At 44.5% G+C, this 72,089-nt stretch overlaps 1 protein-coding gene across 4 annotated transcripts; it reads right to left on the reverse strand.

Annotated features, from left to right (window-relative positions):
* Nucleotides 1-10,774: 10,774 nt before the first annotated feature.
* PROSER2 (proline and serine rich 2) lies at nucleotides 10,775-38,581 on the reverse strand. 4 transcript variants are annotated; one of them, XM_040413220.1, is made up of 5 exons: nucleotides 38,457-38,581; nucleotides 22,325-22,521; nucleotides 14,692-14,917; nucleotides 13,448-14,055; nucleotides 10,775-13,417 (listed from the first exon to the last, which is right to left on the reverse strand). In XM_040413220.1, the coding sequence occupies exons 2-5, from the start codon at nucleotides 22,454-22,456 to the stop codon at nucleotides 13,034-13,036; spliced, it is 1,350 nt and encodes a 449-aa protein (XP_040269154.1). In that variant the 5' UTR covers nucleotides 22,457-22,521; nucleotides 38,457-38,581; the 3' UTR covers nucleotides 10,775-13,033. The 4 variants fall into 4 exon arrangements, with proteins under 4 accessions (XP_040269154.1, XP_040269153.1, XP_040269146.1 ...); XM_040413219.1 differs by having other exon boundaries at nucleotides 10,775-13,413; nucleotides 13,444-14,055; XM_040413212.1 differs by having other exon boundaries at nucleotides 10,775-14,055.
* Nucleotides 38,582-72,089: the final 33,508 nt, after the last annotated feature.

Below are 72,089 nucleotides of genomic sequence, written 5' to 3' on the forward strand. Positions count from 1 at the left end.
ATGATAGAGAAATGAACATTCATTGCACGGGCAACAGCTCTGGTAGACATTCCTGCAGTCAGCATGCCAATTGCACGCTCCCTCTAACGTTGCAACATCTGTGGCATTGTGTTGTGTGACCAAACTGCACATTTCAGAGTTATTGTGGGCAGTCTAAGGCACACCTGAGCAATATTCATGCTGTCTAATCAGCACCTTGATATGCCACACCTTTGAGGTGGGATGGATTATCTTGGCAAACGAGAAGTGCTCACTAACACAGATTTAGACAGATTTGTGAACAACATTTGAGAGTCATGGGTCTTTTGTGTATGTAGAAAATGTTTCAGATCTTTGAGTTCAGCTCATGCAAAATGGGAGCAAAACCGAAAGTGTTGCATTTATATTTTTGCTCAGTGTATATTTGGTGGAAGCCGGTGTATCACACCCCTCAATCAATATTTTGTGGAAGCAGGTATATCGCACCCCTTAATCAGTTTTTTTGGGGGCAACAGGTATAACACACCTGTTGCAATTACTTATTCCAATAGCGTCTGTCCCTCTATCTAGCTGCGGTATCTCAGCAGAACCGCACACAACGGCTGCACAATACAAATGCACTATAATATACTTTCTATGTTAGAAGGCATATTATAGGTATATCACACCAATTAATCAGTTGTTTTTTTGGGGGGGGAAACAAGTATATCACACTAGTTGCAATTAGTTATTCCAATAGTGTTTGTCCCTCTATCTAGCTGCAGTATTGCAGCAGAACCACACACAACTGCTGCACAATACAAATGCACTATAATATACTTTCTATGTTAGAAAGTATATTATAAGTATATTACACCCCTCAGTAAGTCACACCTATCGATAGCACACCTATACCAGTCCTTAAAAGGACTTTTGTGGCCCTCTCCCTACACTGACAAAAGACTGAATGTAAAATGGCGGCCAGATTGGGTTTATTTATAGGGCAGGGGTGTGTCCATGTGTTGAAATGTCTCAATTGGCTGTCCTGTCCCACCTGATGGATGTGTCATGGGTCAAAGTTCGTTGCCATGCAAAAAAATATGGCGCGTGTGAATATAACCATATGTTCGCCACGAAACGACCGCCGGGTGAACCGCAAGGCCATCTCTAGAATATATGATGTTAATAATTCAAATTAGTAAATAGCCTGACTACATAAAGGAATCTAGCCCTCTGTGATTCAGACTGTATGGCCAAAAAATACTTCCTTGTTATGTGGTTAATCTAGTAATTGCCTCACTGGATATTTGTTCTGTCAAATGCTCAGTTAAAAAATATTCTATCCTTGAGATACCAACCCTTACGTCATGTGAGTGTTGAATGTGATGCACTCATATACGGGACATTCCGTATTGGTGAACCACAGGACAAAGGTGTGGTAATAGTCAGTCACAGTCAGCAAGTGAGCCTTCTGAAAATGAAAGACTTTTATCATAACGTACAAACTCCCGATGTGCAATTCACAAGACATTCCTAGAAAACTAGTGATGCAAACAAACATGGCAGGCTTTATCTTATTTCTCATTTACACTTCATAAAGGGATTGGTTAAAACGTGCTTGACTTTGTAAGAGTGAAACGGAGAGATCAGGCTGCAGGCAGTGAGAAGAGACAAGGGCCAAGGCAGTACCTGATCTCAAATTAACAGCACCAAGTGCCACAAATGTCTTGCTGAAAGCTTCTACAGCATTATTGAAAAGATGTCCTGTAAAGTTTGAGCACATGAACATTTCTTGGTCTACTCATTTATGCCAATTAGCATAGATTTGACACTATGGCCTCTTAAGGTGGCCATACACAGTCTAAAGTTGATTAAAACAGTCGATTTCAACATAACTTGGGTAATACTTGAGAATGAATAATTGTTTTAGCTGACAGATAATAGACTATTATCTTTAGTTTTTACAACATTTTATTAAATGCACTTTAGTAGGTAGCCATTACATGGAACCAGAAAGAGAAGGTACAAAAAGGAAGCACCACATTTTTGTTACATAGTCATCTGGAAAAATCAGCATATAAAAAACATCTGATATTGGCACATATTTCAATGTACAATGACACAAATAAGAATGAACATAAACAATAACAATATACATGTAAAAAGTAATGTGTATCTGCACCTCAAAGAGGAATTATAGATGCCAGCTAACCAGATTTCGTAACCAGGGCAGGACACCAGACCAGCAAAATATTCTAACCTGTAGAGAATTGCCTATATCTTTCCCATCAAGCTCAAATTTGAGAAAACCTATGTGTAGTACCAGAGTCCCAATGAGCAATCTGCTCCATTCTGTAAACCGGATCACATCTATTAACCTATTCCCTCAATGAAGGCACCTCTGTACTCCTCCAGTGAAGAGCCAAGTTGGCCGTGTTTAATATGTTAGTTTGATAGTCATTAGAAAGATGTTTTGTTCAAAGAAAGATCTTTCCTCCATTGCCTGTTTCATTGAACATGTATGGGCAGTTTGAACAACTGTAACGGCCAATATGGACTTAAATGTGTATGGCCCGGTCTGTGAAATTAACGTTCACCAGATGATTGTTTATTCAACTGCTGTTCAACATCAACCTACTTCTTTCTAATCTGTATGGCCACCTTCATATCTAGACAGTAGCAGTGTGGCTTGAGATTTCTCCATAGGCAGAGTGATCATATTAAGTGGGCCCTGCATCAACTTAGTGAAGATATCTGTTAGTGAACTGTTCAAGACTGGTACAGAGATAACAGGGCTATATTAGCAAGTTAATGAGACAAATATCAAATGACACTGTCTTAAGGCCCTTTTACACGGGTCCTTTATTGGGGAAAACATATGTATGAACATTAGTTGTCGTAAATTTGCTTCCTATCACCTGATGAACGAGTGAAAGCATCATTGATGTGGACACCAAAATCATTGTTGCTGGGCAACAGATTGCGCTATATAAACAGGGATCTGCTGGCTTGAAAAATTTAATCTGTATGTGGAAAAATGACCGCAGTAGCGATCAATGGTCCGCATAAGGTGATTTCTGGATGTAAATCATGAAAAATGGTTGGTTTCCAATAATTGCTTTGTCAGTTGACCTACATAAAGGGTTATGAATTTCACATCCAACTTACAGTAACTTTCAGCAGACAGGTGCAGATGACACTTAAGGTGGATTTATACAGTGCAATAAATCGGGCAGATTATTGGGAACGAACATTCCTGAAAACGCTCGTTCCCATCAATCAGCCAGTCTAAAGGTGCGGCTGATCCCCTGATGAACAAGCAAAATGCTCATTCATCGGGTGAAACTGACGTTCGTGCCTGCACCTAAATGATTGTTTCTGGGCAGCAGATCGGACTGTCTAAACAGCAATCTGCTGCCCATAAACAATACAGTTGTAGGATGACGAGGGATCGGAATAGCGGCCGCTCATCCTCATACTGTAGAGGTGATCATTGCATGTAAAAGCAGCGCTTCACCCTCATCGAATGAGCAGTCGACTGTCAGGAAGGAATGCATCCTTCCCGACAATCCGCTGCTCCTTGGCACGTGTAAATGCACCTTTAGTCCCTGTCCCCAAGTAAGCTTGCAATCAAATTTCTCTATCTTAGAATCAGGCACACTAGGAACAATTTCATAGGAAGATAATAAATCTACTAACATGTTTTTGGAATGGGGAGAAACATGGGGAGAAAATCCAAACTTCATGAAGATGTTTGTACATTTCTATATTTTCCTAGCTGTGCATATTCACCAATGGGTTTACCATCAAACAATTATAAAGGCATAAATACATCAATACGGATTTACCAAAAACCACCTGAGTTCTCCTTAACATGACCTTTAAAAATAAAAGGCTGATCTAAATCAAGTGACACTTTTTGACAGTCTTTCAAACATGCAGACTTGTGTGTTCTTTTTACTTCATTGTGCCAATATTGTATGTGAGAGAGCAATAGAAGTCATACTCACAAGCTGCTGGTACAAAACCTTTTGTTTCTTTTTATTTCTTTAATTCATTCCAGTATAATGGTACATCATGAGGGACGCTGAGACAAACATCGTTCACACCTCCTTCCCTCTACGTGACTTTTCGGCAGAACACGTTCCTTTACTTATGCATGACATTGCTCTCTCACATACAATATTGGCACAATGAGCTAAAATGAACACACAAGTCTGTAAGTTTGGAAGACGGTCAGTGCTGGGTTCAGCAGAGCTCCCGATGTGGACTTGTATTTGCTACAGGTTGGCTGAAGTGCTACGTATTATACAGACTTTTTGACACAAACCTTTCACAATCTCCTGTAAAGTTTACATTTAAGTTATGTATTAGTCTGGATATAATACAGATACATAATAACCAGAAGCTGCACCTTGAAGCTACTCCTCACAAGCCTTGATGTTTTCCAACACATTCCTTTTTACTTTGTCATGGCAACCAAAATCCCTGAAATTCTTCCTACTCCGATCTGTAAGAACAAACATCTACTATCTGTTTTACCTTTTATTTACTGCACTGTAGGAAACAAAGCATCAATAATTACATAGCAAAAAAGAACTATATGGGTCATTTATTAAGATCGGCAATTTATACGCTGGTCTCAACCCCCATGCTTTGGCGTCAGCTCCCTTGCTGGCGTAATTTTAAAAAAATGTCCACGCCGCAAACTGGCATAGAAAATGATAAATGAGACTGGCTGGTTGGTCCATCCACTTCCCCACCCACATCACACACCCCTTTTCCGCCACCTTGAATACGCCAAAAAGTGTGTATATTTCTTAATAAATGACCCTCTGTGTGCATTTACGAGGCTGGGCGGTTCAGTATTTAGCACTGGGGCCTTCAAATCTGACCAAGGACAACATCTGCATGGAGTCCATGTTCTCCCAGTGTTTGCGTGGGTTTATTCCCACACTCCAAAGACATACTGATAGGGAACTTAGATTGTGAGCTCCACCGGAGACAGTGAGTGATACTAATGTCTGTAAAGTGCTGCGGAATATAGTAGCGCTATATAAGTGAGTAAAATAAAAAGTAAATATATGATGCAGTATTTCTACAGGGCCATATGTGCTTGCCAGGGACGCCTTACAACAATTATAGCGATGAAGCAGATACCAAAGGAGCAAAGCTGGTATGACAAGAGGATATTAGCAATCATGTAACACATCCAGGCAAGTTATGACCTTTACTCACCTACGGCCCCTTTCACACGAGTGTGACGGATTAGGCCGGATGCGTTCAGTGAAGCTTGCACCATTTTGCAAGCAAGTTCAGTCAGTTTTGCCTGCAACTGCGTTCATTTTTTTCCGCGCGGGTGCAATACGTTTTGATGTGTTTTTCACGCGCGTGATAAAGAACTGAAGGTTTACAAATAACATCTCCTAGCAACCATCAGTGAAAAACGCATTGCATAAGCACTTGCTTCCAAATGCAATGTGTTTTTCACTGAAGCCCCATAGAGGTATAGAACATGCTGCTTTTTTCACGCAACGAAGAACTGATGCATGAAATAAACTTTCATGTACACAGACCCATTGAAATTAATGGGTCAGGATTCAGTGCGGGTGCTATGCATTCACGTCACACACTGCACCTGCGCGGAAAACTCGCTCGTGTGAAAGGTGCCCAAGTGCATTACGAAAATACTATAATGATGTCAAACGAGTCTTCTCATTTATTAACCTGTTCAATATTTGATCATTTACACACACACACACACACACACACTTCCGACAAAGCTATAACTTTTTTCTATTGTTATGTAAATAATGCTTGCACCTTTTATTAGTGACATTTAACATTACATTTTTTGTACTGGTTTCTCCTGTTATTCGGGGTGACATAAACGCTCCAGTTACAGGAGGGATGCACCACCAGAGAGTAGAAACCTCACTGCAGAGCTGATCTGGGTCTACTAAGATCCAGCAGCTCAGGCAGAAACTCTGCCCCTAGTAATCACATAATCGGTAGTACTGGAGCCCCATCCCTTATCACTTGAGGTGTGTGAGTACTTGTAAAATACAGTCTATGTCAACAGGTACTATTGAAGAAGGTCAATACCTGCTTAGTAACCTAACAGAGACTGGCCATGTTCATACACTGCTCAAAAAAATAAAGGGAACACTTAAACAACAAAATGTAACTCCAAGTCAATCACACTTCTGTGAAATCAAACTGTCCACTTAGGAAGCAACACTGAGTGACAATCAATTTCACATGCTGTTGTGCAAATGGGATAGACAACAGGTGGAAATTATAGGCAATTAGCAAGACCAATAAAGGAGTGGTTCTGCAGGTGGTGACCTGACCACTTCTCAGTTCCTATGCTTCCTGGCTGATGTTTTGGTCACTTTTGAATGCTGGCCGTGCTTTCACTCTAGTGGTAGCATGAGACGGAGTCTACAACCCACACAAGTGGCTCAGGTAGTGCAGCTTATCCAGGATGACACATCAATGCGAGCTGTGGCAAGAAGGTTTGCTGTGTCTGTCAGCGTAGTGTCCAGAGCATGGAGGCGCTTCCAGGAGACAGGCAAGTACATCAGGAGACGTGGAGGAGGCCGTAGGAGGGCAACAACCCAGCAGCAGTACCGCTACCTCCGCCTTTGTGCAAGGAGGAACAGGAGGAGCACTGCCAGATCCCTGCAAAATGATCTCCAGCAGGCCACAAATGTGCATGTGTCTGCTCAAACGGTCAGAAACAGACTCCATGAGGGTGATATGAGGGCCCGACGTCCACAGGTGGGGGTTGTGCTTACAGCCCAACACCGTGCAGGACGTTTGGCATTTGCCAGAAAACACCAAGATTGGCAAATTCGCCACTGGCGCCCTGTGCTCTTCACAGATGAAAGCAGGTTCACACTGAGCACATGTGACAGACGTGACAGAGTCTGGAGTGGCGTGCCTGGGAAGGGGGGGGTGGTCCGCCCCGGGTGTCAGGCTGTCAGCTATACAGGGGAGTGCTGCCTGAGCAGCAGCGCCCAGCCCAATGTCTCTGCAAGGAAGGAGAGCTGTGATTCTCTTAGGAGAAAGGATCTTTGATGACATATCATATGGATATTACAAGTCACATGGCTATGAGGTCATCAAAGGTCCTTTCTCTCAATCAGGAGTGTTGCTGCAGGAGAAGTTTGCCATAATTGTGGAGCTTTTTTTTGTGAAGATTACATCAGGAAATGGTGACAGGGGCTGTTATGCTAATATACTGTAAGTTACTGTATAGTGGGGTGCTGTACTGCTCTGCTGTATACTGTGGGATACTGTATACTGTCGGGTGCTGTATACTGTGGAATGTTGTATACTGTGGGGTGCTGTATACTGTTCTATGTTTATATAGTTTTAAATTAGAGGGGCAAAGGTTTAAAAGTAATAAGAATAAGAAGTATTACTTTACTGAGAGAGTAGTGGATGCATGGAATAGCCTTCCCGCAGAAGTGGTAGCTGCAAATACAGTGAAGGAGTTTAAGCATGCATGGGATAGGCATAAAGCCATCCTTCATATAAGATAGGGCCAGGGGCTATTCATAGTACTCAGTATATTGGGCAGACTAGATGGGCCAAATGGTTCTTATCTGCTGACACATTCTATGTTTATATGGTACTTTATACTGTGAGGTGCTGTATACTGTGGTGTGCTATACTGCTCTACTGTATACTGTGAGGTGCTATACTGTATGCTATAGGATGCTATACTGCATACTGTGGGGTACTATATACTGTGGGGTGCCGTATACTATAGGTCGCTATACTGCATACTGTACGGTGCTGTATACTATAGGGTGCTATACTGCATACTGTGGGGTGCTGTATACCGTGTATTGCATACTATGGGGTACTGTATACCGTGGGGTATTACACTGTATGCTGCAGAGTGTTGTACGCTATGCACTATGAGGGGCTGGGGGTATTATACAATAGACGTCAATTCAACAAATCTGACCTAGATAAATTAAGGGTATTAGGTTATCCTAAATAAAAACTGGCCCCCCCTACGGCTGATAACCCCCAATTTACATTTATCCTATAATCTGTAATAATAATTGCACTCGATTTTATTAAAAGTCCTCCGACCACTACACACTGGCGAACTATCGTAGTGTATTATTCTGCGTTCACTCCTGCACCAGGGATGTGATTCTGTGCACTGTCACCACTCCTCCCTCTATTGCTTCCCTTTCAATGCTTAATCACATTGATTATATGGTTTAGGGTCAGCACATCCTCTAAAATCGCTTCATACGCTGCCCCCAAAATGTTTGCAAGATCCCTGGCATCCTCAGGGGGTAATGGGCAACAACACTATAAACGTGGCATATAAACATGGGGCACAACACGAAAGAGGGGACAGTCGGGGCAAATGGACAGAAGAGGCCCAAGATGGGTAAACAGCCCATGGCCTATGATATACTTAATCTGCCCCTGGTGCGCGCTCCGATAAGTCAGAGAGCGCGCTCACGCCTATCTCACTTGTATGCTCGCCGCCGGCCACCGCTCACCTTCCAAGTGGGAAAACCTCCTATGTTCCTTGTAGCTGCTTACTACAGTGCTCCTGAGCAAGAAAACAGCTGTGCGGCCTGTGCCTTCTAGTGAAGTGACTGCCTCACCAGTGTAATGTGTATCAGTGTGTGTCTGCAGATAGACTGCCGCTGAGCTGAGCCTGTAAAAAGCACTGTGGTGTGTGGCAGTTAGGAGTGGTACAGACAGTCACAGTGGCACTGTGGCAGAACAGTGTGCAGGCAAGAGGCAGCAGACTAGACAAGTATTTTTTCAGAAAAAAGAAAAAGACCCCAGGGGTTTGGAGAGTGAAAAGGGGGGGGGGGGGGGGGGAGGGGGAACAGTGCCCGCCTAATATATCCACAAATAGCGCCCCCGAGAAATAACTCGGCACAAGCTCCCGAGTACAATGGCAGAATAACAGAAGAAAATGGAGCCGAAAATGCCAGATAATAAATAGTATAAATGTAGACTTTTATTGTAATGTAACAAGACACAATTAAAATTGCAATTACATGCATATGATGCCAGAGGACAGGGAACAAAAAAGGAACAGGGAAAGAAAAAACGGCGCCACCCTGGGAGGGACACACTGGTCAAGAATGCATAAATACATAGGATCAATAGGGATGTGTATGGTATAATAACCTACCCTAGGATCACATACATGTACATGATAAATGGTGAGTCACTAGTCAACTGCAGAGAACCAATAGCAAACAAAAAATAATAGTAAAGTAAGTGAGACAAACAGCTATAGTTGATAGCCGCACTGGATGCAAACCTGAATTGTTAGTGAACATCCAGGTAAGAAAAATAAAAAGGGTGAACATGCAGAAGGGACTCACCTAAAATAGACCAGAAGTGTGACAATCAGGATGGCGCTACCCCAACGCGCGTTTCGGCGTGCCTTCGTCAGGGGGTCAAATATTTTTTCAGTTAAGGGTTTGAGGAGTCACAAGGCTGCTGCCAGCCAGTGCCAGGGCAGAAATTTACAAGAGGCTCAAGTATGGATGGGAAAGGACGTACCTGTAGGATACCAGTGCCGTACCTGTACGGCGCTGCAGGACGTGACTTGAGCCCCAGCGCTGTACAGGTATGGCGGGCTGATCGGGCAGGTGCAGGAGCTGTGCCCGTCCGATCAGCGGCACGGGTCCGGCTGTCCGGACAGGGTGCACTGGCATCAGTGAAAACTACAGCCTGCTCTATAAAAATATGACCTGATCCGTCCCGTCAGGTGAACCTGTAAAAAAATATATACATATAAAAGCTGTGCAAAAACAGCCGTTTTTTCTTCACCTTCCTTCACAAAATGTGTAATACCAAGCTTACATTGTATTTTCATGGTGACAGATTCCCTTAAAATTTTCATTTACGAGCAAATTTCTGTTTACTAGCGATAAAAAATGTTATTTCAAACAAAATAAATATTTCAGCATATTTAAAGGGAGTCTTTCACCTATACTGACCGTTTTTGAACACTAACCCTATTCTCGGCAATATAGTACCCATACGTGAATGCTACTTACTGTTTAGCTGTCTTTCGCTTATTTCCTTCAAAAAACACTTTTATCCAATATTCAAATTAGGTCTGAAAGTGCCCAGTGGCGACGTTCAAGCGGCTGGTGCCCAGGCCCCTCTTCGCTATTCATATGAAACCCCTCCCCTTTAAAAACTCAGGCCGGCCCTAGGTTCTTCTTATTACCGCCTCCCTTCAGTGTGAAATGCCGCACCTGCGCCGTGCATCCGAATCGCCGCGCCTGCGCACAGAATTACTCATTATGGGCATTGGCATTCAGAGCGTTTTTGCGCATGTGCCGGCCCCAACATCTGCCGGCTAGATCGGGATGTTGGGGCCGGCCGCTTGAATGCCGCCCCTGGGCACCTTCAGAATATTGGATAAAAGTGTTTTTTGAAGGAAATAAGCGACGGACAGCTAAACAGTAAGTAGCATTCACATATGGGTACTATAATGCTGAGAATGGGGTTAGTGTTAAAAAATGGTCAGTATAGGTGAAAGGCTCCCTTTAAATGTAAAAATAAAGTTTCTTATGGTTTGGGGGGGGGGGGGGAGGGTGGTGACACCGTGACACACAATAAGTGACATTTTAGGCCGCAACATACCACTCTGCATTTCCTATACCTGGGACGCGTGTTATATAGAGGGCCTTAGGGGGAGGCACCCGTTGCAAATACGGTGGTCGATAAGACGACAAGTTCTAGTTGTCAAATAAACATGAGCCAACAAAGACCACTTACATGTATACAGAATTCAGAAAAATATATTTTGAGCAACACAGGTACAGTACATAAAGTATATGATATAAAGTATATTTTACAGACTATAAAAGGTAAAAAATAAGCCCGTAGTTGAACAAATGTATTTGTATTGCCAGTTGATAGTATGTTGAGGTTCGTTGTTTGATAACTCATTTCACAGTATTCTAAAATGCCACTCCACTCAAATTTAACTCCTATTTTAATGATCAAGAGGATCAAAAATTCCTCATATTTTACAGTGTAATAACAATCCATTTTCAGAGAATGAAATCAGCCCTTTACACATAAAAATGAGGAAGATATTATCACAGCTTCTCCCTTGAATGGCAACAATATATTTGGCACAAAGTTCAATGTAATTTGCTCATTTTCCAGATTCTTGACAGATATGGCAGCAAAATCTATGGTATTATATTATATTTCTCAGCAAAATTCTCTGGATGGATGGTGACATTCTGTGGCCTAAAATTAACACAAAAGTAACACAACAGCAGACATATGTGCTGCTTGTGAAGCCAGACACTAATTCCAGTGATTTTTCATAATCAGTCTGGAAGGACAGGTCTATTGCATGTATTTCAAAAGAGAAGCCAGAGAAATTTAGTTCAAAAAGGCTTCTCCTAAAGTTATGCGTTGTACTTTAAGTGCCGTGTTCAAAGAGTAAAGCGTGTGAAGCCCAAAGTTTGTGAAGTTTAAACACTTAAACTGGATTAAGTATATACCGACATGTATGTGCCTGAAGACGTTTTCTTTGGATTTCAAATAACCCAGTATTCGACATTGAGTATCCAATATAGTATATACGGCATTATTACAGAACATGTCCCAGGTAATACAGTAGATCTCATTGCACTTGATGAAATTGAAAAACACTAAACATCTCACAGGTGTAATGAACATTTTAGGAGTTCATGGTCATATGAGTAGAATGTGGTCCCTGTCAGACTGAATACTGAAGGCTCTTTGTGGTATCTGGGCATGCATACCTGCTCCAAATTGTTGACTTGTGTTTCCACACAAGGTTGCTAGAGGCATCTGGTGAATTATTAATAAATCTGAATAACGACATTCTTTAGCTTCTGGTATTTTTGCAGAAATTTATACTAAATATATGTAGACACAAGCATTTCCTTCTTTGCATTTTGGAACGTCTGAAAAATGTTATAGTGGCAGGAAATTAAATTTATACCTGTAACTCTTAATATACAGAATTTGAACTTTCAGGGCTTTGATGCAAAGTCTATATGGTTAGCAAACCATCCCTTAGCACTTAGAATTCTACTGTCCTTTTAGAGACCAGTTGAAACAGGAACCTCTGTATTCCCTATAGTAATGTCACTGATCTGATGTAAATCACAGGACACACGTTGCCATGTAGCCCCAGACTAAATCAGGGCGCACTTTTAGACTGACTAGTTAAGTTTACACCAAGTGGTAGGTGGCTTACTTTACTCCAGAATTGTGAATGGTCCATCTAAAAGGCATGTTCCCTTTCAATTAGGCCTTGCCTGTTTGCTGATAAGTCACACCCCCATGTCTGACAAGCTGAAAACGGTGTCCAAAACACTTAATGGTGGTGCAAAGCATGTAAGCCAGTTTTTTATGCAAATAACTGCAGAATTTTGCCACATTTTGATTAGTAAATGTCCTCATTTTGTTAGATATTCTTGAAATATTTCTAGAATGTTGCTTTAATATGTCATTCCCAAAAATAACTGTTGCCATTGATTTCAAATAAAAAGAGTAACTGGATATTTCTTGGACATTGCAAAGAGGCATAAATTTCTCTAGAAGGTATTCTGCTCTAAGAACCATTACACATCCTGTCATATTTACAATAAGATGCAAAAAAGTTAATAAATAGAAAGTTGTTATTTATAGATATCATAGTTAAACACAGATTTGAAAAAAAAAAAAAAATCACAACTAAAATAACAGTATTAATTAACCAATGTGTTTCTCCACTATTTTAAGCAAACTAATTTAAATCCATGAGAAGTACACAGAATTGTTTTGCCCTGGAGAATCCATTTGTAGTCTTAACTTTAACATTCGACCCTTCATATTTTCTATAATATGACTGCATTAAAAATCAAAGATGCATAATTATAATACATACATAAAACCAACTGTACATATAAGTAGTTGTAAGTCACTGCTCCGTTCCTTGTGGTTGTGAGAATGTGGCCTTGTATAGAACATAGACAACATAAAAAGTCATAAGTGAATTCCAACTGTGTCCAGAAAACATGGAATTATTTCAATGTCCTGACAGTAGGCCGAGTCTTCTCAAAGCGTCTTTTCTAGAGTCCTCTGAAGAGTCACGTCCTGAGAACTGCACTGTAATTCCTTGAGACCATAAACCTGTAGGTCTTGCCATTGAATAAGTTCTTTTAATTTCCTGATTAGTATTTATCTGCGTTTTCTCCTGTGCAATGTGTACGCTACTGGGTCGTTTGTTCCTTTCTATAGAAGTTCCTGGTTCACCTTTTATAACAACTGTTTTTCCCAGAGGAACAAAGGCACTTGGCTCGTTCATCAAGATTTTGCTGATACTCTCATTCTCATTTGAATGCCTTCTGCTCGTTTCTGGAGGTAACATTGTGACTGAATGCTCACCATTTGAGACAGGAGACTTGCCTACATCAGCTTGAACAGGGATAGACTTGCCTACATCAGCTTGAACAGGGATTTCTTTAACTAAGCCAAGTTTGACGAGGGCTTCATATCTTGTCTGCTCAGAAGGGACTTCCCGAAATGAAGTTCTCCGTCCCACTTGTTCATGACGATTTGTTGCATCAATTTCATCTGCAAACCATCCAGGACCGTGTAAATGAGCCAACACTTGAGCTTTACGTTCCTGTACATTGACAGCTGCCTTGGCAATAGTTTTGTTATACTGCTTCCCAACTTGTTTAATAATTATGTTGTTTGGAAAACGACTGGGTTTGGTATTTGGTGATCCTGGAAATATAAAATGACCTTCACTGATTGGTGAGGTACCAACACTTTTTTTCAGTTCTGGTGACTTCTCATCTTTAGGTGACATGGGTGACAAGTTTCCACTTTCACGTCTTTTCTCGAACATTTTTTGAGCAATAATTACAGGTGTTGGAATAGCCCCATGTAGTTTTCGTTGTTCTGATGACAGGTCAGGAGAAAGATTCTCAGTTTCCTTCAGTGGAATAGTCACAGGTGAACTTACTGTTGTGGGTGATTGTGAGGTCCAAGAGTCTTTTTTAGTAAGATTCCAGTTAGTACTGCCTAATCCAATTCCAGAGTCTATGGAAGGAAAAAATGACATACATGAGATGTCTGTGAACGTTCTTATTCTTCTAGGTCATTGTATATAAGTAGTAATAAGTTAGAGCAACTGGACTTGTATTTTTTTCTTGAAGACATTTTGCTAGTCATCCGATTGGCTTTCGCAATTAGAATGGCTTGTACAAGGGAAAATTCTCATACAAGCCACTCTAACTTGAGAAAGCTGGTTAGATGATTTCCGAAAAGACTTCAAGAAAAAAAATACAAGTCCAGTTGCTCTGACTTATTACTACTGATATATGTGTAACATATTTCTTAGTACTATACAGTGATCATAGTTAGGGACATGGCAGAGGCCTTGGTTTAAATAATCTATCATTTTTCAAAATTATGTTTAAAGGAGTTTTCCAGAAATTTATATTGATGGTCTATTCTTAGGATAGGTCATCAACATCTGATCTCTTGGGGTCTGACTTCTGGCACTGTTGTCGATCAGCTGTTTTTCAGTAGCTCTGGCTCTTAAATGGGAGTATCACTGCAATAACCAGCTCCGACCACTATCCTATGGATAGCCCATCAATAAAAACTCCAGGAAAATCACTATAATATTTCAAAGAATACTATTTTTTAGTATAATACAGTATAACAGCTTACCTTCAGGTGAAATCTCAACATGGTTGTGGTCAGTCTCCACCAGATCGATAATGTCATCAGTGTCAGAGTGGCTATCTTCTGTTGACCTCGGGGAGTAATAGCCAAGACTAGAATTAGCAGAAAGCGGTGGTTCTTCAGGTTCATCTTCAAAAGCATCTAAAGTTTCTTCCAAAAACATGAGGGCATTTTTCTCTTCATTTGTTAAGTATTTCAAGTTTTCATCATCCTAATGAAAACAGAAGAAAAAACTCACAGCAAGAGGCAACACGGTAAAAGCACACACCTTGTCATGTCATAGTGTTGCTAAGGATGGTCACGGTTAGTGCTTGTAAAGTCAGTTTTTGAATGCTGCCTTATAAAACACAATAATGCAACTCAGTCAGTAAATATATACAATATGCAATGGGTGGTATAAAGAATGATACATTTTTAAAAATATATATTCATGTATAGAAATTCATGGAAAATTACTACAGATGTAGAAGGCTTTAATGTAATTCCTAGCGCATTAACAAGCTTATCGAGCTGACTTAGTTTAACAATGTGCAAAACTTGTTGCACTGTTGGGTTTTACATTGATGACCTTTAGATAAGTCAACAGTATCTGATCTTTGGGGGGCTGACATCTGGGATCCCTGTCAATCAGCTGTTTGAGAAGGCAGCAGTGCGGGCAGTAGCGCGGCAGCCTTCTCGCAGCTTAGCCTAGGCCTAGGCCATCTAAAGTCACGTTCATTGGTCACATGGCCTAGACCTATTTACCTGGCAGGTTCTCACTGAGGTGTTTTTGATGCGTTCCTGCTAAGGTAGCTTCATGGTCTTTTGGCTTAGACCATGTGGAGTATCTGTTCTTATCAGTAGGTGAACAAGGCCACTGAGATGTAGCTGAGAAACGCTAAGAGGTTAACCCGGAGGTGTAGGCCGGTGGCTGAAAGACAGCTCCAGGAGTGGCAGAAGTGCCCCAGGAGTGGGGACCCTGGGGTGCCTAAACTAACTGGGGGTGAGTGTCCACACATTTGAGCACACCCACCTCTCTTTTCCTGGTTTTATGGCCTGGCGTAAGATGAGGAAATTTTTATAATTTCAGCCAAATGTCCGCCGTGCCGTAACTGCCGCACATTCACTTTATTTATTTTTTATGTTCACTTTCCATGTTTTGTTTGTCACTAGGAATTTCAGGGTTGCGGCCTCCTTATGGACTACCCTCCTGAGGTCTAAGAGGAAGGGGGGGGGGGGGGGGGGGAGTGTGGCCATCTGGTTCCTCACCCCCCTGTAAATCCCTTTAGCCTCTCCCTCCAGGGAGAGACCAAACCTCGATTGTGGCTCTTGACCAACACCTGGGGTGGCAGCCAGAGCATCGTTTAGAGCTTTTCTAGCTTCAGCTGAGGGATGGCCACTACTCCCAGACCCTTGTGTGTGCCTACTGGCCCGGAGGGACTGGGATTGGTTTATGGGGGTCTTCTCTTATGGAAAGGGCCTGCAATAGACCACAACCTCGTGCACGCTTTTGCGTGGCATGCTGCACAATTTTGTTGCACGAGTATAGAAAGCATGTACCTCAGGCTTTAAAAAAAATGGCCTAGGTGCAGCTCAGCCCCATTGAAGTGAATGAGGCTGAGCTGCGATACCAAGCATAGCTGCTTTAAAATATAGAGCACAATGCTTGGTGAGATGAAAGAAAGCCACGGCTACTGCAAGCACTGGTGCCTTCTAAAACAGCTAATTGGTGGGAACCCAGATCAGATACTGATGATATATCTAGAGGAAATTTATTAGTAAATTGACAACTAGATGTTACCAACTGGGAGTGTGTCCCTAATCCATCCTATTCTTTTTAATATCGGTTTGTCTTTTTGCCAATGACACAAAAGTGTGTAATAGGGTTGATATTCCTGAAGGGGTTTGTAACATGGAAAAAAAAATTGCTTCACTAGATAAATGGTCTCAACAATGGAAACTGCAGTTCAAGGTTTTCAAATGTAAAATAATGTACTTGGGGAGAAGGAACCCTCAGTCTGAATATCGTATTGGCAGCTGTGTGTTATCGAGGACTTCAGAAGAGAAGGATTTAAGGGTCCTGATATCAGACAGCTTCAAAATGGGTGCACGGTGTGGACAGGCAGCAGGGAAAGCAAGTAGGACTCTTGGCTGCATAGCTAGAAGTATAACCAGTAGGAAGAGATTGTGATCCCACTGTTTAGAGCATTAGTAAGACCACATCTGGAATAATGTGTCCAGCTCTGGAGATCCCAATAAAAAGACATATAAAATGCAACGGTTGCAGAGATGGGTTACAAAAATGGTGGAGGGTCTTAAGCATAAAACATACTAGGATAGGCTTAAAAAACTTAGGCAGACATTTATGAAAACTGGCAATTTAGACGCCGGTGTTCGTCCCTCCTGCACTAGCGGTTCAGCCTGTATATAACTTAGGCGGACTTTACACTTCTACATCAGCAGATGTAGTTGGGAAATCTACAGTAAGTGAACTTAAAAAGAGGACCTTTCATCACTCCTGACATGCCTGTTTTAATAGCTTCATGCATTCCCCGTGTAATAACAATTCTGGAGCATCTATTCCTATGGCTCTATGTTATGCCATTCCTTTATTATTTCTACTAGAAGTTTTGAATGAATTGCTTGCAGTCTGCAGTAAGGGTACAGAGGGGTGGTAACCAGTTGGAGGTGTACATACCCAGTCTGACAATGGCAGCATGGATTGGCTAGAGCGAGTCTTTGCAGGGCCCCCCCCCCCCCCCCAAACTGGTTACCTCCCCTCTGTACCCTTAGTGCAGACTGCTAGCAATTAATTTATAACTTCTAGTTGAAATAATAAAGAACATATAGAGCGATAAGAATAGAAGCTCCAGAATTGTTATTACATGGGGAATGCATGAAGCTATTAAAACAGGAGCGGTGAAAGGTCCTCTTTAAACATGCCTGGGATAAACACGTCTATACTAAGGGCAGACTAGATGGACCAGGGGGTCTTTTTCTGCTGTCAATCTTTTATGCTTCTATGTTTCACTACCAGGGCTGTGGAGTCGGTAAGATAAAGTTCTGACACAAACTACTGCATTTTATCACACTCCGACTCTGACTCCTTCATAAATTGTCAATAATTTAGTACAAGGGTTGTCTGGTGCACATTTCACAGGTGTTCACAGCCTGCCTCTGCTTCATACTTACCTGTTATCCACAACTCTGGTCCGGCTCTTGTGTGTCTATCTTTCAGTCTGCAGCTTTTTTACTACCTCTCTGCCACTGCAGCCGATGACTGGATTTAGTGGTGACAAGAGACATCTCACCACTGAAGCCAGTTATTGGCTGCAGCAGAGCAGATGATCAACCCCATGCAGGGGACGAATTAAACAAGCCGTGGACTAGAAAATGGACACATGGGAGCCAGTGTGTAGGACGAGAGCAGCAGGGAGTAGATAAGCATAATTCTTTACATAGCAGAGCCAGGGTGTAAGCATCTGTGAAAAGTTCCCAGACAACACCTTTAATGCTGTCTTCGTGTTCTGTGTACCGGTTCTGAGATGTAAGGCATGCACAGTAATGAACTTCCTCCTCTGATCTTTAAAGGAGGAACTTTCTACTGAGCATGTAAAGCACAGTTTCAGGCATTGTTACTAAGTGAATAACACAGAGAGTAGAAGATACCTACTATAAGGGACAGACAAGAACACATGAGCGGTGAGAAGATACCTAGTATAAGGGACAGGAGGGAGAACAGGAGAGGTGAGAACATACCTAGTATAAAGGGACAGGAGGGAACACATGAGAGGTGAGAAGATAACTAGTATAAGGGACAGGAGAGAACACAGGAGAGGTGAGAAGATACCTAGTATAAGGGACAGGAGAAAACACAGGAGAGGTGAGAAGATACTTTGTATAAGGGACAGGAGAGGTGAGAACTGATTTTATATCACCACTTAGACAGAACATAAAATATATTTATGAGTCACATTTCAAAACTTTTCTAAAAAGGTATATGAAGGTTAATAAATTAATTACACATTAATAATAACTGATGCTTTTTGCCACTATATAATCAGAGTGTGCAGAAATATGCCCCTTTGACAACGATAAAGGTTCACCCAATTGTTAATTTATTAATTCACTTCTAGGCAGAATTACAGAGGGATGAACGGAACAACACAGAATTCTAAGAAAATAATCTGTAGAATCGTTATTTGATGGGCAATTCAATTATTTAACAAAAAAGATTTGTCAGGAGAGGCGACAGGTCCTCTTTACATAACAATAGGTTGCAATTTGTGGGACTGGCAAAGGATGCAACACTGTTCCTTAATGCAGACTTTACTACAATTACCAAAATGGCCAAAAAGTGACTGTACCACTGACCACAAGAGATCGGCTGTGAAATAAAATACTGTCCACTAGATGCTAACCAAGAACAATTCATAGTAAATTCTGCTAATGTTCTCAGTATCTGAGCTATAGACATAGGGTTCATTCAATCCGGTTATCCAATCTGCCCATTAAAATGCTTTTTCTAGTTGTTAAAAAAAAAAAAAAAAAAAAAAAAAAAGGGAGCTAGCCTTCCTTGATGATTGGGTGAGTTATGACATCTGCAAAAAAATTTAAGGGGTTTTCCGAGATTTTTTAATTATGACCTATCCTCAGGATAGGTCAATAATATTAGATCAGCAGGTACTCCAACACACCGGCACCCCTTCTGATCAGCTGGTTGAAGAGAAGGCCGTGCACCGTGCCAGCGCAGCCTTCCCTTTTTTCTTTACCTGCTCTCAGGTGACATTGCAGTGGGGAGCAGGTGTAACTACAAGAAGCCATCCCATTCACCCCTTTAAGGTCACCAGAATAAGTTAAAATGAAAATGCTTAAGAGGTCTTATGATTTTTATGCAAAATTTTCGACTACAAGTTCTCAAACATCGCCCAGTATAAATGCGCAGCAAATACACTATGTTGTTGATATACTCTTTTATGATGAGCTAAAAATTATCATTTGTCAGCAGACAAGGTATTTTAACAGCGACAAATATTATAACGCTAATACGTGCTATATTGTCAATCAGTAGTCTTTTTGTACAAATGTATCTTCAGGTGTAATCGGACTCAAACGCTGTTCAAGGTCATGGTTAGTAACTTAGCTTTAAGAGGGCAGAGTGGAAAATGTATGGTAAACGGTCAGGCCAGACCATCAGCTCGTGACAAGTGGAGGAGAACAGTGTTTTACAAGTCATGTAGCACATTTCGTTAATTAGTGGCTCGGGTAGCGCATTCCATTTAAGGCTTTGTTGTTCCTCTAGGCATAGCGGCTTCATCACGTACACACTATCTGGCTATTTACAACTGAATTCCAAGCACAGGTGAATGACAGTGACATAACTAACTTATGAGTCTCATTATGCTTATTACCAGTAAGCCAATGATTAACCAAATGATTTACAAAAATTATTACTGAGAATGACACAAACATTATGAGCTAAATGTTGACCATCATAATTACCTCCTTGCATGAACACAAAAAATATCTTAAGAAATAACAGCTTGATGCAGAATGTATCTTAGGACAACCTATTCAGCTATGGCTAGAAACTAAGCATTTTTGGGCTTTGTTTTAGGTATTGCATTACTGATATGGATCTAACAATAGTACTGGCTATGCACTGTTAATAAGTAACAGTACATAATCATTACGTCTAATGGTGGGTGACAAGAAAAAAACAAGCCATGCAAATGCTAGAAAACTGTAAGAACAGGAAGAGTCAAGTCACCTAGTAGCCCATGTTACCAAGTGAATAAAATTGATATAAACTCCCCATGCAAAACCCATGTCATGACTAAAATTCTGCCAGTATGGTAAATAGTCCAGTGATTATTTATACATACAACACATGGGGGGGGGGGGGGGGGGTCAAAGATCTGGGTTGCCAGAGGATGTACCTAATTTATGACGGGGTGCAGACCTAGTCATAAATTAGGCCCATCCTCCGCCAGTCATGAGGGTCATTTACGCATATTTTTAAGCCAGCTTTTGGTGTAAAAATAGTAGAAAAGTCCCCTTTTTGACCGGTTGTGTTACTATATCAAGTTATGCGGCCGGTGTAAACATTTTTTTAACAGACGGGCAGGGCAGGGCGGGGGCGTGTCAGGGGCCTCCAGCTGTAAATGTGCCCTAGTATGCCTGGAGTGAAATCTACTCCAGCCCCTGACAAGTAGATTTCAAGTATCAGTTACGTCAATTTCCTGGCATATATGTTTATGAATTTGCCAGGGCTGATGGCCTTGCCCCTGTCATGCCCCCACACTGCCTTCGTTGTTGCATGGCCAAGACTGCTGTATAGCTAAACTGTAAAACTACAGCTGCGAATTACAGAGTTGCCTGAGCACACACGTGAAAGCTTGTTAAGGCATTAACTAGCATTCAGTCCACAAAGAGATTTATACATTTAGTGCTTTACTACGAATCCTACTTACACCAATCTACTAATGACCACTCTTTACTGTCTTGCTTTGTGTTGGACAGCTTCCCATGATCATGGATGCGTATGTGAAGAAATCATGACAACAGTGACAGTACACACCTTGCCTAGACAGCATGAAGGATGCAGGAAGCACCCACTGCAGCCCGGAGTACTAATAGGCACTTACGTGACAAATACTATGTCACCTCTATATAACATTCGTGACTCTTTGTATCCCAGAAAACAACTGATGTCACATCCAGTTAGACATAGCTGTGTGACCCATGTGACATTGCAGGAGGCTTATGGGCTAATTATGTGATTCTAAGATGATTATTTCTTTTACACTATTACTAACCATTAAATAGTATTTTATCCCTTATTCAGCAATATTAGCATTGCATACAGAGGGAAGTGAATGCAATAATGGCTGGAAGGTTTTACACAAATCTAAATGATAAATGCACATAATATATACTGTCAAACGCTAATGGGAATGTTACTCTAATGACATGGAATACATATGTTTAAGCAGACTGGCTGCTTGAATATAAGGAATGATATTGACAATGTGTTCTCCAACAAAATTAACAAGTTTATTGGATAGTAATAAAAAAAACTTCAACTGTATGCTAAAGCTTCAAAGCAAAAAACAACAACTCATAACTGGAACATGCCTGATTTAGTTAAAACGCCAGAAGCACACAACTGCAGAGCAAAAAAAATTCCATGAAATAAAAGTCTTTGTCTGTAATGGATTTCATAATTCAGTACAATTTTTTTAATGAATAAATAGTGGATGGATAAAAAAGGTTGCAAAAGAAAATGCAGGGAAAACGAAACAGAATTTTTTAAGTCTACCTCTCGGAGTCTGTGTTGCTGTAATTTGCACCAGTTATCAAAATCTGGCACAAATGTGTTGCATCTTTAAGTGTAAAAATAAAACAAAAAAAAACAAAAATGTTTCAAAGCCTTATTTTGCGACTTTTTGAATCCAGAATTTTAAAGTGCAGGGCTTGATTCCATGTGTGGAACCCCTATTTATTAGGCATTTGGCTTTAGTCAGCAATTGTAAAAGTGGTCTGATAACAGATAAGTGAAAACATTTTCTCCATGTTCTCTTAATTTGGACAATTTTATTGTATTTATACCTACAGAAGATTTATTTAATGTACTTACGAAGTGAGAGCTTCTAGACCTTGAACACTGGCTGCTTTGACTATCAAAACTTCCACTTCTTTCAAAGTCACTGCGGTTATGGAACCCGGATTCCATGATTGAAGAGCTCAGCTTCAACAGGTTGCTCGGCATTCTCTGAACGGGATACTTTGTGCTTAGAGGAACTGTGTTTCTTCACTATGAATCATGCCCTTACACTAAAAAAAGAGAGAAAACAAACACATAGTATGAAGGGATAGTGAGATCATGTCATTTGCTAGTTTTGCCATGTGCGTGTGGTGCTTGGTTATGACAAATTTTATCTCATCGTAACCTACTGTTCCTTGGACCATCAAGTGAGATAGACTGTATCTTACAACAGAACAAAGACAAATGTACAGTATCTCTATAGTTATGATTCTATCTTTACTATTAGGATGTCCTTCAATTACCTAGAGCACAGAACTGCTTAAAGGATCTGCTCTTCCTTCCATGGGTCCAGATCATCCATGTACTATTGGCCACTACTGTTGAAACTTTGCACCAAGATCACATAGGAACCCACTTGTTTGCTTGATACTTTGGTTTACCTAGTGTTAATCTGGCCATACACTCTCAATTGTCCAGCAGCAATCCCTCACGCCCCGAACCCAATCATACATGCACACTTAGCTGAGCATGCGTTTGTTTTGAATGGGGAGTAAACACGTGTCATACACTTCTGACAGTGGCTTATCTTCCGAGAGAACTAAAATATCTGGAATGCTGAAATTCAACTGCTTGGTCCTTCTACCCCCTGGCATTTGCTTGAAAGTTGACATCTCAATACATATTATATGTAAATTGGAGGGTTCAGCTGACATTAATCTGTCAAATGTGGACAGCTTTAAACCCCCACTAATTTAACTTTTATAACATAACATTTTAGAGGTTAGTTGCAAGAAGAAAAAAAAAAAATCTTACTTTAACATTTTTCCACAATATTTTCATAGGAAAACAAGTGCAAAATCTGAACTGAATTCCCATCCTTTGCTCATAATATGGCACATTGGGCTTGAACAAAAAGCATTCTAGGCATACTACCTGGCATAGTGACTATGGAGTTTCCTATAAAAACAAGCCATTGTGAATGTCCAGAAAGGATTGAGGCTTAAGGATTAGTAGACAGGTGTGTTTATAGATATAACAGCACATTGTATTTAACATGACCATGAATAGGGCATGCATATCCCTGTCAGCAACACACACAAGCCCAAAAGGTAGATGCTTCAAAATACACAATGGTTTACATGTTCCTCTCATATACTAGTACAAACAGTAGTGTCCTCCACACCCTATTTAATTTCAAGCTTAAAATGCAGAAGGTTGGCCTGCTCAATGGTTGGCCATTGAAAACCAACCATAGACAACCCTTTATATACTTGCGCTCAGCTCGGAGTAGTTGGAACACATGGTTTTGTATTATTCACAATGATCTTGGCAGGAAAGCACTCATGTCAGATGTCACAAGGACAACTTGGAACTTACCATCCCACTGAAGATACAGCAGCAAGAATGACTTCATCTTGTGGTTATGAAAACAACTAATATTCTTCCCATCAGTGATCTATTCTCCAGTGTATAAGTGCCAAAAAACCTGTTAAAACTCTAATAGCCCTAATTATTAATTTACAATTGGATGTTACAATAGATGGAATGATCGAATTGCACTCATTTCAAATGCCATATGGCAACTCTGGACAATGTCAGAAAGCTAAGGACTACTTCATGATGTTTACACCCTCCTGAAAAATACTCAGGTCAACCACAGGAAGCCTAAGGCTAATTGTCCATACAGCATTTATTGGAAAAAAAAAACGCCACAGCAGGTTTTGATGCGATTATTTGAGCCAAAGACAGACGTGGGTCGAATAGGAAGGAGAAGTGTAACTCTTATATATAATTTGCCTTCATTTTGAATCCATCTTTGCACAAGACTCAATCCATTGGTGCATCTCGGAACGATTGTGCACCATAAATGGAGCTAGCGTAGATTTCTTGTGAAATTAAAAATCTGTGCTCTGGTGCAAGTATTAATAAATTTGTCAGGCTGTGGAGTCCCCATCCCCTTCTACCTGATTTATTTTTATTTTTTTAGCAAAGTTGCAAGTACATCATAAAACAGCAAAAAGTACCACATTTTTAACTTTTTGGCACTATTTTTCTGTTGCAATGGGATTCCTAAATTTCATCAAAATTTTTCTTTTTTTTGTGTGGCAAATATAGCTTTAAGTCAATTGGAAATTAGGAAATGCACACTACAAACTGTATTCTTTTGTGGCATTTTCGGATCCATGGCCTAAAAAAAAAAAAAAAAAGAAAAAGTAGCATGCCCTAAAAAAAGTTTGAAAAAAATGTGTGACCACAAAAGGTTTATAAAAAAAAAAAAGGCATAAATTAATAAATTTCATCGCAACATAATGAAAATGAGCAGGTTTAGGTTTGGATTCCTTGCGATTCCTTTGTGCCAGCTTGTGAGTCGAAATACAACCCATTCACTTTCATCATGTTTTTTTTTTTTTTTTTTTTTTTTTTTTCCCCAAGAAAATTTTTTATTTTCAAAAGTAAGGACATATACAAAGTACAATTCAGAAGCATTGCATATTTGTTAGAAAATATTTTCAGAAAACAGACATTTATGTCTATGTATACAGTAGAGACTCCAAACAAGTTGTCCTTCACTTCAATTATTTTCCTGACCTTTCAAAATAACCCCCCCCCCCCTCCCCCACTCTGAGAAAACTCAATTGCCCTCCCCCCCCACCCCTATTCGAAACTAACTATCCTCCTGCCAAAACAATCGCCATACCTTTCGTCAGACATGGTTTAAAGCAATGATATCATCATATTAGTAACAATGTGGGTGTTTGTAGGAAACCTGTTATTGTGCCAATCGGCCTAGCGACCCTTTCAACTGCTCCTCCAGATACCATTTTGTCAAAGTGAAGGGTCTCATGATGTGTTCAATATCTGAGTCAGAGAAGAACTGTGTCAGAAAGCCTCTCCACCTCTTTAGAAATTTGCCTCCCTTTCCTTCCTTATGTTTCATAACATCCCCTCGCTCCAGATTCAGTAGTTCTCTAAGGCATGTTAATATGTCATCCCTTGAGGGGACCGAAGGCCGGAGCCAATGTTGTAAAATGCTCCTCTTAGTTACCATACAGAGTGCATGGAAAAGGGTCGGCAGTCTCCGCTCCAGAAGGACTCCATCCTTTAGCTCCTCCCAATAATGAAAGAGAAAGGTCATAGGGTTCAACGGGACCGTCAAATTCCAACTATCCTTAGATATTTGTGCCACCTGATTCCACAGATCCTGTATGCGGGGGCACGACCAAAGACCATGAAATAGATCAGTGTGCATGACCTTACACTTAGGACAACTAGTAATCCTGTCTAACCTGTTGGGGCCTGCCGGGAGGTTAAAAGCGTAAATAGCATTATGCATTATCCTGAAATGTGTGTCCCTCCAAACTCCATTTATGACTGAATTCCTCATGGCCCACCAGCCCTTAAGAATCTTCTCCCCTGCCTCGTTGTCCTCTAATATACAAACCCATGGGCGAAAAGCTAGACGTGGTAGTCCATCCCCCAAAATCAACCTTAATTGGGAGTACAATAGAGAAATGGATTGCGGGCCTGTACCCTTCATTACTATCTTATCAAAGTCATTCGTCACAATTTCCTTAGAGACATCCCTCAGCCTATCAGTTAAGAATTTATTAACCTGGGAGTATTGGATAGTTTGAAAAGGACTCAGGTGATAAGCATCCCTAACCTCCTGACATGATAACCATCTATTCTCATTCTTGTGTAACAACTGCTGGGCCGTCAGTATTCCTTTCTGCTTCCATTCCTTAAATAATGCGTTCCTCCTTCCCTGTTCAAATTCCGGATGTCCCCACAGAGGTAAGTATTTCGAGACTCCCTGACACAGTCGTAGACTCTTCCTAATAGTTCTCCATGCTGCCCATGTGTGGCGGAAGATAATCGAATTCCGCAGATGCATGGGTAGGGCTCTCAAAGCCGTATGTAATAGGGTGCAGGGATCCCATGGTGCGCAAAGTTCCCTCTCCAAGGAATAATCAGAGTGGAAACTTGTGTGGCGTAGCCAGTCAATAATGTGTCTAAGAAGACATGCCTGGTTATATATCCTGACATCTGGCATGTTCATTCCCCCTTTCAGTTTCAGGGCCATCAGCTTCCTCAGACCTATACGTGGTCTCTTTCCCTTCCAGATAAAGCGTGTCACCTCACCATGAAGTCTACAGATGTCTACATGCTTAATCAGCAAGGGCAAAGTCTGGAGAGGATAAAGGAGTCTGGAGAAGCTGATCATTTTGACTAAATGGATTCTGCCCAATAGGGGCAGGGGCAGGTTCTGCCATCCTCGCAGTTCCCTAGTCACTTTACTCAATAAGGGGGTATAATTCAGGCCGTATAATGAATCTGCCCTAGAACCTATCTTGATACCTAAATATGTAATGAGACCTTTAGCCACCGGTATCCCCTCTAGAGTGCTCCCAGGCTTTAATGTATTTTCCCCTCTCCCAAGCTGTAGAAGCGCACACTTGGCTGTATTTATCGTGAACCCTGAAAACTGACCAAATTTTGCAATGCTGCTCAGAACTACCTGTAGGTCTGTCACAGGGTTACCCATGAATAGAAGTATGTCGTCTGCAAAAAAAATTGCCTTCAGTTCAGAGTTACCTATTTTAATACCCTCGAAAATCCCGCCCGAGTTTAGAAAACGGACCAGAGGCTCTACCGCCAGGTCAAACAACAGGGGGGATAAAGGGCAGCCCTGCCTTGTACCCCTATGTAAGCTAAAAGGATCAGAGAGAAAGCCTTGCATGCCTATCCTGGCCATAGGAGTTGTGTAAAGCTGAGTAAGGTATTCCCTAAAAGAGCCTCTCACCCCAAATTTATCCAACACCCTCCATAGCCACTCCCAATTTACCTTATCAAAAGCTTTTTCAGCGTCGAGAGTGACTATGGAGGGCGTCGAAACACCTCCCTTCCCCCGGCCCACCTCATCCAAGACCGCCAGGACCCTACGGATGTTGGCGACCGCTGACCGGTTTCTAACAAAACCAACCTGTGAAGGGCAGATCAGGCTCGGGAGGATGCTTGCTAACCTATTGGCCATAAGTTTCGAGAGGATTTTAACATCCTGATTTATAAGGGATATAGGTCTGTATGACGCGGGGTCCTCAGCTGGTTTGCCCTCCTTGGGGAGCATGCGTATGTGCGCCATATTCATTTGAGCAGATAACCTCCCCCCCTTTAAGAGGACATTACCCAGTTTAGATAGTATCGGTGATATTTGCGCTTTAAGGGCTTTATAGAAGGCACCCGAATACCCATCCGGGCCTGGTGCTTTATTCCCAGGTAGCAGTGCTATTGTTTTCAGGATTTCCTCTTCCGTGTTGGGCCTATTAAGCTGGTCTAGATCCTCCTGCGCTATCACTGGGAGATTTAAGCCTTCCAAGATACTAGGGCCCAAGCCTACATTGTCTGGAGGTCTACTATATAGATCAGAATAGTAACTCCTAAAAAATTTTAGGATATCGGGGGGTTGGGATCTAATTTTCCCTGCTGAGTCACGTAGATGGGTGATAGGGATTGTTTGTCTACGCCCCTTAGCCAGATTTGCCAGGAGTTTGCCTGCCTTGTTGCCGAACTTGTGCAACTCTAGTTCCCATCTAGCTGTGTGAAAGCTTTCCTTTCTCTTTGCCCAAATCTCGAACTCCTCTCTTGCTGTACTCCACTTTTCCTTGTTCTCTGGCGAAGGAGATTGCACAAAAACCCTATAGCAACCCTGAACTGTCCGGCTACACTTGATAAATTGTGCCTTTGTAGCTTTCTTGAGGCCTGTTATATATGCTATCAACCTGCCCCGTATAACTGATTTGCCTGCTTCCCAGAAAAGAAGGGGGTCAGATTCATGCTCCTGATTAGTAGTGCTGTATTCCAGCCACCAACCCCGTAGTAATTCTATAAAGGTCTCATCCTCAGATAGGAAAGACGGGAATTTCCAAATGTATTCTGTCCCTCTCGGTTCCATATCCGCCAGAGACAGAACCACTGGCGAGTGATCTGAGATCACCAGGTTTTCAATAGCTACCTCGCTGACTCTGGACAAGAGTTCTGGTTTGGCCAACCAGTAGTCTATACGAGACCACGAGTTTTGCGCATGGGAGAAGTGGGTAAAGTCCCTTTCATCTGGGTGTGACACCCTCCATGTATCCACCAAAGCAATGTCCTCTGTGAGGGAAGACAAAACCCCACCTCTCCCATGAGCCCTATTCCTCAACGCCCCTGACTGCTTACGATCTTCACTTTCTACCATTGTGGCGTTAAAATCTCCTCCTACCAATATATTGCCCACCTGATCTGCCAGTATCTTATCTCTCAGGGAGGCAAAGAAACGACCTTGCTGTACATTGGGTGCATAAACATTATATATGTTGAGATTCCTGCTCCCATCTTTCAATGTCAGAATCAATATCCTGCCCTCATCATCAGCAGTGTAACCCTGGACCCTATTTAGTAGGTTTTTGTGTACCAGTGTGATCACACCTGCCTTGCCCTGTATAGCCGGAGAACCATAAACCTTGCCCACCCAGAGCCTTGACATTCTCATAAAATCCTCCTCCAGGAGATGCGTTTCCTGCAGAACCGCAATATCTGCCTTCAAGCGCTTGAGATGGCGCAGCACCATTATGCGTTTCTGCGGGGAGCGCAGGCCCTTGACGTTCCATGTTACTATCTTAATCATTACCCCACATTTTTAAAAGGTTTTCCCCCCCACTGTCGATTGTATGAGACAAAGAGATTGGCAGGACAGCATTAACATAACTAAAACAACAAACAGAAACAAACATCCCTGAGTAACCTGCAAAGGCAAGTGAAACAAACATTACATCCTGGACTTCACTTTTTTCTGGTACCATTTTACCCTCCCATACCATTTCCCCTGAATAGCTTATAGTGGAGGATTGAAGGCCACCAGCTCCTTTTTTTTTTTTTTTTTTCCCCCTCGCTTATTTCTTACACCCCCTTTACGCAGGCACGGATACATGAGGCATGACACCCCTCATTTTCGCTGCTTCCGCTGATTGCCAGACGAAAAGTGCTGGGTCTCATCTCTCCGTTGCGGCTTGCCTCTGGAAGTCCCTTGAAAGCCTGATTGTGGACTCTGCGACGCTCTTCTTCCTTGTTCCACCGGCTCTTCAGGCTCGGTGAGATATGGGCCTTGGGCAAAAAAAGCTGCAGCATCTGAGGCATTATTAAAGTTCCTGTAGACTCCATCCGCACACTTCACTTTTAACACTGCCGGATATAGTAGTTGAAAACGGATTTTCCTCTGGAACAGTGAAGTGCAAATTTCGCTGAAACCTCTCCTTTTCTTAGTGATCACTGCCGAGTAATCATTAAAAAGCATGATCTTCTGCCCCCTATAGGTTAGAGGCTCTTTTCGCGCCCTGAAAGCGCGTATAATGTCCTCTTTATCAGAGAAATCGAGGTATTTCATTATGACCTGTCTGCCTCTCTGCGGGCGATTAGCCAACTCCTTGGATCCCTCCGGAGGGCTCTGCAGTGACCCCAGCCTATGCGCTCTTTCCACTTTACGGGGAATCGACAGTCCCAGCGCTCTGGGGAGTTCTGACTCACAAATATGCTTAAGCTCTGTGCCCGGTATGTCCTCAGGGAGACCCACTAACCTGAGGTTACTGCGACGTGAGCGGTTTTCAAGGTCGTCGACCTTATCCTTTAGCTCATTCACCGTCTGCATCAGCACTTTTATACGTGACTGTGTGCCCTGCATGTCTTCTTCCACACATGCCGTCCTCTGCTCCAGTTCGTCTATGCGGTACCCCTGCTGGCTGTAGGCTTCCTGCAGCTCTGTAAGGGAGTCTTGTATCGTCGCCGCCAGCGTAGATTTGAGATCAGGTGCCAGGTGGGCCGCAACCTCTAATGCCAGCCTTTTGAGATCTGCAGCTGGCAGCGGGGTAGACTGGAACAAGTCCTCTTGTGAGGATATCAGGGGCTGATTCAAATCAACTACCCGCGGCGTGGTCTCAGTCTCGGCCGCCATCTTGTCCTCTTTATGCAGCGGCGCCGGCCGCGGCTCTTCTCCGTCCTCCGGTCTCTTCCCGCTACGTAGCAGGTACCTCTCCATGCACACAGCGCTGCCTGTCAACACTTGCCACACTTAGTGTGGTTACTTGAGCCCGTAGGCGGTGATCGGAGGGTAAGGCTGTTAGGGAAGGTGGCGGAGCTCCGCTACACGCGTCTCCTCATACCAGCGCCGGAACCGGAAGTTTTTCATCATGTTTTATGTACAGCAGCATCACTTATCCGCGATCTTTGGCTGCATGACCTAAGCCGCAGACTTAAAGGGAAAAATTCACTTTTGGTCAACGTTTGTCCACAGTTCTGCGTAAATTCAGTTTGTTTCAACAGACCACAGCTATTTGCATTTGCAATATCACTTTATTGTCCCAGGGTGGGTTAGTTTTTTAGAGCAGGTGGCTGACCACAGAAAACTGTTTCATCAAAGCTATCATCATATGCTGAAGTCTAGAGTTCCTAAGGGGCACATGTGTTCATAGTTCCACATGCTTCTACTCAGCGGACTTCACTGCTAGTGACATGGGCATTTCAGGCTTCAACCTCCCTGCAGTTTTTGTCTTTGACATGAGCGATAGGGACAATAGGTATATAGAGCTATATGCGGTTTATCTGATGGTTATACTGCACTTAGCTTATCATCACTATATATGGTACAGTCTTGTGAAGAGGTTACTGACTTATCTAAAATATTTTTATTCTTACATTTCTTATCCTGATAAGAAAGTAATAGCTATAAGTAAGTCCAGACTCCAGTTCTCTATTAACCCCAGTAAGAAGGAAATTAGTGAAAAATATTACACACTGAGCAACTCAGTTTCGATGCTGTTATCTACCTGATTACTTCAAGTGTACACACACCACTCACATTTCAATTATTCTTCCTTATACGTGTAGTAGAATAGTAGTAATAGCTCTGCAGCAGACTGCCAAAAGTACAAAGATGCAATGTGAGCAAGTTTTCAGCGTTTTGGTCCTACCTGAGCTTATTACGGTAACTAATCAATGGAATTCCTGGTCACCAGCAATCTGCTTATGGTTCCACATCTAAAAATCCTGTACTGTATATACTGTGGGATGTGAAGTTTCTGTTCGCTGACAACTAGTTGAGTCACTTGTGAATAAGCTCTAGTGTACTGCCAATCTGATCTCTTCACCAACTGGTTCTACTGGATTTTCAAGCAGGACTTCAGATACCTAGAGAATGAATGTGTACAACAAACAAACTTGTCCTCTCTTGGTTAAAGTCCTGGAGACTAGTTATTCAAACATTTGAAGATGATGTAGAGGTAAATGACCTCGTAGAAAATGTTAGAAAAGGCTGTGCATGAACTCTGCCTCCTCACGTACACAATGTCTTGTTCCAGTCAACAGGTGTTTCCATGCATTGGCAGATATGTCACATCTTTCGTCCTAGGACCACACCTAACAATAATTACAACTTACTGCAATAAATCAATCATTTTAGATGGATGACATTTGTATTAAAATCTACTGGGCACACTGGTGTATACTTCAACTCTGCACCATAGATGCAAAGCAAATTTAGCCTTAAATGCACTGCTAAAGGGAAGTCACCCATTACATGGCCCCGATGAAGAAATTGATGGTGCATAACATTTCCTACAAAGCATGTGAACCTGCTCTGTTTCATTGGGCGAGGGGGCTCACTTAGGCTCTGTTACCAGCAGCTTATATGCCAAATGTTGACGCCAGTAGTGAAGGGATTAAAAAAGATGCTCAAGCTTGGAGCCACTTTTAGGAATATATTACAGAACTGCATAACTAAAATAACTTGCCATAAAGTTAGAATTAGTGTTGCCACTTTCACAAGTGGGACCGTTCTGACCAGGGGCGTAGCTAAAGGCTCATGGGCCCTGGTGCAAGAGTTAGGCTTGGGCCCCCCTGCCCTCAGTGCTTCGTGTGTCTTCTTATGCAGCACAAGGGTCTTTGGGCCCCTCAGGCTCCTGGGCCCGGTAGCGACTGCTACCTCTGCACCCCCTATAGCTACGCCCCTGGTTCTGACAATACTACAGGGCTGTTGAGAATCCTACAGTTTTTGCTACAGCCATGCAGAAGTCATAACATGCTTAGACTTGATATGGGTGAAATGTCTGTGGTAGTAAACCTATCCCATAGTGAAGACCTCACATGTGGCCCGTATTTCTTCTATGGGTCACATATAGTCAATGTCCTGTACTAAAATCCCAAACCAAAAAATATGCCACCTATAGAGATACCAACAATTGAATGCAAAATTTCATATATTTATTGGTACATATTTAAAACTGTTTACATAAAAAGGTGGAAAAACTTCATAGGTGTCCACAAAGAAGATGAAGATGATAAGTGTTACCTGGTAGGCAAACAAAAAGTTACTACCATACATTGCCTAGGCCACAGCTCATAGAAATATACTTTGGGACTGAAGTGGTGTTTTTCCATTTTTTTTTTATCTCAATGGGTTTAAATTTATATCTATATTTGAATAAAGATATGTTTTTTTTGCATGAAATTGTGCCCAGCATGATGGTATCTCTAAGGAAATGGCAGCTTGCACTGTCATGATGGATTGGCAGACAACTAATTTGAAAACAGATTTTCACCATCGCTGCTCTGCTATCTGATGTAATCACCGTCTAGTCAGCCCTGTAGTTAGCTTTCTGATATCATAGAGTATGTACCAGGCAAGAGACATCCCTGCATTTCTTCACTAAAAACTGCATCTAGAGCATAGGATGACTTCAAGGATGAGGGAAGCCACCATAATAAACTGTGGACCACCATTACCAGCCTGCCATCAGGAAACAACTCATTTCCTTCAGCATATTGTCCTTAGAGAAAAAAAAGCCAAAATATGTTTCTACAATTATTTTTGCACAAATGAGAGGGACTATCAGGTCTAGTTCAAATTCCACCTCCTGCTGTAGAATGTCACAGATGGGTGACAATAGAACCACCATACTTACAGTACCTCGCTTACATTTTGAACAATTGCTGTCAATGCTATTCCCTGTTATAATAGGGAGGATCTCCAAAAGTAAACCATTTATCACACAATTGCAGGGATAGCAATACCATAATTGGTTTTGTTATTGGAATCACGCTTAAAGGGAACCGGCCACATTCAACATGTAATAGTGCAGGACAAGCTAAGCAGATTGACAGAGTTTTATGGGAAAATATTCATTATAATCAGTATTTTACTCATAAGAATGTGTTAGGTGAGACTGTCTGCAGTAATAAAAGTCCAGACAGAGAGGAAGACTATGGAGGGGAATTAGTATATATGGAGTGACTCTAAAAAAAGAAAGCAATAAAAAATATTCTGCTGGAAATATAACTTCTTGAAGAACATTGAGAAGTAAAGATTTCATTGGAATGGACAACTAGGCTTTTCAGGGAATTTGGGCACTGATCCATCCAACAAATAGGAGTAGGGTATCATGCTACCGGGTGAAAGGGGCGCTGGTGATCCATTGTAACAAACACCTGCTGTGAGTTCACTTGACACCTTTTGTCCTGAGTGAATGGTAAGTAATAGATTAAGTGGATGTAAGATTGACCCCAGGAGGACTAGACACATCTATCTTCTACAGGTGTTTTATGTAATTTGCCCAATAATGTGTTTTTCAAGAATAACACATTATTCAGAAATAACAAAAACAGAATTTCCCTGTTTTTTACCTGAAAGCATGCCATGAAACACTTTTTGTTGAACAGCTTTTTTTTGTGTTACAGAGGGCAGACCACGGGTGAATAATCTAGAGAGACGCTGCCTTCCCGCACATGGTTGTGTTCATACCGTGGTCAGCAATAGACAAAATACGAATGCTTTCCATGTGCATTCGGCAGTTTTCATACTCCCATCAATAGAAAGCACTATTCTCGTCAGCAATATGGACAAGAATTGGGCATGTGCTATCATTTGCACAAAAACAAATCTGCAAAAAACACTGATGTGTCTATGGCCCTGCAGAAATCGATGGGTCAGCTTGCCATGCATGCATGAAGCCTTAAACGTGCTGAAGAGCAAATCAGCCTGGTCATTATGCATTATCTTTGTCTGTCAAATGCTTTGTTTTTTCTTTGGTTAAAGTTGGTGCCATGTAATATGTCACCAATTACAGGGCTGTAATTACTTATCTTTCCAGTGATACATCCTCACTCCCATACTGTATAGTATTACAAAATGATAGCCGACAGAAGAGAACATAAGCACGGGCGTCACTTATGGCAGGGCTGGGGTTGCTATTGGGAAACACTCCACTTTTTTGCCTTCGCCACTTATTCTAATTGAATAGATTTACTGGTGATTTTTGCATTTTAGGGGATGAACACTGTATAAATAACACTTGCAAACTTCAAAGGAAAATTCATAGACAGCAGATTTGTTGCAGAAGTTTCTGAGCCTGAAGGTCACTGCAGCATATGCAAAGTTTTCTTCAATCCCTAGTCCAATGAATAGGAAGGAGAGTCACAGAAATTTCTGCAAGGAATCTGTCGTGCGTACCCTCAGGCCTCTTGCACACGACCGGATGTAATTTTGCGGTCCGCAAAAAACATATCCGCAAAAAATACAGATGACATCCGTGTGCATTCCGCATTTTGCGGAATGGAACAGCTGACCCCTAATAGAACAGTACTATCCTTGTCCTTAATGTGGACAAGAATTGTACATGTTCTATTTTTTAGCGGAACGGAAATACGGACATACGGAAATGTAATGCAGACGGAGTAACTTCTGTTGTTTTTGCAAAAAAAAAAAACTGAATGGAAAGAAAATACATTCGTGTGCAAGAGGCGGTGCTGTCACATACAGCTTTTTGTACCAGTTTTCTGATGCAGTTTTTGAGTCAAAGCCTTTGGCTCAAAAGTTATCTACCTGAAAAAGAGAACCGATTCGCTACCGGCACGGATTAGCGACTTTGGCTCAAGAGTTATCTCTCTGAAAAAAAAAATATAATAATTCGCTACTGCCACCTTTTCTATCAAGGTCTGACTTTCTAAAAAATAAGGTGACCCAATAACTCCCTAGGCTTTGGCTCAGAAAACTTCAGTAAGTACTGCCACAAAAAGCTATGTGTGACCACTACCTTGGTAAAGTCTTGACTTCTAAAAAGATATGTACAATCTCAATTCTAGGCACAACCTTTTTAGTACTGTTTGATTTTCAGGGTCAACTGACATAAGATCTATCAAGGGATCACAGCGGATTATGGCTCATCCAGCTACACCCAAAATCATGTGTTTGTTTTGTTTGGAGATGCTCAGTACACTAGTGATGCCCCCTATAGAAGCATATAATAATGATTTATATACTATAGGAATCTAACTATACTAGGTTGGAATAGGATCCCCACATTAAGAGGGATTGATCCCATTACTGTACAATAAACCAATAATGCCCCGCTACATAAAGAATTAAATGAGGCTTATGTGTGTACACAACTGGCAGTAGAGCACCAAAGGGGCCCTGTACCTTCAATAGCCCCATACAGCTAGATAGATGGGCGAACATGCAGAACGCTTGCGGGTTTGGCTGACGTTAAAGGGGTATTCCCAATATGGGACATTGATGTTATATCGCTAAGATATGCCATCAATGTCAGATAGGTGCAGGTCCCACGTCTAGGACCTACAGAGAGCAGCCATGCATATGCAGCCACCCTCAAAGAATTGCTATGGTAGTTCCAAAAGTAGTCCCTTAGGTGGATGGAGAGATGGCCATGCTTGCACAGTGTGAACTGAAAACGGGTTGCTGGTGGCTCCCCTGGCCAATACAATGTGTAGGTGCTCTGGGTTTGACTGATTCACCCAATCAGGAAGGAAGGATATGCAATAAAGTATATGTGGAAAACCCACACTCTTCACCTGGTAGTGTACTACAAAGAGCAATGCTCCTTTAAGTCATCACTATCACTGAATTTTAAATCAAATTTATGCACACCATCCCTCCCCCATTTTAATATCTTTATTAGTGATATTGATACTCAAATACATATTTTTACCCACCAACTTGTCTACATTGCTCTTTGTAGTACACTACCAGGTGAAGAGTGCCGGTTTTCCACATATACCTTATTGCACAGCGCACTCTCCATTCACTGCTATAGGAACAGTCTGCTATTTTTGGAACTCCCATAGCGATGATTGGAGACCACATTGGGCTTGGGTGGTGTGCTCTCCTTCACTTAAGGGCCCCATTCTCTATATAGAGAGAAGGTCCAAGAAGTGGGACCAGCATCTATCTGACATTGATGGCACATCCTAGCAATATGCCATCAATGTCCCAGATGGGACAACCCTCGTATGGGAACCTTATCTGCAATGGAAGAAATGACAAATGTACATTATAATTGGCAGGGTTTGTTTTGGCAGAAAGTGTAAGGTAACTCCTAAACCGATAAAGTAGACAATTCAGTATCATTCCTGTGTGACTCAATCACTGCGAGCATGTTATCATAGCAAGGGCACAGTCACGTGGCTGTGTTATCAGACCGTGCTTCAACCACACACTGCCAATGACTCACGGGCCACAAATACAGCTGGCCACACACATGCAAGAGGGTGACAGCGGTATCGCTCAATTCCCTCCGGACTCCCCGTGTATAATGTGTACATGGTATCAATGGGAAGAGAGTAGACTGTCCTTCCCAGACACTCCTGGGAGAACAAAAGGAAAAAATTACGGTTCGCCCAATACGTCTCTCCCCCAACATCCTCTGTCGGGAGCTCCCTATACACATTAGGTTGTCACTCACAATTCTCATGTATATAATAAAGGAATCGACGTGTGTCTACAAATATGCCCATCTCCTGCATGTATCAATATGGGTGAATAATGTGCGTGTGGTCCCCGAGATCTTGGACGCTGTCTACGTCCTAAGGGTATGTTCTCACACAGCAGATTTATGCGAGACTAAAAATGAACAAATTTCTTGAAATTGCCTTGAAAGTCGTGTAGGACACTCTGAGGTCTCCTAGGACTGCGTCCAACCTTCAGTGCCCACAGTATTAGGGTACTTTTACACTTGATCCATTTTATCCTAATGCATTCTGAATGGAGAGCAATCCGTTCAGGATGCATCAGGTTTTCAGTTCAGTCACTGTACGCTTTTTGGATGGAGAAAATACCACAGCATGCTGCGGTATATTCTCCGTCCAAAACTCCGGAACACTTGCCAGAATGCCGGCATTATTTTCCATTCAAATGCATTAATGATCAGGTTCCGTTTTTCTGGTACACTGGGGGCCGGTTTTGCGGTCTGCGCATGTGCAGACCTTTACAAATGTGAAAAAGATAAATACCGGATCCGTTTTTCCGGATGACAACCAGAGAGACGGATCCGGTATTGCAATGCATTTGTGCATCCGGATCCGTCTACAAATGGTATCCGTTTGCATACAGAACTGCCTGCCGCAATCCAACAACGCAAATGTGAAAGTACCCTTAGTAATGTCCGCCTGCTTAATCACACACTGCACTGTAGGTTTTATTTTTAAGTTAAACCATGGTCCACGTTTTGGTAGCAGGTGCCGCCTTCTACCTTCTGACCTTTAAACAAGGTGGCTGCCATTTTAAGAGATTCGTCCAAATCGAATCACAAAATATTTGGATTCAGCTAGAATCTGAATTTTTGGGAACTTCAAGGCAAATTTCATTTGTTTAGAAATGATTTAATCTGTGACAAATCTTACTTATTTTTGGCAGACCTAATAAACCTTTACAATACGCTGAAAGGAGATGACCAGGTTGGACTGAGGTGCCAGTGAAGCACTACCACTCCCAACGGGCAGGCTATCCTTGTAATGTAGTACTGTATACTACTATGTAACTCATCCATCATTTGTGTCAGGACAGGAACTGGATGGAGCTCAGCTCCAGCACTGCTACCTCACCAGCAACCTGGGGGCTCCTCAGTACTTGAAGAACTGCAATAACCAGAATGCACAGAAGAAGCATTTTGTGTACACTTACCTACCAGTGCCCAGGAGGTAGATGGTCGGGGAACTAGCAAATCCCAGCGTACTGCTGCTGGTGAGAAATCCTGGAGGCGAATGGAACAGGTGGAACAGGGTGAGGTGTATAGTGACAAGTAGCAGGGCGGGGCAGTAATACACGGGAGGGGCTCCTGCAGCATTCCTACAACCTGACTGCAGGTGACACATGGACTCAGAGGACGCTCCTGCCATCTAGTGCTACTTCATGTGTACTACACACGTGACGGCTCGAGAGTCCGAAAGCGGCTCAAAATTCAGGAGGTTACTACAGCCATCTAGTGTTATTTATGTGTACTACACACGTGACGGCTCAAGAGTCAAGAGACCGCTACAGCCATCTAGTGTCACTTTATGTGTACTACACAAGTGACGATATTTCATAGACCCTTTAGACCCGGGATATTTTACAAATAATATAGTTCAGATAGCCTTAGGCTACAAGACTCCCGTTTCTAGTCAATTAAAGCGTAACATTTATTTCTTTAGTTAAAATAATACGAAACAGGAGAAAAAAGAAGAAAAAATGCTTTTAAAATTTAGACATTAGCTCCATCCCCCTGAAGAAGCCACAGCTAGTGGTGAAACATGTTGGGGGAGCTATACCTTGTTTTTTAAATTAGGTGCATGTGGGATATAGTGTCTTAGTGGTGAGCATCTGCAGACTCACCATATTCAGACACAAGCGTCAGTAAGTCGCATCAAATGTTGTGTAGATAGGGAATCATCCTAAAGCGACTTGATAGGTGATCCTCCAATATGCGATATATTTAGACACATGAACTAGTGTTGATAAAAGGAAATAGAAGGAAAAAGAACGCATTTAAAGGAGGCAGCATATATGGGTGTAACAACCCCATCTTTCTGCCGCTTGTATCCACATAGCACCTTTAAATTTTAAAAGTAATTTTTCTTCTTTTTTCTCCTGTTTCGTATTATTTTAACTAAAGAAATAAATGTTACGCTTTAATTGGCTAGAAACGGGAGTCTTGTAGCCTAAGGCCTCCTTCACACTTGCGTTGTCCGGATCCGGCGTGTACTCCACTTGCCGGAATTACACTCCGGATCCGGAAAAACGCAAGTGTACTTAAAGCATTTGAAGACGGAACCGTCTTCCAAATGCTTTCAGTGTTACTATGGCACCCAGGACGCTATTAAAGTCCTGGTTGCCATAGTAGGAGCGGGGAGCGGGGGAGCGGTATACTTACAGTCCGTGCGGCTCCCGGGGCGCTCCAGAATGACGTCAGAGCGCCCCATGCGCATGGATGACGTGTCCAATGCGATCACGTGATCCATGCGCTTGGGGCGCCCTGACGTCACTCTGGAGCGCCCGGGGAGCCGCACGGACGGTAAGTATACTGCTCCCCCGCTCCCCGCTACACTTTACCATGGCTGCCAGGACTTTAGCGTCCCGGCAGCCATGGTAACCATTCAGAAAAAGCTAAACGTCGGATCCGGTAATGCGCCGAAACGACGTTTAGCTTAAGGCCGGATCCGGATCACTGCCTTTCAATGGGCATTAATTCCGGATCCGGCCTTGCGGCAAGTGTTCCGGATTTTTGGCCGGAGCAAAAAGCGCAGCATGCTGCGGTATTTTCTCCGGCCAAAAAACGTTCCGTTCCGGAACTGAAGACATCCTGATGCATCCTGAACGGATTTCTCTCCATTCAGAATGCATTAGGATAATCCTGATCAGGATTCTTCCGGCATAGAGCCCCGACGACTGAACTCTATGCCGGAAGACAAGAACGCAAGTGTGAAAGAGCCCTTAGGCTATCTGAACTATACTACACAAGTGACGGCTCAAGAGTCAAGAGACCACTACAGCCATCTAGTGTGACTTTATGTGTACTGCACAAGTTACAATTCAAGAGCCAGAAGGCCACTCCTGCCACCTAGTGTTACTTTATGTCTATTGCACAAGTCACAATTCAAGAGCCAGGAGTTCACTCCTGCCACCTACTGTCACTTTATGTGTATTGCACAAGTTATAATTCAAGAGCCAGGAGTTCACTCCTGCCACCTAGTGTTACTTTACGTGTATTGCACAAGTTACAATTCAAGAGCCAGTTCACTCCTGCCACCTAGTGTCACTTTATGTGTATTGCACAAGTTAAAATTCAAGAGCCAGGAGGCCACTTCTGCCAACCAGAATTTTTTCATTTTTCTGGACAACTTATCCCAAAATCACAGACAGCCAACATTTTTAACTGACAAATTGGAAAACCATAATGAATGATAAACATTATAAGTAATACATGTCTATAGCTCAACGTACTGAATGTAGGGATGAGCGAACCCGAACTGTATAGTTCGGGTTCGTACCGAATTTTGGGGTGTCCGTGACACGGACCCGAACATTTTCGTAAAAGTCCGGGTTCGGGGTTCGGCGCTTTCTTGGCGCTTTTTGAAAGGCTGCAAAGCAGCCAATCAACAAGCGTCATACTACTTGCCCCAAGAGGCCATCACAGCCTTGCCTACTATTGGCATGGCTGTGATTGGCCAGTGCAGCATGTGACCCAGCCTCTATATAAGCTTGGGTCACGTAGCGCTGCACGTCACTCTGCTGATACAAGTGTAGGGAGAGGTTGCTGCTGCGACGTTAGGGCGAGATTAGGCAGTGATTAACTCCTCCAAAGGACTTAAATCAGTGATCGATCTCCAGCTGTGGATCATTGAAGTGCTGATATTGAATTGCTCACTTTTTTTAGGCTGCCCAGAGCGTTTTTATATCACTTTTTTCTGGGGTGATCGGCGGCCATTTTGTGGCTTGTGGTGCGCCAGCACAAGCTACCGCCAAGTGCATTTAACCATCAATAGTGTGGTTATTTTGTGCTATATCCTACATCAGCTGCAGGCTGAGCCTGTGTCACCGAAGTGCATTTAACCATCAATAGTGTGGTTATTTTTTGCTATATCCTACATCAGGTGCAGGCTGAGCCTGTGTCACCCAAGTGCATTTAACCATCAATAGTGTGGTTATTTTTTGCTATATCCTACATCAGGGTCAAGCTTTCATCAAGTGCATTTAACCATCAATAGTGTGGTTATTTTTTGGCCATATACTACATCAGGTGCAGGCTGAGCCTGTGTCACCCAAGTGCATTTAACCATCAATAGTGTGGTTATTTTTTGGCCATATACTACATCAGGGGCAAGTTGAGCCTGTCACCCAGCGCCTAAAAAATAGGCCTGACATTTCTATTCCTCCAAATCAGTACTGTTTTAGCTGGTCAAGTTATTTTTAGTGACCGTAAAAGCACAGTTTTTGTTCTGGGTTGAAAAACTATTCCCAAATTTGCCATTTTCAAAATTACTAGTTTCTGCTATATCAGGCCTACTTTAAATCTATCCCAAAAAGGGTATATTAGATTCAAGGTGCTGATAGTGTCATTCTGAAAAACTTAACACACATGCTACAGTGCAGATACAAGTCTAATTCTGTGATTAAAGGTATACCTGTCACACAGCGCCTAAAAAATAGGCCTGACATTTATATTCCTCCAAATCAGTACTGTTTTAGCTGGTCAAATTATTTGTAGTGACCGTAAAAGCACAGTTTTTGTTCTGGGTTGAAAAACTATTCCCAAATTTGCCATTTTCAAAATTGTGGTGAACGGGAACAATGAGGAAAACATCTAGTAAGGGACGCGGACGTGGACATGGTCGTGGTGGTGTTAGTGGACCCTCTGGTGCTGGGAGAGGACGTGGCCGTTCTGCCACAGCCACACGTCCTAGTGTACCAACTACCTCAGGTCCCACTAGCCGCCAGAATTTACAGGGATATTTGGTGGGGCCCAATGCCGTTCTAAGGATGGTAAGGCCTGAGCAGGTACAGGCATTAGTCAATTGGGTGGCCGACAGTGCATCCAGCACGTTCACATTATCTCCCACCCAGTCTTCTGCAGAAAGCGCACAGATGGCGCATGAAAACTAAGCACATCAGTCTGTCACATCACCCCCATGCATATCAGGGAAACTGTCTGAGCCTCAAGTTATGCAGCAGTCTCTTATGCTGTTTGAAGACTCTGCTGCCAGGGTTTCCCAAGGGCATCCACCTAGCCCTTCCCCAGGGGTGGAAGAGATAGAATGCACTAACGCACAACCACTTATGTTTCCTGATGATGAGGACATGGGAATACCACCTCAGCACGTCTCTGATGATGACGAAACATAGGTGCCAACTGCTGCGTCTTTCTGCAGTGTGCAGACTGAACAGGAGGTCAGGGATCAAGACTGGGTGGAAGACGATGCAGGGGACGATGAGGTCCTAGACCCCACATGGAATGAAGGTCGTGCCACTGACTTTCACAGTTCGGAGGAAGAGGCAGTGGTGAGACCGAGCCAACAGCGTAGCAAAAGACAAAGAGGGAGCAGTGGGCAAAATCAGAACACCCGCCGCCAAGAGACTCCGCCTGCTACTGACCGCCGCCATCTGGGACCGAGCACCCCAAAGGCAGCTTCAAGGAGTTCCCTGGCATGGCACTTCTTCAAACAATGTGCTGACGACAAGACCCGAGTGGTTTGCACGCTGTGCCATCAGAGCCTGAAGCGAGGCATTAACGTTCTGAACCTTAGCACAACCTGCATGACCAGGCACCTGCATGCAAAGCATGAACTGCAGTGGAGTAAACACCTTAAAAACAAGGAAGTCACTCAGGCTCCCCCTGCTACCTCTTCTGCTGCTGCCGCCTCGGCCTCTTCTGCTACTGCCGCCTCGGCCTCTTCCTCCGCCTCTGGAGGAACGTTGGCACCTGCTGCCCAGCAAACATGGGATGTACCACCAACACCACCACCTGCGTCGCCAAGCATCTCAACCATGTCACACGGCAGCGTTCAGCTCTCCATCTCACAAACATTTGAGAGAAAGCGTAAATTCCCACCTAGCCACCCTCGATCCCTGGCCTTGAATGCCAGCATTTCTAAACTACTGGCCTATGAAATGCTGTCATTTAGGCTGGTGGACACAGACAGCTTCAAACAGCTCATGTCGCTTGCTGTACCACAGTATGTTGTTCCCAGCCGCCACTACTTCTCCAAGAGAGCCGTGCCTTCCCTGCACAACCAAGTGTCCGATAAAATCAAGTGTGCACTGCGCAACGCCATCTGTGGCAAGGTCCACCTAACCACAGATACGTGGACTAGTAAGCACGGCCAGGGACGCTATATCTCCCTAACTGCACACTGGGTAAATGTAGTGGCGACTGGGCCCCAGGCGGAGAGCTGTTTGGCGCACGTCCTTCCGCCGCCAAGGATCGCAGGGCAACATTCTTTGCCTCCTGTCTCCTCCTCCTCCTACTCAGCTTCCTCCTCCTCTTCTTCCACCTGCTCATCCAGTCAGCCACACACCTTCACCACCAACTTCATCACAGCCCAGGGTAAACGTCAGCAGGCCGTTCTGAAACGCATATGTTTGGGGGACAGGCCCCACACCGCACAGGAGTTGTGGCGGGGTATAGAACAACAGACCGACGAGTGGTTGCTGCCGGTGAGCCTCAAGCCCGGCCTGGTGGTGTGCGATAATGGGCGAAATCTCGTTGCAGCTCTGGGACTAGCCGGTTTGACGCACATCCCTTGCCTGGCGCATGTGCTGAATTTGGTGGTGCAGAAGTTCATTCGCAACTACCCCGACATGTCAGAACTGCTGCATAAAGTGCGGGCCGTCTGTTCGCGCTTCCGGCGTTCACACCCTGCCGCTGCTCGCCTGTCTGCGCTACAGCATAACTTCGGCCTTCCCGCTCACCGCCTCATATGCGACGTGCCCACCAGGTGGAACTCCACCTTGCACATGCTGGACAGACGGTGCGAGCAGCAGCAGGCCATAGTGGAGTTTCAGCTGCAGCACGCATGGGTCAGTCGCACTGCGGAACAGCACCACTTCACCACCAATGACTGGGCCTCCATGCGAGACCTGTGTGCCCTGTTGCGCTGTTTCGAGTATTCCACCAACATGGCCAGTGGCGATGACGCCGTTATCAGCGTTACAATACCACTTCTATGTCTCCTTGAGAAAACACTTAGGGCGATGATGGAAGAGGAGGTGGCCCAGGAGGAAGAGGAGGAAGAGGGGTCATTTTTAGCACTTTCAGGCCAGTCTCTTCGAAGTGACTCAGAGGGAGGTTTTTTTGTAACAGCAGAGGCCAGGTACAAATGTGGCCAGACAGGGCCCACTACTGGAGGACGAGGAGGACGAGGATGAGGAGGAGGTGGAGGAGGATGAGGATGAAGCATGTTCACAGCGGGGTGGCACCCAAAGCAGCTCGGGCCCATCACTGGTGCGTGGCTGGGGGGAAACACAGGACGATGACGATACGCCTCCCACAGAGGACAGCTTGTCCTTACCTCTGGGCAGCCTGGCACACATGAGCGACTACATGCTGCAGTGCCTGCGCAACGACAGCAGAGTTGCCCACATTTTAACGTGTGCGGACTACTGGGTTGCCACCCTGCTGGATCCCCGGTACAAAAACAATGTGCCCACCTTACTTCCTACACTGGAGCGTGATAGGAAGATGCGCGAGTACAAGCGCACGTTGGTAGACGCGCTACTGAGAGCATTCCCAAATGTCACAGGGGAACCAGTGGAAGCCCAAGGCGAAGGCAGAGGAGGAGCAAGAGGTCGCCAACGCAGCTGTGTCACGGCCAGCTCCTCTGAGGGCAGGGTTAGCATGGCAGAGATGTGGAAAAGTTTTGTCACCACGCCACAGCTAACTGCACCACCACCTGATACGGAACATGTTAGCAGGAGGCAACATTTCACTAACATGGTGGAACAGTACCTGTGCACACCCCTCCACGTACTGACTGATGGTTCGGCCCCATTCAACTTCTGGGTCTCCAAATTGTCCACGTGGCCAGAGCTAGCCTTTTATGGCTTGGAGGTGCTGGCCTGCCCGGCGGCCAGCGTTTTGTCTGAATGTGTATTCAGCACGGCAGGGGGCGTCATTACAGACAAACGCAGCCGCCTGTCTACAGCCAATGTGGACAAGCTGACGTTCATAAAAATGAACCAGGCATGGATCCCACAGGACCTGTCCATCCCTTGTGCAGATTAGACATTAACTACCTCCCCTTAACCATATATTATTGTACTCCAGGGCACTTCCTCATTCAATCCTATTTTTATTTTTATTTTACCATTATATTGCGGGGCAACCCAAAGTTGAATGAACCTCTCCTCTGTCTGGGTGCCAGGGCCTAAATATGTGACAGTGGCCTGTTCCAGTGGTGGGTGACGTGAAGCCTGATTCTCTGCTATAACATGAAGACTGATTCTGTGCTGACATGAAGCCAGATTCTCTGTTACGGGACCTCTCTCCTCTGCCTGGCTGCCTGGGCCTAAATATGTGACAGTGGCCTCTTCCTATGGTGGGTGACGTGAAGCCTGATTCTCTGCTATGACATGAAGACTGATTCTGTGCTGACATGAAGCCAGATTCTCTGTTACGGGACCTCTCTCCTCTGTCTGGTTGCCGGGGCCTAAATATGTGACAGTGGCCTGTTCCAGTGGTGGGTGACGTGAAGCCTGATTCTCTGCTATGACATGAAGACTGATTTTGTGCTGACATGAAGCCAGATTCTCTGTTACGGGACCTCTCTCCTCTGTCTGGGTGCCAGGGCCTAAATGTGTGACAGTGGCCTCTTCCAGTGGTGGGTGACGTGAAGCCTGATTCTCTGCTATGACATGAAGACTGATTCTGTGCTGACATGAAGCCAGATTCTCTGTTACGGGACCTCTCTCCTCTGCCTGGCTGCCTGGGCCTAAATATGTGACAGTGGCCTCTTCCAGTGGTGGGTGACGTGAAGCCTGATTCTCTGCTATGACATGAAGACTGATTCTGTGCTGACATGAAGCCAGATTCTCTGCTACGGGACCTCTCTCCTCTGTCTGGGTGCACGGGGCTTAAATGTGTGACAGTGGCCTGTTCCAGTGGTGGGTGACGTGAAGCCTGATTCTCTGCTATGACATGAAGACTGATTCTCTGCTGACATGAAGCCAGATTCTCTGTTACGGGACCTCTCTCCTCTGTCTGGGTGCCGGGGCCTAAATATGTGACAGTGGCCTGTTCCAGTGGTGGGTGACGTGAAGCCTGATTCTCTGCTATAACATGAAGACTGATTCTGTGATGACATGAAGCCAGATTCTCTGTTACGGGACCTCTCTCCTCTGTCTGGTTGCCGGGGCCTAAATATGTGACAGTGGCCTCTTCCAGTGGTGGGTGACGTGAAGCCTGATTCTCTGCTATGACATGAAGACTGATTCTGTGCTGACATGAAGCCAGATTCTCTGTTACGGGACCTCTCTCCTCTGTCTGGTTGCCGGGGCCTAAATATGTGACAGTGGCCTGTTCCAGTGGTGGGTGACGTGAAGCCTGATTCTCTGCTATGACATGAAGACTGATTTTGTGCTGACATGAAGCCAGATTCTCTGTTACGGGACCTCTCTCCTCTGTCTGGGTGCCAGGGCCTAAATGTGTGACAGTGGCCTCTTCCAGTGGTGGGTGACGTGAAGCCTGATTCTCTGCTATGACATGAAGACTGATTCTGTGCTGACATGAAGCCAGATTCTCTGTTACGGGACCTCTCTCCTCTGCCTGGCTGCCTGGGCCTAAATATGTGACAGTGGCCTTTTCCAGTGGTGGGTGACGTGAAGCCTGATTCTCTGCTATGACATGAAGCCAGATTCTCTGCTACGGGACCTCTCTCCTCTGTCTGGGTGCCGGGGCCTAAATGTGTGACAGTGGCCTGTTCCAGTGGTGGGTGACGTGAAGCCTGATTCTCTGCTGACATGAAGCCAGATTCTCTGCTGACATGAAGCCAGATTCTCTGTTACGGGACCTCTCTCCTCTGTCTGGGTGCCGGGGCCTAAATATGTGACAGTGGCCTGTTCCAGTGGTGGGTGACGTGAAGCCTGATTCTCTGCTATAACATGAAGACTGATTCTGTGATGACATGAAGCCAGATTCTCTGTTACGGGACCTCTCTCCTCTGCCTGGCTGCCTGGGCCTAAATATGTGACAGTGGCCTCTTTCAGTGGTGGGTGACGTGAAGCCTGATTCTCTGCTATGACATGAAGACTGATTCTGTGCTGACATGAAGCCAGATTCTCTGTTACGGGACCTCTCTCCTCTGTCTGGGTGCCAGGGCCTAAATGTGTGACAGTGGCCTGTTCCAGTGGTGGGTGACGTGAAGCCTGATTCTCTGCTATGACATGAAGACTGATTCTGTGCTGACATGAAGCCAGATTCTCTGTTACGGGACCTCTCTCCTCTGTCTGGGTGCCGGGGTCTAAATATGTGACAGTGGCCAGTTCCAGTGGTGGGTGACGTGAAGCCTGATTCTCTGCTATGACATGAAGACTGATTCTCTGCTGACATGAAGACTGATTCTCTGCTATGGCATGAAGAGACTGATTCTCTGCTGACGTGAAGCCCGATTCTCTGCTATGGGACCTCTGTCCAATTGATATTGGTTAATTTTTTTATTTTATTTTTTATTTTAATTCATTTCCCTATCCACATTTGTTTGCAGGGGATTTACCTACATGTTGCTGCCTTTTGCAGCCCTCTAGCTCTTTCCTGGGCTGTTTTACAGCCTTTTTAGTGCCGAAAAGTTCGGGTCCCCATTGACTTCAATGGGGTTCGGGTTCGGGACGAAGTTCGGGTCGGGTTCGGATCCCGAACCCGAACATTTCCGGGAAGTTCGGCCGAACTTCTCGAACCCGAACATCCAGGTGTTCGCTCAACTCTAACTGAATGTACTCAACGTAAGAAATCATTACGAGCATTTACTATGAGCTGAAAAATAAAGATAATTACCACTAAAATAATCTAGTTAGGTAGCACCAGCCTCGTAAAATTCACGGACACATCAATTTTTTTTCAAGGACTGTCCAGAAATTTATGGTTAGTTGGCAACTAGTGTTACATAATCATCAGGCAGAAAAAAAATCTGATCACAATTTGTGCAGAAAAGATCATTTATAATATGAAGAATTTTTTATTTTTTTTAATCTATAATTTGCATTTTATAAGGTTGTATGTATTCTTCAGATATCACATGTTATCAATAGGTAGAGAGTAGACTGTCGCTCCCAGACGCTCCTGGGAGAATGAAAGGATCGATGAAAAAATTAAGTTCGCCCAATACTTCTCTCCCCCAACATCATCTGTCGGGAGCTCCCAATACACATTAGGTTGTCACCCACAATTCTCCTATAAATAATAAAGGAATCGACATGTGTCTACAAATATGCCCATCTCCTGCATGTATCAATATGGGTCATACTTGCTGAATAATGTGCGTGTGGACCTGAAATCTTGGAAGCTGTGAACATCATAAGGCCTAGTTCACACGAACGTGTGTGACCCGTGCCCGTTCTGCGGGCCGCAATGCACGATCGCCGGCCGTGGGTCAGCCGCATCGGATCGCGGACCCATTCACTTTAATGGGTCCGCGATCCGCCCGTTCCGCAAAAAGATAGGACATGTTCCGAGGGGTCCCGTTCCGTGCGGCCGTTCCGCAATTCCGGATTTGCGGACCCATTGAAGTGAATGGGTCCGCATCCGTGATGCGGAATGCACACAGAACTGTGGCCGTGTATTGCAGCCCGCAATACGGCCACGGATCACACACGTTCGTGTGAACTAGGCCTAAGGGTATGTTCTCACACAGCAGATTTGTCTGAGACTAGAAATGAACAAATTTCATGAAATTGGGATTTGATTTGTACAAATTGGTCGGCAGATACAATTTGGGCATGAATAAATTCAACCCAAATCAAAAGTGGTCAGATTGCCTTAAAAGTCGTGTATGACACTCTGAGGTCTCCTAGGACTGTATCCAACCTTTAGTGCCCACAGTATTAGTAATGTCAGAGTGACAGTGACAGCTATGTTTACATCATTTGCATTTTATAAGGTTGTATGTATTCTTCAGATATCACTTTAACTGGTCCTGAGGTTACAATATTATTACCTGGCAGTGTAGGGCATTACTAGTAGATGTCAGGGCTTTTTATATTTTTCTCTGATGCGCTGCTCCGTTCCCCCGCTGTGCCCCCCGTTAACTTTTGCCGCCCTGTATGCTAATTAGCAGGGCCGGTGCAAGGATTTTTGCACACACAAGCGAAGCTACATTTCGGTAACCCCCCCCCCCCACAACTCGGTGGGGGTGATGTAAAAAGGAGGGCGTGATGTGACATGGAGGGGGTTGAAATGTGACATGGAGGGGGGAGAAATGTGACATGGAGGGGGGAGAAATGTGACATAGGGGGGTGATGTGACATGGAGGGGGAGAAATGTGACATAGGGGGGGAAATGTGACATTTCTCCCCCTCCATGTCACATCACCCCCTTTGTGTCACATTTCTCCCCCCCATGTCACATTTCAACCCCCTCCATGGCACATTTATCCCCACCATGTCACATCACCCCCTTTGTGTCACATTTCCCCCCCCATGTCACATTTCAACCCAATCCATGGCACATCACCCCCCCCAACATGGCACATTTCCCCCCTCTATTAATGTTGTATAAAAAATGATGCTCCTCATCTGGGCCTGTTCCCGTCTGCAGCAGCTCCCCTTCTCCTCTGTGTCCTGGTATCTTCTCTCTGTGCTCCCGACAAGACTTTGAGGACCTTTTCCACTCAGCCAATCAGTGGCTGCAGCTGTGTCATGTGTCAGAACAGTGATTGGCTCAGCGGGAAATCACTGCCCTGACACGTGACACAGCTGCGGCCACTGATTGGCAGAGTGGGAAAGGTCAAACAACTTGTCAGGATTCGGGAGCCCAGAAAGAAGATATGAGGACCACCACACAGAGGAGAACAGCCGCAGGAGGCCGGTGGCATGCAAGTGGTTAATGAAAAAAATAAAAAGTTACATTTTTACGCCCCCCCTTCTCAGCGCCCTAAGGCGGCCACTTGATCTGCCTTATTATAGCACCGGGCCTGCTAATTAGTAGCATTGGTACAGGGAGGAATAGATGTTTCTAAAGGGGCGTCTCCTTCTCCCTAGCTGTGATGGGCTCCGCTGCGACTGGGGGAGAAGGAGAACGGAGCAGCGCATCATAAAAAAAAAAACCGCCCTGACATCTACTAGTAATGCCCTACACTGCCAGGTAATAATATTGTAACCTCAGGATCAGTGAAAGGTCCTCTTTAACCCCTTAAGGACACAGACATATTTCACCTTAAGGACCAGGCCATTTTTTGCAAATCTGACCAGTGTCACTTTATGTGTGAATAACTTTAAAACGCTTTTACTTACCCAGGCCATTCTGAGATTGTTTTTTCATCACATATTGTACTTCATGACACTGGTAAAATGGAGTAAAAAAATTAAATTTTTATTTATAAAATTTGCAAATTTCCAAGTTTCGATTTCTCTACTTCTATAATACATAGTAATACCTCCAAAAATAGTTATTAATTTACATTCCCAGTATGTCTACTTTATGTTTGGATCATTTTGTGAATGCCATTTTTTTGGGGGCGGGGGGGACGGGACGTTACAAGGCTTGGAAGTTTAGAAGCAAATCTTGAAATTTTTCAGAAAATTTCTAAAACCCACTTTTTCAGGACCAGTTCAGATCTGAAGTCACTTTGTATGGCTTACATAATAGAAACCACCCAAAAATGACCCCATTTTACAAACTACACCCCTCAAGGTATTCAAAACTGATTTTACAAACTTTGTTAACCCTTTAGGTGTTCCACAAGAATTAATGGAAAATAGAGATAAAATGTAAAAATTTCACTTTTTTGGCAGATTTTCTATTTGAATCAATTTTTCCCAGTTACAAAGCAAGGGTTAACAGCCAAACAAAACTCAATATTTATGGCCCTGATTCTGTAGTTTACAGAAACACCCCATATGTGGTCGTAAACTGCTGTACGGACACACGGCAGCGCGCAGAAGGAAAGGAATGCCATACGGTTTTTGGAAGGCTGATTTTGCTGGACTGGTTTTTTGACACCATGTCCCATTTGAAGCCCCCCTGATGCACCCCTAGATTACAAACTCCAAAAAAGAGACCCCATTTTAGAAACTACACCCTCAAGGTATTCAAAACTGATTTTACAAACTTGGTTAACCTTTTAGGTGTTCCACAAGAATTAATGGAAAATAGAGATAAAATGTTAAAATTTCACTTTTTTGGCAGATTTTCCATTTTAATAATTTTTTTCCAGTTATAAAGCAAGGGTTAACAGCCAAACAAAACTCAATATTTATGGCCCTGATTCTGTAGTTTACAGAAACACCCCATATGTGGTCAAAAACTGCTGTACGGGCACACGGAAGGGCGCAGAAGGAAAGGAATGCCATACGGTGTTTGGAAGGCAGATTTTGCTGTACTGTTTTTTTGACACAATGTCCCATTTGAAGCCCCCCTGATGCACCCCTAGAGTAGAAACTCCAAAAAAGTGACCCCATTTTGGAAACTACGGGATAGGGTGGCAGTTTTGTTTGATGCTAGTTTAGGTACATATGATTTTTGGTTGCTCAGTCTATATTACACTTTTTGTGAAGCAAGGTAACAAGAAATAGCAGTTTTGGTAAAGTTTTTATTTTTTGTTATTTACAACATTTATCTGACAGGTTAGATCATGTGGTATTTGTATACAGCAGGTTATTACGGACGCGGCGAAACCTAATATGTGTAGTGCATTTTTTTTTTTTTAATCAGTGATAAATGTTTTTTTATTTTTACTTTTCTTTCCACTTTTATAAAAAAAAATTGACCCAGACCCACTTGGTACCGGTACGTCATGTGTCCTCAACAGGTTAAAGGGTTTCTATCACTTGGTATGACATAATTAGCTGTCAGACACTAGCGATCTGCTAGTGTCTGCTCTGGCCAACCATCCTACTATAATCACTTGTGGGGCAGCGGTTTTGCTAAAAAACTAACTTTTATAAATATGCTAATGAGCCTCTAGGTGCTATGTGGGCGTCATTAGCACCTAGAGGCTCCGTCTACCTTCATACACAGCCGCCGCCCAGCGCGTCCCTCCAGCCCGCCCATGTCCTCCTCCGTGTGACGCAGCGGCCGAATTCTCGCGCATGCGCCGTGCGCGGCTGTATTCGGCGCATTTGAGATGTCTGAGCTCGGAGCGGTCAGACATTCAATGCGCATGCGCGGATGTATTCGGCGCATGCGCATTAAATGTCTGACCGCTCCGAGCTCACATCTCAAATGCGCCGAATACAGCCGCGCACGGCGCATGCGCGAGAATTCGGCAGCTGCGTCACACGGAGGAGGACATGGGCGGGCTGGAGGGACGCGCTGGGCGGCGGCTGTGTATGAAGGTAGACGGAGCCTCTAGGTGCTAATGACGCCCACATAGCACCTAGAGGCTCATTAGCATATTTATAAAAGTTTGTTTTTTAGCAAAACCGCTGCCCCACAAGTGATTATAGTAGGATGGTTGGCCAGAGCAGACACTAGCGGATCGCTAGTGTCTGACAGCTAATTATGTCATACCAAGTGATAGAAACCCTTTAAGTACAAATATGTCCATTTTAAATGACATCTGTCAGCAGATTTGTACCTATGAAACTGGCTGATGTGCTGCATGTGCACTTGGCAGCTGAAGACATCTGTGTTGGTCCCATGTTCATATGTGCCCGCATTGCTAAGAAAAAATGTAATATATGCAAATGAGCCTCTAGGAGCAATAGGGGTGTTACCGTTATTCCTAGAGACTCAGATCTTTCTCCAACTGACCCGCCCTGTGCACTTTGTTCAACAGAACCAGGTGTTTTCACTAGATCACCAATGATTATTACTGAGCCACAGAGCCAGCACTATCAGACAGGGCTGTTAATCGAAGAGTGGGAAGTGTACAGAGCACAGGGGCATAGCAGAAGCGGTGCTCCAAGAGTTACGCCAGCCCCCTGGTCCTCCAACTGCCTAACTTGCATAAATATAAAAACTAATATGTCGCTGTAGTAGTTAATCGTATAGCAATAAGGCCTCATGCACACGACCGTTGTTTTGGTCCACATCTGGGCCGCAGTTTTTGCGGCCTTGATACGGACCAATTCACTTCAATGGGGCCGCAAAAGATGCGGACAGCACTCCGTGTGCTGTCCGCATCTGTTGCTCCATTCCGTGGTCCACAAAAAAAATATAACCTGTCCTATTCTTGTCTGTTTTGCGGACAATAATAGGCAGTTATATCTATGGCTGTCCGTGCCGTTCTGCAAATTGTGGAATGCACACAGACACCTTCCGTGTTTTGCGGATCCGCAATTTGCAGAGGCCTAAGACAGATGTCAATTTAATCAGCATGATCAACCCTATCAGGCAACATGCCTGGTGTAATAGGGTTGATCATGATAACAGGCTCTTTAACCCCTTCCTGACATGGTATTTTCCGTTTTAGTTTTTTACTCCTTGCCTTCCCAGAGCAATAACTTTTTTATTTTTCCATTCATGTAGCCATATAAGTGCTTGTTTTTTTGCGAGGTACTTTCTAATGACAAGTTGCATATGATGTTTTAGGAAGCAAGAAAAAAATTCCAAATGTTTTACGGAGTACTCAAAACAAATGGTAGAAAACGGTAGAAAAACTAATGTAAGGCCTCATTTACAGGGCAGTATTTTGGTCACTGCTTTAAAGCAGTATTTTCCAGCAAAAAACAGTAGTAGGTCCATTATACTATCTCTCTGTGGCAGGGCCATTTCTTGGACCGGGCGGGCCGGGTGGCCGCCCGGGGAGCTGTCAGAAGGGGGGCGCCGGCAGAGCACAGCAGGAGATGAGCGCTGCGCTTCCATTATGGAAGCGCTCACTCATTTCTATAGTCATCTGTATTGCCGTCCTCAGGACGGCGATACAAATGTCTGTGCTGCTGTTCCACTGATAGGCTGCCAGCACTAGGCCGGCAGCCTATCAGAGGCCGGTGCAGGTGGCGCGATGACGTCATCGCGCCGCCTGAGCCAGCGAGGGACACAGGCCAGAAGAGGCCTGCATCGCATCCTGGAGGAGGCAAGTATACGTTTTTTTTTTTTTAGGGGGGGGGGGGACGGACTACTGGTACTTTTTTTTTGTAGGGGGGACTACTGGTACATAAGGGGGGCTACTGGCACATAACGGGGACTACTGGCACATAAGGGGAGCTACTGGCACATAAGGGGAGCTACTGGCACATAAGGGGGGCTACTGGCACATAGGGGGGGCTACTGGGACATAAAGGGGTTCTGATGGCACATAAGGGGGGCTACTGGCAAATGATAGGCGGCACTACTGGCACATAAGGGGGGCTACTGGCACATAAGGGGAGCTACTGGCACATAAGGGGGGCTACTGGCACATAAGGGGGGCTACTGGCACATGATTGGGGGGACTACTGGCACATAAGGGGGGCTACTGGCATATAAGGGGGGCTACTGGCATATGATAGGAGGCTACTGACACATAAGGTGGGCTACTGGCACATGATAGGAGGCTACTGGCACATAAGGGGGGGCTACTGGCACTTGATAGTGGGGCTACTGGCACATGATGGGGGGGTGACTGGCACATGATAGGGGGGCACTCTGGCTACTGGAACATGATAGTGGGGGGCATCTATGGGGGCTCTTATTACTGGCACATGATTGGTGGCATCTATGGGGGCACATCTTACTGGCACATGATTAGGGGGCATCTATGGGGGCACATCTTACTGGCACATTATTGGGTGGCACTATAGGGGCATCTACTGAGGCTAAAAAGAAGGGGTATTTTATATGGGGGGCTCTGTATAGGGGCATTTTATACTGGGACAGATTATGGTGGGTACTATGGGGAAGGGGGGAGAGGAGCACTATGGATCATCTACGGGGGCACTAAGAAGGGGTATTTTATATTGGCACATTATGGGAACATTAGCTCAACTGGGGGCATTACAAGGGGTATGTTTTGAACATTATAAGGAGAATTATTTCTACTAGGGGGCATTATGGTGGGCTTTATTACTCCCCCATGGTATGACCCCCTAGTAGCAGCACCAGTCTCCCCTCTGCTATCCCTCTGCCCTTTCTCCAAATCCTTATTATGAAATCTTTCTCATTAGGATAAGGCACAACATCAGCTCCACCGAGACCCTGTCACAACCAGACAGCTGAGAAGCTCTGACAGAAACCGTTCAGAACCTCCTCCTTGAGTTCTCTTTGTTTTGGTTTCAGTTCCTCATCTCGTTAGCCTATCTCAGCTGTCATGCAGTTGGACTGATTGCTTCCCTTTAAATTCCTCCCCATAATGCAGTAGTGTGCGGCTTATACAACTTCCTGGATTGTGTGTGTGCATGCAGTTCCTAGTTCCCAGTCATCTGCAAGATAAGTGCTGTATATGTATTTGTGATTTTCTGTCTGCTGGATCCAGGTGACCCTGACTCCCTCCGTGTCTGTGTAGGGAGCCGGTGGTCGTGTCCCCTCACTATTGTAGGGTCTTCAGGTGTTAGATAGTCGAGGTACGGGGATATGCGACCATTCACCTTTGGGGTGTTCGCATAGGCTGAGCAGTCAGGGAGAGTCTGCCAGGTCCATGCAGGGCTCTCCCTTTTGTTCCTTAGTTGTGGATCCAGTGAGTCATTGATTATATTGCATTGTCTTGTTTCCTGTACACCATCCGTGACAGACCCCAGCCAAAGTGCTGAAGTGGCGTCCGAGATCCCCAAGGACCAAGCCAAGTAATTGTAAGTTTTCATGTGGAGTATGTTTATGTTACACACATATAGTATACACTGTGCCACACAATATACAGTATACCTCTACACTGTGTAGGGGTTATACTGTTTATTATACAGCATGGCACAGAGGTTATATTGTCCGGCATGGTGTAACCTCCATACATTTTATGTACAGTATACAGTAATCCGCCTTGCCATCTATGCTTTGAATCTGGTTTTATATGTTACTTGGTTTTTGTACATTTACTTGCGTGTGCTAGATGAGACCTGCTGTGATTGGGTTTTAGTTAGTTATTAAATGCTAACATGACAGTTTTTTGGTTTTGCACATTATCGATGATTGTATTTCTTGACTACTCTAAGGGTATTGCCTTCCTTTATACTGCAGTTCTCCTGTACCACTCTGCCTGCGACTTTTAGCAGTTTAAGCAGTAATTTATGATTTTCTTTTGCTCTCAATAAATCTTGTGTTAAGCATAAAAAAATAAAAAAAATAAAAATATGGTGAGACGGTTGCAAGTACTCTTCTGATAATATTTCATCGAGCAGTTTTGATGTTGGGGGAGGTTTTTTTTGACACTCGCCCCGAGAGAAATTTCACCTAGAAACTGCACTGCTCTGTGGGTTCCATGCTTGTTTTTTGCTTAGGTTGCTTTCACACTTGCGCTAATGATTTCAGTTGCCTCACTTCGTTAGGGTATAGCTACATAAGCAGGTGTTTTGCATGCAGTTTTGGAAGCCAATCAACAGTCATTCAAAAAAGGAGAGAAAGTATAAAGGGCAGATGCGACTTCTCTTTTTTGAATTCACTTCTGGTTTTGGCTTCCGAACCTTCATCAGGATCCCTGACTGTGTGGCTGTACCCTTAGGCCCCTTTCACACGGGCGTTGTGGGAAAATGTGCGGGTGCGTTGCGGGAACACCCGCGATTTTTGTAATGCGTTTTGCACTCGCATGAGAAAAATCACGCATGTTTGGTACCCAAACCCGAACTTCTTCACAGAAGTTCGGGCTTGCGTTAGGTGTTGTGTAGATGTTATTATTTTCCCTTATAACATGATTATAAGGGAAAATAATAGCATTCTGAATACAGAATGCATAGTACAATAGCGCTGGAGGGGTTAAAAAAAAAAAGAATTAACTCACCTTCTCCTCTTTTTCGCGTAGTTCCCGGTCTCTTCTTTACTTCTTTAATGATGAGCTGTGGGCTAAAGGACCTTTGGTGACGTCAGATCACATGCTCCAATCACATAGTCCATCACCGTGGTGATGGACCATGTGATTGGAGCATGTGATCTGACGTCACCACGGGTCCTAGCCGGTAGTTCATCATTAAAGAAGTAAAGAAGAGACCGGGAACTACGCGAACAAGAGGAGAAGGTGAGTTAATTTTTTTATTTTTTTTAACCCCTCCAGCGCTATTTAACTATGCATTCTGTATTCAGAATGCTATTATTTTCCCTTATAACCATGTTATAAGGGAAAATAATACAGTGAATAGACTGTCACCTAGCAACCATGCGTGAAAATCGCACCGCATCCGCACTTGCTTACGGATGCTTGCCATTTTCACGCAACCCCATTCACTTCTATGGGGCCTGCATTGCGTGAAAAACGCAGAATATAGAGCATGCTGCGATTTTCACACAACGCACAAGTGATGCGTGAAAATCACCGCTCATGTGAACAGCCCCATAGAAATGAAAGGGTCGGTATTCAGTGTGGGTGCAATGCGTTCACCTCACGCATCGCATCCGCGCGGAATACTCGCCCGTGTGAAAGGGGCCTTAGGCCTCTTGCACACGAGTGTGACGGATTAAGTCCAGATGCGCTCAGTGATAATCCCGCGATTTTGCTTGCGTCTGGTGTCTTTTTTTGCATGCGATTGTGTTGCGTTATTGCGTTTTTCCCACGCAGATTGCATGCGTGATCCATCCTCTAGATTAACCTGTTACTGCAAACACATATAAATACCCCCAGCATGTATTGTTTTTTGGACAGCTCCATGTGTTTGTTGAGATTTGGTAGTTTGGCTGGTGTGTGTGTTTGACTTTTCCTTTGGAGGATGTCCACTTTCACCTTCATCATCCACTGACCATGTGTTCTTGCACTGGCTGGTCTTCCGTTGTTTTGGAAAGCGGCCAGAAATGATAGAGGAACCGCGGAGGAAGCGTATATGGGTGCATCCTATCATTTCGCATCGGGCCAGCAAAGGTCAATTTGTTGGTTTGTACTCTGACCTCCGTGCGCACCCTGTTAAGTTCTTTAATTATTGCAGCATGTCAGTGGCTACCTTTGATTGGCTGTTGGGGGAGTTGCGGCCTGCCTTGACTTTCCGGGACACCAACATGCGGCGGAGTGTGTCACCTGAAGAACGTCTCATTATTACTTTAAAGGGGTTCTACATTTTTTTTTTAACTGATGATCTATCCTCTGGATAGATCATCAGCATCTGACCAGCGGGGGTCCGAAACCCGGGAGCCCCACTGATCAGCTGTTTGAGAGGGCAGCAGCGCTGCGACCTTCTCACTGTTTACCGCTGGCCCAGTGACATCACGACTTGTATCAACTTGCCTGGGCGCTAAGCTCCGTTCACTTGAATGGAGCTTAGCCCCGCCCAGGTCAGTGATACGAGTCGTGACGTCACTGGGCCAGTGGTAAACATTGAGAAAGCTGTGGCGCTGATGGAGCTCTGCTGCCTTCTCAAACAGCTGATCGGGTGTAGGACCCCTGCCGATCAGATGCTGATGATCTATCCAGAGGATAGATCATCAGTTAAAACAAACTTTAAGGTAAGACTATATTATCCGACTCATACATGAATGACCCACTGTTTGCCAATACATAGCAGTTTGGTCTGTGGACTGTGTATTCTGAACATTACCTGTTCTATGTATAAGTACTTAATAGTAGTACACATGTATTGTACTGTATATTGTACATTTACAGTAAGAAACAGTGTGTGCTTTTCTCCTGGCCACTTTTTATAGTGTACTTTGGTGTACTACCAAGTCATTTATTAGTCACACCAGATTCAAGTTCCGCGGGGGTTTATTTCTCTAATTCTTCCAGTAATGATGAGGATATATCACCTGTGTATATGTGTCACGGCTGTATGTGAGCAACAACAGTATACACAGTAAAAGAGCTACTGACCGGACCCAAACTAGGGAGGATAAAGGGTGACCCCTGTCCGACCCTCAAAGCTCTCCCTATTCTGCTAAAGCACATGCCCGGATCCAAATGGCGGAACGAGGCATGCCCACGTGCCTAAGACTGATGACCACTGTAACCCCTACAATAGTGGAAGGGGCACGGCCACCGGTGCCCTACTCAGTATATGGAGGGAACTGTGGCCACCTCAGATCCAGTCAGAAAATAATCAGGTACACAACAATGTCTGTACACTTAGCTGAAGGTGTTGCAGCCGCAGAGAAGACGGATCCAAGGACAGCTGGCAATATCCGGAGTGCTTGCTGCAGCAGAACACAGGTCCAGTGAACTGATAGCTACAAGTGAAGATACTAAAGCAAGAGCTACAACTGAAATGAGAACTATAATCCACGCCCTACAATAGGAGGAGGGGTGATATAAAGAGAGGGAAATCAAACGCATGAGGAACAGCTGGGAGGAAGGAAACCAAAAGTAAACAGAGCAGTGAGAACTCCTCCCAGCTCTAGTAGTGAAATCATCACAGGGGTGGAGAAACAGAGCTGTGAGAACGTCCCAAAGCTCTGGTAGTGACAGTACCCCCCCCCCCTCTACGGGTGGACTCCGGACACCCAGGACCCACCTTCTCAGGATGAGCCCTATGAAATGCCCTGATGAGGCGAGTGGCTTTAATGTCCGACACCGGAACCCACATCCTCTCCTCAGGACCATAACCCTTCCAATGAACGAGGTACTGAAGAGAACCGCGGACAATGCGAGAGTCCACAATTCTGGAAACCTCAAACTCCAGATTGCCATCAACCAAAATCGGAGGAGGAGGCAAAGAGGAGGGTACCGTGGGCTGGACATATGGTTTTAAGAGAGATCTGTGAAATACATTATGTATCTTCCAAACCCGTGGAAGATCAAGACGGAAGGCAACAGGATTGATGACTGACAAGATTTTATAAGGCCCAATAAACTTGGGACCCAATTTCCAGGAGGGAACCTTCAGTTTAATTTTTCTTGTAGACAACCACACCAGATCACCCACATTCAGGTCCGGACCAGGCACACGTCTCTTATCAGCCACACGCCTATACCTCTCACTCATTTTTTTAAGATTACTCTGAATCTTTTGCCAAATGGTAGACAAAGACGAGGAAAATCTCTCCTCCTCAGGTAAACCAGAAAGAGCCCCTCCCGAGAATGTCCCAAACTGCGGATGGAACCCATATGCACCAAAGAATGGTGACTTATCAGAAGATTCCTGACGACGGTTGTTCAGAGCAAACTCAGCAAGAGGGAGAAATGAACACCAATCCTCCTGGTTCTCTGCCACAAAACAGCGCAAATATGTCTCCAGATTCTGATTGAGGCGCTCAGTCTGACCATTCGACTGCGGGTGAAAAGCAGAAGAGAAGGACAGCCGAACCCCCAGGCGAGAACAGAAAGCCTTCCAGAACCTGGACACAAACTGCGTGCCTCTATCGGAAACAATATCAGAGGGAATGCCGTGCAATTTAACAATATGGTCGACAAAAGCTTGCGCCAACGTTTTAGCATTGGGTAAACCAGGGAAAGGTACGAAATGAGCCATCTTGCTAAAACGGTCCACCACCACCAGGATCACTGACTTCCCCGAGGAACGAGGAAGATCCGTGATAAAGTCCATGGACAGGTGTGTCCAAGGACGGGAAGGTATGGGTAACGGGAGAAAGGAACCTGAAGGCCGTGAACGAGGGACCTTAGCGCGAGCGCACGTCTCACAAGCAGCCACAAAACCCTCCACCGACTTACGAAGAGCCGGCCACCAAAATCTCCGAGCAATGAGATCTACCGTGGCTCTACTCCCGGGGTGACCAGCAAGAACCGTATCATGATGCTCCTTAAAGAGTTTGTGACGTAGCTCAGGAGGCACGAACAACTTCCCAGAAGGACAACGGGCAGGTGCCTCAGTCTGGGCAGCCTGGACCTCGGCCTCCAAATCGGAATATAGAGCAGAAACAACTACCCCCTCCGCCAAAATGGGACCCGGGTCCTCGGAGTTTCCTCCTCCCGGAAAACAGCGAGAGAGAGCATCAGCCTTCACATTTTTTATCCCAGGTCGGAATGTAACAACAAAATTGAATCTGGAGAAGAACAGAGACCATCTGGCCTGTCTCGGATTCATACGCCTGGCCGACTCCAAGTATGCCAGATTCTTATGGTCGGTAAAAACGGTGATAGGGTGCCTGGCCCCCTCCAACCAATGGCGCCATTCCTCGAAAGCCAACTTGATGGCCAACAACTCCCTATCTCCCACATCATAGTTTCTCTCTGCCGGGGAGAGTTTTTTAGAGAAAAAGGCACAGGGTCGCCATTTGGCAGGAGAAGGGCCCTGGGACAAAACCGCACCCACACCCACCTCGGAAGCATCCACCTCAACAATAAAAGGTAAGGAAACATCGGGATGCACCAAGACGGGAGCAGACGCAAAACTCTCTTTAATCTTAGAAAAGGCTGCAAGCGCCTCCTCCGACCAAGAGGAAAAATCCGCCCCCTTTTTTGTCATGTCAGTGAGGGGTTTGACAACAAAGGAATAATTCAAAATGAACTTTCTGTAATAGTTCGCAAAACCCAGAAAGCGCATCAATGCCTTCTGATTCTCAGGAAGCTCCCACTCAAGTACAGCACGGACCTTCTCCGGATCCATGCGAAAACCAGAAGCAGAGAGGAGAAAACCCAGAAATTGAATCTCCGATACCATAAAAAGACATTTCTCCAGCTTGGCGTACAATTTATTTTCCCGCAGAATCTGCAGAACCTGAAAAAGATGATCCTGATGGGTCTGAACATCAGGGGAAAAAATCAAAATATCATCAAGATACACCAATACAAATTTCCCTATTAAATGGTAGAAAATACTATTAACAAAATGCTGAAAGACGGCCGGAGCATTCATCAGGCCGAAAGGCATAACGAGATTCTCGAAATGCCCGTTAGGGGTATTAAAGGCCGTTTTCCATTCATCCCCCTCTCTGACCCTGACCAGGTTGTACGCGCCTCTCAAATCCAATTTGGAAAACACCTTGGCCCCAACAATTTGGTTGAAGAGGTCCGGGATCAGAGGAAGGGGATAGGGATCGCGAATCGTGATACGGTTCAGCTCCCTAAAATCTAGGCAAGGTCTCAGAGAGCCATCTTTTTTTTTAACAAAAAAAAAAACCCGCGGCCACAGGTGACTTTGAGGGACGAATATGCCCCTTCTCGAGACTCTCGGAGATATAAGTTCGCATTGCGATTCTTTCCGGTTGTGAGAGATTGTAGAGGCGTGCTTTTGGCAGCTTGGCGCCGGGAATGAGGTTAATGGGACAGTCAAACTCCCGGTGAGGAGGTAGCTCCTGAACACCGCTCTCGGAAAACACGTCCGAGAAATCAGAGAGAAATGATGGCACAGTTTTAGTAGACACCTCTGCAAAAGTCGCTGTGAGACAATTCTCTCTACAAAAGTCACTCCACTCATTTATTTGCCTTCCTTGCCAATCAATAGTGGGGTTATGTCTAGTGAGCCAGGGTAACCCCAAAACTAGAGGAGAAGGCAATCCGTTAAGGACAAAACAAGATATATCCTCCACATGAGTGTCACCTACAGCTAGCCGGATATTGTGAACAATGCCCTTCAGAGATCTCTGTGAGAGTGGAGCAGAGTCAATAGCAAAAACAGGTATATCCTTTTCTAATGTGCAAACCTGAAAACCATGCATGGCTACAAATTGAGTGTCAATAAGATTGACGGCCGCTCCACTATCGACAAAAATCTCACAAGAAATGACTTTGCTCTCTAGCGCCACCCTGGCAGACAGGAGAAAACGGGAACTGCAGGTCAGAGGAAAAGCATCAATTCCTACATCAACTTTGCCCAAAGTAGCAGATGAAGCAGAACTTGATGATTTACCTTTTGAGGTTTTTCTCTTATTATCACTCTTAGTACAGTTCAAGAATCTCCTAGATGGACAAACATTTGCCAAATGACCTATGCCCCCACAACAAAAACACACCATACTCTGAGGACTAAATCCTCTTTTATCAGGGGCAAGTCGACCTAGCTGCATGAGCTCCTCCTCAGAGGGGAGCGAGACAGGATGAGGCCCCTGCACACTGAATGAGTCCGCACCACTGCCCCTAGACTGACAATGGCTGGACAGAGAGGTCTCGTTTCTTTCTCTTAGACGCCTGTCAAGGCGTACCGCCAATGACATGGCAGACTCTAAGGACGTTGGTCTCTCATGGAAAGCAAACGCATCTTTCAATCTCTCTGAGAGACCATGACAGAACTGACTCCGGAGTGCAGCATCATTCCAACCCGAATCAGCTGCCCATCTCCGAAATTCAGAACAATAAAGCTCCGCAGACAGTTTCTTCTGGCATAAAACACGTAAGTTAGATTCGGCCAGAGCAACACGATCCGGGTCATCATAACTCTGCCCCAGGGCCACAAAAAATCTTTCCACGGATCGAAGGGAGGGATCCCCTGATGGCAGCGAAAAAGCCCAAGTCTGAGCATTACCCCTGAGCAGGGAGATGACAATCCTCACCCTCTGCTCCTGATTACCAGAGGAGTGGGGACACAAGCAAAAATTGAGTTTGCATGCCTCTCTGAAGCGAACAAAATTCTCACTGCCCCCGGAGAACGTTTCCGGAAGTGAGACCTTTGGCTCGCAACAGACTCCATGAGCCGGAGCAGAGCCTAATGCTTGAAGCTGAGTCATAGATTGACGGAGATCCGCTACTTCCAAAGAAAGACCCTGCATGCGGTCAACCAGGCCAGAAAGCGGATCCATGTCAAAAAAGGACGGTTTTGGTGGATTATAATGTCACGGCTGTATGTGAGCAACAACAGTATACACAGTAAAAGAGCTACTGACCGGACCCAAACTAGGGAGGATAAAGGGTGACCCCTGTCCGACCCTCAAAGCTCTCCCTATTCTGCTAAAGCACATGCCCGGATCCAAATGGCGGAACGAGGCATGCCCACGTGCCTAAGACTGATGACCACTGTAACCCCTACAATAGTGGAAGGGGCACGGCCACCGGTGCCCTACTCAGTATATGGAGGGAACCGTGGCCACCTCAGATCCAGTCAGAAAATAATCAGGTACACAACAATGTCTGTACACTTAGCTGAAGGTGTTGCAGCCGCAGAGAAGACGGATCCAAGGACAGCTGGCAATATCCGGAGTGCTTGCTGCAGCAGAACACAGGTCCAGTGAACTGATAGCTACAAGTGAAGATACTAAAGCAAGAGCTACAACTGAAATGAGAACTATAATCCACGCCCTACAATAGGAGGAGGGGTGATATAAAGAGAAGGAAATCAAACGCATGAGGAACAGCTGGGAGGAAGGAAACCAAAAGTAAACAGAGCAGTGAGAACTCCTCCCAGCTCTAGTAGTGAAATCATCACAGGGGTGGAGAAACAGAGCTGTGAGAACGTCCCAAAGCTCTGGTAGTGACAATATGGTAATGGTCTTGAAGTTTATGTAGCTAAACGGGTTTCCTTACTTTAAAGTGAATTTCAATATATAGTATTGAGTCCCAATCTTGTTGTATGGTATAATTTTTTTTCAACTTGCAAGACACCTTGCCGTGAAATAGTTGTAAGTAATGTTGAAGATATTTTGGGTATTAATGGTGCTAATTATTTGTTGTTTTTCATTTCGGATATCTGGCGACTGGTAATTTGTTTTCGTCTTTACATTTTGAGTTTAGAATGGGGACCTACACAATTGCTGGCGTGGTTCAGGCTACATGTGCCACCATTTGGTTGAGACTGAAAGCTTCGGTGCTGCCACATCCAATCAGGCAGCAGTGGCTTTATATAGCCCAGGGCTTCCTGGAGAGGGCTCAATTCCCAAATTGTATTGGTGTCCTTGACAGGAAGCACATACGAGTTAAGAAGCCACAGAACTCAGGGTCCCGATTCTATAATTATAAACAGTTTTTCTCTGTAGTTTTTTTGGCCTTGGCTGACACAAACTACAGGTTTATAATTGTAGATATTGGGTCCTATAGAAGTTCTGCAGATGCACGCATCTTCAGGGCTTCCAAAATGGGTCGGTGGCTTCAGTCCAACCAACTGGACGTACCACAGCCAGCAATCATTCCTGGCTCCTCTGGTCCATCTGTGCCTTATGTGGCTGTAGGGGACGAGGGTTTTTCCCTTTCTACCCACCTCAAGCGTCCCTTTCCTAGGCGAGGTTTGGATGAAAAAAGGCGCACTTTTAATTATCTTTTAAAGGGTTTCTATCACTTCGTATGACATAATTAGCTGTCAGACACTAGCGATCTGCTAGTGTCTGCTCTGGCCAACCATCCTACTATAATCGCTTGTGGGGCAGCGGTTTTGCTAAAAAACGAACTTTTATAAATATGCTCGCGCATGCGCCGTGCGCGGCTGTATTCGGCGCATTTGAGATGTCTGAGCTGGGAGCCGTCAGACATTCAATGCGCATGCGCCGAATACAGCCGGGCACGGCGCATGCGCGAGAATTCGTCCGCTGCGTCATACGGAGGAGGACATGGGCGGGCTGGAGGGACGCGCTGGGCGGCGGCTGTTTATGAAGGTAGACGGAGCCTCTAGGTGCTAATGACGCCCACATAGCACCTAGAGGCTCATTAGCATATTTATAAAAGTTTGTTTTTTAGCAAAACCGCTGCCCCACAAGCGATTATAGTAGGATGGTTGGCCAGAGAAGACACTAGCAGATCGCTAGTGTCTGACAGCTAATTATGTCATATGAAGTGATAGAAACCCTTTAACCACCTCCGGACCGCCTAACGCAGGATTGCGTTCCGGAGGTGGCAGCGCTGCGCAGAGTCACGCATATACGCGTCATCTCGCGAGACGCGAGATTTCGCTCAAAGCCGGCCCGCGCATGCGCATCGCGGGCCGGCAAAATTAAAAGAAGTATTTCGTCACCAGCCTGCCAGCAACGATCATTGGCTGGCAGGCTGGCGATTTTCAAAAAATCCAATCCAAAGTCATATAACAGATCATATTAGTAAATATGATCTGTTATATGGCTTGTCTGCTCCTGTGCTGGTCCTTTTCGTCGGTTGGATCCAGCACAGGAGCAGACTGAACTGTGAGTACACCAACACTACACCTTAGCCCCAGATCACCCACCTGCACCCCAATTAACCCTTTGATCACCCCTTTGATCGCCCCTGTCAATCACTAGTGAAAGGAAAAAAAGTGATCAGTGTAAACTGTCACTTTTTTTTTTTCACTGGTATTGGCTGTTAGGTTTTAGGGATAGTTTAGGCCCCTTGGTTAGGTAGTTAGCGTCAGTTAGCGCCCACCCCACCGCACCGCAGTCACTTTTATTCGCTAATCAGCATTTGTACTTTTATAGTATCTGTAAGTGATCAAAACTGATCACGGTCAGATCTATAATAGTATTAGTGTCACCTTAGCTCGCCCTCCACCCAAAACGCAGTGTTTGCCCGATCAGGCCTGATCGGTCGCCCACACGTGCGTTCACCCACGCCCGCCCCACCGCAGTGACAAAAAATATATATTTTTTGATCACTGCACATTCATTTTACACGCACTGCGGCGATAAAAAAATCAGTTTTGATATTTTTTATCAACCGCAGCAGCCTCCGGTACTTCGCTAGCCTCCCCTTTGTAAGACAGGTTTGCTTTTTTTCTTGGGTAGTCTCAGGGAATACCCCTAAATTTAGTAGTCCAAAATGTCAAACAGGGGGTATTCTTCTGAAGAGGCCTACAGGATTCTGACCCAGTCGGATGAGGAGTGGGAACCCTCATCTGACGAATCTAGCGGGTCAGAATATGAACCTGTGGAAAGCAGTGGCTCTCTGACCCAAAGTTCGGACGAGGAGGTGGAGGTCCCTGGCAGCACCAGGCGTACCCGGCCCCATGTCGCTAGACCACAGGTTACGCAGGATCCGCTTCAAGAGCAGCAGAGTGGGGCTGTCGCTGCCGGATCACGTGGTGAGGCATACACCAGCAGCGCAGCCCTTCCTGGACCTAGTACCAGCACTGCCGTACAACCTGGTGAAGTAGCGAGCACCAGAAGGGCAGTTGAAGCTGGTACGGTGGCACGTGCAATAGTTACCCCGTCGCAGCCACCGCAAAGACGGGCCCGTAGAGCCCCTAGAGTCCCTGAGGTGCTGGCAAATCCTGATTGGCAGTCACCAACTTCAGCCGCACCAGTAGTTCCCCCTTTCACCGCCCAGTCTGGAGTTCGGGTTGAGACGGCTCAAATCGGTTCGGCCCTGGGATTTTTTGAGCTGTTCTTGACTGCGGAGCTCTTGGACTTAGTCGTGGCAGAGACCAACCAGTATGCCACACAATTTATAACCGCTAACCCGGGAAGCTTTTATGCCCAGCCTTTCCGGTGGAAACCAGTCCAAGTTTCCGAACTTAAAATTTTTTTGGGCCTTCTCCTCAACATGGGCCTGACAAAAAAAGCATGAATTGCGGTCATATTGGTCAACGCACCCAATTCATCACATGCCCATGTTCTCTGCTGCTATGTCCAGGACACGATTTGAGACCATCCTACGTTTTCTGCATTTTAGCGACAATACCACCTCCCGTCCCAGAGGCCACCCTGCTTTTGACCGGCTCCACAAAATTCGGCCCCTCATAGACCATTTCAACCTGAAATTTGCAGATTTGTATACCCCTGAGCAAAACATCTGCGTAGACGAGTCCCTAATACATTTTACCGGGCGCCTTGGCTTCAAACAATACATCCCAAGCAAGCGTGCCCGGTATGGGGTCAAATTGTATAAGCTCTGTGAAAGGGCCACAGGCTATACCCACAAATTTCGGATCTATGAGGGAAAAGATCAGACCCTGGAGCCGGTCGGTTGCCCTGACTACCTGGGGAGCAGTGGGAAGACAGTCTGGGACTTGGTGTCACCCTTATTCGGCAAGGGGTACCATCTTTATGTGGACAATTTCTACACAAGTGTGGCCCTCTTTAGGCATTTGTTTCTAGAACGGATTTGCGCCTGTGGCACCGCGCGAACTAGTCGCGTGGGCTTCCCCCAACGGCTTGTAACCACCCGTCTTGCAAGGGGGCAGAGGGCTGCCTTGTGTAACGAAGAACTGCTCACGGTGAAATGGAGAGACAAGCGTGACGTTTACATGCTCTCCTCCATTCACGCAGACACGACAATCCAAATTGAGCGAGCAACCCGTGTCATTGAAAAGCCCCTCTGTGTCCACGACTATAATGCGCTCATGGGAGGGGTGGACTTCAATGACCAGATGTTGTCTCCGTATTTAGTTTCCCGCAGAACCAGACGCTGGTATAAGAAGGTGTCTGTATATTTAATTCAATTGGCGCTCTACAATAGTTTTGTTCTCTACAGTAAGGCTGGGAGAACAGGATCCTTCCTCAAATTCCAGGAAGAGATCATCGAGAACCTCCTTTACCCAGGAGGTTCCGTGGCCCCATCCACCAGTGTAGTTAGCCGTCTACACGAGCGACATTTCCCCAGTGTCGTTCCTGGTACCTCAACCCAACCGTCACCCCGAAAAAGATGTCGTGTCTGTAGCAGGAGTGGAATAAGGCGTGACACCCGCTATTTCTGTCCTGACTGTGCTGACCACCCTGCCCTATGCTATGGAGAGTGTTTCCGGAAGTACCACACACAGGGACACCTAGCATAGGGATCACATCTCACCAGGACAGGCACACAGGGCTATTAGGGCCCATTCACTCACAGCTGCTGCAAACCTCTCCTTTCACCTGGGATAAAGTGCATAACGTACTTCGCCACATCTTTGGGCGATTTGCGCTTTGCACATTGTCCCATGGGGAAGGAGAGGTTTGTTCTATAAAAGGTAAAAAAAACTAAACAAAAAAAAAATACCGGTAAGTAAAAAAGTTAAATGTTCAGTTAAAAAAGTTTAAAAAAAGTTTCTATGTTCTGTTCAACAGTTAATAAAGTTATTGCTTTGCGGCCTGGTTTTTTCTTTTTTGTTTTGTTTTTTTTACCTTTCAGGTGGACCAACCGATCGACTAGCTGCAGCACTGATGTGCATTCGGACAGAAGCATTGCGCTGCTGTCAGATTACACGCAAGTCGGTGTATGCGGCGCTGCAAGACGAGATTTCTCCTCTGCAGTAAAAGATACGTTTGCCGAGGCATATGAGCTGAGGAGGTGGCGGTGTTCATATACTTTGGCAAACACTTTGTATATATATAAAAAAAAAAATCCCGGCAATGATTTATTCATCCACATCGATTGATGTGAATGGAGAAATCTGGTTTGCCAGGGCATACGAGCTGAAGTGGGTATGGATGTTGGGCGGAGCTCCTATGTCCTGGCAGACGCCTTTCCCCTCCTTTTTCTTTTTTTGGCAGAGATTTTTTCATCCACATTGATCGATGCGAATGAAGAAATCTGTGCCGTTCATTTTTTTCTTTCAGCCCAGAGGCTGAACGGAAAAAAAAAAAATCTCATTACCCGTATGCTCAATATAAGGAGAATAGCAGAAACTCCTAATGCTGGGCATACATGTAATGATTGCGGAGACCCTCAAATGCCAGGGCAGTACAAACACCCCACAAATAACACCATTTTGGAAAGAAGACACCCCAAGGTATTCGCTGAGGGGCATATTGAGTCCATGAAAGATTGAAATTTTTGTCCCAAGTTAGCGGAAAGGGAGACTTTGTGAGAACAAAATCAAAAAAATCTATTTCCGCTAACTTGTGCCCAAATTTTTTTTTTTCAATGAACTCGCCATGCCCCTCATTGAATACCTTGGGGTGTCTTCTTTCCAAAATGGGGTCACATGTGGGGTATTTATACTGCCCTGGCATTTTAGGGGCCCCAAAGCGTGAGAAGAAGTCTGGTATCCAAATGTCTAAAAATGCCCTCCTAAAAGGAATTTGGGCACCTTTGCCCACCTAGGCTGCAAAAAAGTGTCACACATGTGGTATCTCCGTATTCAGCAGAAGTTGGGGAATATGTTTTGGGGTGTCATTTTACATATACCCATGCTGGGTGAGATAAATATCTTGGTCAAATGCCAACTTTGTATAAAAAAAATGGGAAAAGTTGTCTTTTGCCAAGATATTTCTCTCACCCAGCATGGGTATATGTAAAATGACACCCCAAAACACATTCCCCACCTTCTCCTGAGTACGGAGATACCAGATGTGTGACACTTTTTTGCAGCCTAGGTGGGCAAAGGGGCCCACATTCCAAAGAGCACCTTTCGGATTTCACAGGTCATTTACCTACTTACCAGACATTAGGGCCCCTGGAAAATGCCAGGGCAGTATAACTACCCCACAAGTGACCCCATTTTGGAAAGAAGACACCCCAAGGTATTCCGTGAGGGGCATGGCAAGTTCCTAGAATTTTTTATTTTTTGTCACAAGTTAGTGGAAAATGATGATTTTTTTTTTTTTTTTCATACAAAGTCTCATATTCCACTAACTTGTGACAAAAAATAAAAATTTCCATGAACTCACTATGCCCATCAGCGAATACCTTGGGGTCTCTTCTTTCCAAAATGGGGTCACTTGTGGGGTAGTTATACTGCCCTGGCATTCTAGGGGCCCAAATGTGTGGTAAGGAGTTTGAAATCAAATTCTGTAAAAAATGACCAGTGAAATCCGAAAGGTGCTCTTTGGAATATGGGCCCCTTTGCCCACCTAGGCTGCAAAAAAGTGTCACACATCTGGTATCTCCGTACTCAGGAGAAGGTGGGGAATGTGTTTTGGGGTGTCATTTTACATATACCCATGCTGGGTGAGAGAAATATCTTGGCAAAAGACAACTTTTCCCATTTTTTTATACAAAGTTGGCATTTGACCAAGATATTTATCTTACCCAGCATGGGTATATGTAAAAAGACACCCCAAAACACATTCCTCAACTTCTCCTGAGTACGGGGATACCAGATGTGTGACACTTTTTTGCAGCCTAGGTGGGCAAAGGGGCCCACATTCCAAAGAGCCCCTTTTGGATTACATAGGTCATTTTTTACTGAATTTGATTTCAAACTCCTTACCACACATTTGGGCCCCTAGAATGCCAGGGCAGTATAACTACCCCACAAGTGACCCCATTTTGGAAAGAAGAGACCCCAAGGTATTCGCTGATGGGCATAGTTAGTTCATGGAAGTTTTTATTTTTTGTCACAAGTTAGTGGAATATGAGACTTTGTATGAAAAAAAAAAAAAAAAAAAAAATCATCATTTTCCACTAACTTGTGACAAAAAATAAAAAATTCTAGGAACTTGCCATGCCCCTCACGGAATACCTTGGGGTGTCTTCTTTCCAAAATGGGGTCACTTGTGGGGTAGTTATACTGCCCTGGCATTCTAGGGGCCCAAATGTGTGGTAAGGAGTTTGAAATCAAATTCTGAAAAAAATGACCTGTCAAATCCGAAAGGTGCTCTTTGGAATATGGGCCCCTTTGCCCACCTAGGCTGCAAAAAAGTGTCACACATCTGGTATCTCCGTACTCAGGAGAAGGTGGGGAATGTGTTTTGGGGTGTCATTTTACATATACCCATGCTGGGTGAGAGAAATATCTTGGCAAAAGACAACTTTTCCCATTTTTTTATACAAAGTTGGCATTTGACCAAGATATTTATCTCACCCAGCATGGGTATATGTAAAAAGACACCCCAAAACACATTCCTCAACTTCTCCTGAGTACGGGGATACCAGATGTGTGACACTTTTTTGCAGCCTAGGTGGGCAAAGGGGCCCACATTCCAAAGAGCACCTTTTGGATTTC

Source organism: Bufo bufo, chromosome 1 (genome assembly GCF_905171765.1).
Source record: "Bufo bufo chromosome 1, aBufBuf1.1, whole genome shotgun sequence".
Classification (NCBI taxonomy): Eukaryota; Metazoa; Chordata; class Amphibia; order Anura; family Bufonidae; genus Bufo; species Bufo bufo.

What these genes read in the sequence shown, in the direction of transcription:
- PROSER2 (XM_040413212.1), bottom strand. Translation starts at nt 22,456, where the DNA reads ATGCCGAGCAACCTGTTGAAGCTGAGCTCTTCAATCATGGAATCCGGG. An exon ending in GGTCTAGAAGCTCTCACTTC is followed by an intron (nt 14,918 to 22,324) that starts GTAAGTACATTA and finishes TGTTTTCATTAG; the next exon opens with GATGATGAAAACTTGAAATA. An exon ending in TGTTGAGATTTCACCTGAAG is followed by an intron (nt 14,056 to 14,691) that starts GTAAGCTGTTAT and finishes TTCCTTCCATAG; the next exon opens with ACTCTGGAATTGGATTAGGC.